Raw genomic sequence first — 57,250 nt, forward strand, 5'->3', positions numbered from 1 at the left:
TGGAAGACTAAGTAGAATGAAGCGATTGCGGCGTTCACAGAGCGGGAGTTTACTAGCCCATGGGCGTAATTAAGTTTGCATGGGGATTGAGGGGGTATGGGGTATTTTGAGAATTTCCTTAATATGTCCGTACAATTAGGGTTTATGGTTTTTCCTATATATATATATATATATATTAAGGAAATTGTGTGTGTTATGATGTAACTCTAAATCATTAAAAGTAAAATACAGTCATCTCTCTGTAGACGTAGGCACATTGCCGAATCACGTTAAATCTGTGTTTCAACTCTCCTAATCTCTCTTTTTTCGATTTTATATTGTTCATCAATTATTGTGCTTGATAACAACAGATCCAATAAAAAAATAAAAATTAATTTTTACTGTTATTCCATTCCAATTATATAACAATATTCATAAAAAATATATATATAAACCGATGCTGGTGCAAACATTCTTGTCATAGTTCACTATGAAAACAAATTAACAAAAGCAAATTACAGTAATAAAATATATTGGTTGATAATAGAAGTGACAATTTCTTGTTCGCGTGTCGGATTCGGTTCATATCAAGGCATGTGTATAAGATTATATAGGTCAACCTTAACCCGACCCATAAATGAGTCAAACTCCTCAACCCTACCCTTATAATTTTGTATTGGGCTTGTATTGCGTTCACGGTTTATGTCAAAAATAGTCGAGTATTATATCGCGTGTTGTGTTTGAGATATGAGATAATGCTATATAGGTTAGACCCATTTAATTAAACGAATCAGACTTGTCAACTTTAACCCTTTAATTTAATGTTGGGTTCGTAATGAAATTGTAAATCGAATAAAAAATTATGGACCCCCTAATTGATAAGGATTAATTTATGAATGAGATAAGAAATGTGAGCAAAAAAAATAAAAAAGGAAAAAGAGAGATTAAAATGGGAGGAATATAGAATGTGAAAGGAACTGAAAAACCAACTACAACAAGCCAACAGCACTCACTCGCACACAAAGCACAACACATCCATCCACCCTTTTTACCGTAACGCGCATAAGATCCTCTCTCGCTCTCTCTCTCTCTCTCTCTCTGCTTATTCCTTCAACAACCCCCCTTACCTTCGGTCCCTGTCTTCCCCATCTTTGAAACGCTTTTCTGAAGTTCATATCTCCTCCACATCTCCAATCCTTGCAATTACCAAATATATATATATATATATTGGGATTTTTTGTTCCTTCTCTTTCTCTTTCTCTCTGTGGGGGTGTTTTATCATCTCCCAGATCTATTTCAGACGCCCATCACAGCCACAAACGGACCTTCTCGGTCTCTCTGGCTCTTGTTCTGATCGGATAGATCGAAACCCAGAAAGGATATAGTGAAAAGAATGTCGCAGGCTCTCTCAGATGACAACTTTATTGACCATTTTGACCGGATACCGGACTCCCTCCTCCTCCTCGTCTTCAACAAGATCGGAGACGTGAAGGCTCTCGGCCGGTGCTGCGTGGTGTCGCGGCGCTTCCACTCGCTGGTTCCGCAGGTGGAGAACGTGGTGGTCCGCGTGGACTGCGTTATCTCTGACGATGACTCGTCTTCTTCCTCTTCCCCTTCTTCGGCTGAGAAATCGCGGAATCCCTTTTCCAATATTTTCCGCTTCGTCTTCTTGGGCACCATCGTCAAGCCCTTTCAGTTCCTGACCCAGTTCCTTGGCGGACCCAAGAGGGTCTCGTCGTCTTCCGGGTCGCCGGGCTCTTCCTCGTCGCTGTTCCTCGCCGAAGATGGAGACTCCGACCAGGGCGCCGTGACCCACCACTCACCGACCCAGGTCCTCAAAAACTTCAACGAGGTTCGGTTCCTCCGGATCGAGCTTCCCAGTGGCGAGCTGGGCATCGAGGACGGTGTTTTGCTCAAGTGGAGGGCCGATTTCGGGTCCACGCTCGACAACTGCGTGATTCTCGGCGCGTCGTCGGTGGTCCACACGGCGAAGATTCCGAACGACAATGTCACGGATGGGTTTTGCGCGAATAGCAATGGGGGCGAAGATAACGGAAGCATACCCGAGTCGTTTTACACGAATGGGGGTCTGAAACTGCGCGTAGTTTGGACGATCAGCTCATTGATCGCGGCCTCGGCGAGGCACTACTTGCTCCAGCCGATCATTTCGGAGCACAAGACGCTGGACAATCTGGTGCTGACAGACGCGGATGGGCAGGGCGTGTTGTGCATGAACAGGGACCAGCTCGAGGAGCTGAGGGTGAAGCCCCTCTCGGCCTCTTCGGCGTCGAAGAGGACCCAAGTGCCTGCGCTCAACATGCGGCTCTGGTACGCGCCGCACTTGGAGCTGCCTGGTGGGATGGTTCTGAAGGGCGCGACGCTGGTGGCAATTCGGCCGAGTGAGCAATCGGTGGTGAGGAAGGAGGTGTCCGATGTGTCGTGGGTGTCGACGGCCTTCGAGGAGCCGTACGGAACTGCGGCGAAGATGCTGGTGAAGAGGCGGACTTACTGTCTTGAGATGAACTCCTTCTGAATGACAAAGATTGGATCTGAGGTAAATTTCGCTTCTATTGTTAGTGGCAATGAATAGAATTGAGTTTCTTTTTGGCGCCAATTGTGTGGTGTTGATTGGGTTTTGTGTAACGTTAATTGGGTTTGAATGATTATAGAGTGGATACCCATTTGAAGGCGTATGCCAGGAAACAATCAGAATTTGTATGATAGATGGTAGACATGTATGATTAGATAGTGTTTGTGGCTTTTTATATGGTCTTCTTGTTTATATGATGGATCTTTTAATATTTGAGAATCCTAAGTTTTGGCAATCTTAAGTTTTACTAAGCTTCTATTTTGGGTATAGGGAGGGCTCATTGTTTTGAGTAAGGTAGGCACTTGATTGTTTATGGGAGGTGGAGAATCAGAAAAATAGATATTGTATTGGTTATGATATAAATGAAAAAGTAGGGCAATATTTGTGGTTTAAATATCTGGAACAAAGTTGCACATAATATAAATGTGTGTGTGTGTGTTGTTCATCACTTGATTCTGCATATGCTGCAGTTTCCTGCATTGTTTTTTGGGTTTTAAATTTATGCTTTTCGACTCGTTCTTATTTTTTATTGAATAAATAAATCTAAATTTACTCATGAAGTATTCTGTATTCTCTGCTCTTACTATGAAATGGGGTTTTCCAGGGAAAGCACAATCGTTCAAGAGAAGGTGAAATTTACTTGTTTTTGGCATAGAGAGAATTAGAAGACACAATTTTGCTTTATGAGTATCTCAAGTTGGGTGCCAAGCCATCTTGCTTTGAACTGCCACTGAAACACCAATCCTTGCTTAGTATGCACGCGCTGCTAATCTCTTGCCCGTTGTGCTCGAGGCGATGGTGGAACTGCATCAGTTGGTTGTTTTGATTTAAAGCATATGCTTGTAAGAGTGCATACATGCAACTAAATGATGTTGTAAGATCTTTCAGTTTGTAGTCATTTACTTTCTTTAAAATCGTCTCTCTGTATGTGAATATTGTAGGTACAAATATGTTATGCTTCTGTTATACTTATAGAGCAATGTACTCTGCTTTATCCTTCAAATCATTTACTGTTAAATCACTCACATCGGTGGTAAAATGGCATATGTATTTCTCTGTTTTCATCCCTCATAAGTGCTTATAGATGACTTCATTGGAATACATTGACTTCGGGTGGGGTTGGGAGAGTAAGGCAGGTCTAGTGCAGTAGCATGTGTTGTGATATGGCTCTAATAATAGTGTAACAGGATTATTGAAGCCATAGTTATGTCTTGAAGCTTTTCTTTCTTTGGGATGCATAGAGATAGCATGTCACTGCTGCACAGGTTCCTGACTATGGTGTGTTTGGAACCCCAATAAAGCTTTACCAAATCATGAGTCCCATCTGCTTCTAGGTAAAAAATGAGTTGTGAGATGATTGGTCATTGTGGTGTTGGTTTTCTGCTGTTCTTTAAAAAAATTATTGCTTTGGATTATTGAAGCCATAGTGAAGCCTTGAAGCTTTTCTTTCTTTAGGATGCATAAGACAGATAGCATGCACTGCTTCATAGAAAATAGAAAATTTTAGTTCAATATTGGAGGTGTTCCTAACTATGGTGTTTTTGGAGAATTTGGATCCAATACAATTCCCTGCCTCCTTGTAGGGGCCGGAGCTGGGGCCAAGGTAATAGTAGGATCCCCAATTATAGGGATCCCGGTTCCAGTTCCAGTCCCAGTCCCAGTCCGTATTTGGAACGCATTGAAGCTTTACCAAATCATGGCTACATCTGCTCACAGGTAAAAAAGTTTTGAGTATGTGAGATGCTGCTGATTGCTGGTGATAGGAACTCAGCAGTGCAGGTAAAAAATTATGTGTTCTTATTTACTTACACAGCTGTATATGTGAAGGTGGAGGCTGCCCTGCCTTTGTCTCATCTTTTGTTCCGATGCTTTTAAGCTGCCCACGTTACACTTGACATCTCATCCATGTCCAACCACATTGACAGTGAGGTGGGGTTTTCACTCTCACCTAACTTGTTTCCCAAGATGTTTAATTTTCAGTACAAATGTGAACTGGTTTCTCGTTTTTCTGCTGAAGCATAACGAATCCAGCATTCAATTAATGCTCCCCATAAGCAGATATTTTTTAAAAGCAATTATACAAACAGGCAAATCTGCCATAATTCATTGGGGGTGCACAGAACATATTCTGCCTATGCTCGTCAGGTACACTTGATAAACAACCCTAACATCCACATGCACCTTCCCTGCTCAGGCCTAAGTCAATGCTGCTTTTAAAATGGGGGGTTGCAGTGTGGGTGGTTGTCAGCTAGCCAACCAGGTTGTAGTTGTATTGTATAATAATTTTCTAAGAGAAATTGCCATATGGGCCATCAATGGTTAAGGCCAGCTGGTACTTTGAGCATTTACCAATTCAGGGAAAATGCCATTTTAACAAATTTCACTTCTCACCGAAAAATGCTATATTTTACGCTCTCATCTCATTAGGCTGATGACGCATTAGTCTTAAATTTTTATATTTTTTAAAAAATCGCTAATTAAAGGGTTGATAACTTGATAGGCAATCAACGTAGTCGAATAAGGGTGAAATGAGATAATAGTATATAGCATCTCACATCCTTGGTTTTGAAAAATTAGGAAAAGCCAAGACGAGATTATTTAAGATCTTTGTAAAATATGTGAAATTATACTATTTCTGCCATCTAAATGGGAGTCCGTGCTCCTTAGGAATTATTTTAATGAGCTTTGCGAGATCCCCTACAATTTTTCAACGATTCAGATTTAATTTCAACTTTATCTTTCTCATGGCAAACTTGCAATTAAATATAGACCATTGAGAAAATTACGGTTTTACAGCACTTAAACCAAATCTTTTAATCACTACTAGACAACATGACATGTAGATACTTGATTTAACCTGTTATAAAAACATATATTAGTTTAAAAGACTTAGACAAAATTTCTTCCACCCAATTTAAGTTCTAGAACCAACATTTTTTTTTTTTTTTCAATGGTCAAATTATTAGTATATGCATTTATCAAGTTCTTGGGCTATTCCAAACCTTGTAGTACATAATATAGAATTCAGTATATACCTCGTTCATTGGTTGGTAACCTTTTGGAGGAGCTTGGACTATATATATTTTGCTTTGACAATAAATGCCATCTTTTCGTCTCTGATACAATTACAAATGATTATTCTCTCAAACTCTACCATTTTCATCTTCTTTCAACTTTTTTTAAGCACTCAAGAGACCAAGTGTAAGAACCCAGAATTTGAAATCAATCAACTAAGTCGCCTAATCATGCATCAAAGACGTGCCAAGTGTTTTCTGTATAAAGTAATTATTTCAAAAGCCGATATGTTTATCACTCTAAACACATTTGTTAGGGATAAAATCTATTATGGGTCCCACTCAACAGCTACATAGAGATAAGCTGCAGCCACACTAGAATTCTACAATAACTCAGTTATTTCAGGAAATTATCTGTCAACCATGATCTGAACGTAGACAAATCTATGATCTACTACTTCCCACTATCCATCAACCACCTGGAGGTGGAACATGGAGAGAGCAGTTACATAAAACCCTTTGACGCTCTTGTTTTTTTGCAGGAGTGCGAAGATTGAAATCAAAGGCAACTCGAAGAACGCAAAAAAAGTGAAGATCTCACCAATCGGAGACTGTTAGACCAAAAAAATGTCCTAACAACATTAATGGCACAAAATATTTCAAAAATAAAATCAAAAATCCAACAAAATAGTAAGACACTGATATACATACTTGCGAGATACTCCGAGTATCACTTTACTAGATTCATTAAATAAATAAATAATATTCAACTTAATTGACCCCTCTAAACTTGACTACACTCTAAAATCAAATAACAAATAATTTACTGTTAAATCACTCATAGCAGTGGTAAAATGCATATGTATTTCTCTGTTCTTCATCTCTCATAAGTGCTTATAGATGACTTAATTAGAAGACATGGACTTTGGGTGGGGGTGGGAGAGTAAAGCAGGTGATCATGGCTCTAATATTAGTGTAGCAGAAAGGTTGTGTGACGGAGCGAACCGAGGCAGATGATGTTCACAGATGTCTGTCTTAATTGTTTTCTGCTGTTCTTTGAATAAAATTGCTTTTGCTTTTGGATTATTGAAGCCATTGAATAAAATTTCTAACTATGTTGTGTTTGGAAGAGTAATTTTACTATTCACATTCATTTATGACATTCATCTCACACCGACTTAAGTGGTATGTTTTAGGTGACTTTTCTTCCGTTTTTTTTAGTAGCTTATGTGCGAAGCTCCTTAAAAATGTCGGTAGAAATGAAACTTATATGGAAGCAGCATGGGCTTAGGGTTTTCTCAAGTGGGTCCTCAGATTTGCTTAATTGGATCATCTTCTTCCCCCTGGGATTGCTTCATCCTGCCCACCACCACAGCCCATGGCTTCTTCTGCTTTCTTCATGCACAAATCCAACAACCAAAACTATCTTCAACAAGGGTTAATGCAATTTTCTAATATTCAAAATATTTGCTATGGCTAGACTCCTAATTGGCCAGGTGCTGCAAGCTCAATTTTAATCTCTCTGATTTTTACCTTTTTTTTTAAAAAAAAAAAAACAAACAAACAAAAGGTGAAAGCCTGCTTATGAATTGCCTCTGGAAACCAAACTAATCTCCACCAAGGGACTAGTTGTTGTTTGATTCATGTAATCATTCCTTGGAGAGCAAGTAGAAATTAATAAGGAGTGAATCTCCATATATATTTCTGTATCTTTTATTTCCTAGTCTAATAGGTGATAGATATTCCACATCAGGGTATGGGCTGCCCGTAAGCATCTTTCCTTACTAGTGTATCATGGCTATTGACGGCTAGACCTAATTTGTTCATGTAACACGTAGCCTCTATTTAAGAGAAGACAATGAATTAGAAATCATGCTTGAATATTATCAAACTCAATACAACTTCTTGTATTTTGGAGGTCACGGCTCTTAGAGATGCTCCAAGTAGGATGATCCATATCTCCAATACACACCAAGGACAATTTGCTTTGAATCTTAACAAGATTTTCAGACCTTGCCACCTGCCAATCCCAATTTTTATCACGGATGAGCCTAGCATTTAGATGACTCCCTACATAAGTTTCCAGTAAAATTCCATCAGGATGCCAATGATCCATCCATTACTAGCAACGTCTCTTAACTTTAGAAGCTTTCTCCAACACCATGAGCACGTTGTGGGATTTTAACTAGTCAAAAGCATACCATGAGCACCCTTGTGGGATTTTAACTAGTCAAAAGCATCTGCCTTTTAACGAGTATTCTTTTACCCATGCCACCTATAAGATCCAGCTCTAGCAAATAAGTACCATATAAGTCTCAACATGGAGACCTTATTCCAGTCCTCCAACCTTTTAATCCCCAAACCCCCTACCCTCTTAGGAACACAAATCAAATTCCAGCTCACCTTTAGCTCTAGCTTTGGCAGCATCAGTGCCTGACAATAGAAACATATTGAATTTTTGTTCTAATAGTCTAATGATCTTCTTAGGAATGTGTTCCAATAGCCTAATGATCTTCTTAGGAATGATAAAGAGGATAACCGGTACACTAGAACACTATACAGAATAAAGGAAATCAACTACAAGGGATCAGCAAAAGATAGCTTCTTAGAAAGCCAAGAGTTAATACTCCTCTATACTTTTTCAAGTAAACCAGTTTAATTTCCTAGAGATGAGAGGAACTCCAAGATACCATACAGGAAAAAATGCTTCCTGCATTTGCAAAAAATCCAGCACAAGCAATTTTCCAGCAATGGGTAAACCAAAACAGAAAACAGAACTTTTGCTTGGATTAGATAACTACTTGAAAGCTCATAAGCTTCCAAGATACAAAATGCATGTAATCTTTATAGTGAATTAGCCGAAAATAATTTTCTTTTACAATAATCAGAACCCAAAGTCCCATCTATAATTCAAAGCACACTTCTTAAGCAGATTTAATTATTCACAAGCTTTACTGGTCAAAGAACTCTTTGGTTATGGGAGGCCATGAGCAATGCAAGTCTACTTAGCTGATATATAAAGTAAATCAACTTCTTTGAGATTCCATCATTACTCCCCGCTGTGACGACCCCTTAATAAAAATTAAGGACCAAGTCGCCACAATAACTTGTACATACCTATAACCTCCCATAATATGAGTACATCACATCAAAGATTATAACAATGCAGCGGAAATAACTAAACATCAACAGTATATAACACACAAAGCATACATAAACATCTAAGTTTTAAAATCTTACATAACACTAATTACATACACCTAAGCAAACTATACAAAAGGCGTCTCGTAGGACAATACTATATACATAAAAAAAAAAATTGCAATCTCTACAAAATGGGTTAGCAAAAGACTAACTCCAAAGCATCTGACACCCTATAACCTCAATCATAGTGGCCTAGGTATCAATCTTATCACCAGTGTTTACTAAACAGCCATGTATGTTTTCACAAATGATTTTTAATAAACGTCTAGTTAAATGGTAAATCAAGTGATAGACAATTTGATATATAGTAATTAAATTGTAATAATATTTCCTTGCATTTTCTTATTACATAATTAACTTTACATTTTATAATATGAAGTGGTAAAACATGCAGTTCATAACATAATAAGTAAAATATTAGTTAAAATCAACATAATTTAAGTATATAGCATTGCATAACATTTCATAACATAATATCTTATAACATACATCTCATAACATACATAACATCATAAGTGAATTTATACTCCCACTTATTCCCAAGAGTTTGCTAAGTGTTACCCCACTTAACCGCAAGGTTGCTAATAATTTATCCCTCATAGCTTTGAGGTGTTGAGCTTGTAACCCCACTCAACCGCTAGGCTGTTAGGCAACTTTGTTTCCCCCTTCCTAACATCGGGGTGTTAATCCCTCCCTAACCGTTGGGCTTTACATGCATTCATACATAACATCATATTTTTCATATTATCATTCTTTTCGCAAATCTCGTTTTCCTTCCAAACTCGACTTATTTTTATAAATCATTTTCTTTGGAAACACATTTTCATTTAATACATATGTAAAACATTTCAAAATATATTCATACATGTAATTAAAATAATTGTGCTCAACAAAATATACATAGTATGCTTTTGTAAAATAATGCAGGGCCAGTCAGTTTGAACTTACTAAGTCGTAGACTCACATTTCTATCTGTAGAACCATAATGATTTTACAGATGTCACTGCAAATACTATCGCGAGGATCCGTACGCCTGATTAGAATTTTACCCTGAAGGTTTCCTGCTTTTACTTTTGAAGAGCTATCTTTCCATTAGTATGATTAGTTTAATTCTATTTATGATGCATGACACATTGTATTATGGATAAAGTTTGTAATGTGATAATAATGTATAATAGAAGCTCTGGTATATATTTATTAGTGAGTTTGGTTATAAAAAGAAAAGAAAATTTTATTACTGGTTTTCTACTGTGTTATTTAATTAGGAAAAAGTAGTAGTGTCACATGAGAATTTAGATAATTCCACTTACGGCTTGACTAGTAAAGCTGGAGTGCTACAGTATGGTACCAGAGCATCTAATGGAAGTACAATAAGAAGTAGATACCCGAAGAAAGTAAATGTACAAAAAACCCTTAGGAAATAACTCCCACAATGTCATTTTAGATACTCATCATCCCACCTCAATTGTTTTAATTACTAACTTAAGACCATAATTTGCTATCCATCACAAAGCATTAACTGGAGAAATAAAAATGGTTATTTATCATAACCCTTTTCATGTGTCCCCACGTATCAACTTTCTTCTCTAAAGAAATAAAAAATTTAAATAAATCAATATTTAAAAAAGATAGACTTAACAGTAAAATTTTTTTTAAAAAAAAAAAAAAAAAAAAAAGAGTAAGTATACCTTATCTTTTGTAATAGTAATTTGAATTAATTAAACAAGAAATCTGAATTAATTAATACTCATCAATTATAAACAAAAACTTATTACCACTATAATCTTAATAAGAGCTCACCATTAAGATCTCAAAATATCTAATCAATAAGAGCAAATGCTCATTATATCAAGATTTTAGCAAAAATAAAATATCCAAATGATCATATCCATATGGTGCACCAACAATATTCACAAGGTTACACTGCATCACCATCACAAAGCAGTAATTGAAGTTCCACAAAATGTAATTAACAGACTTCAAAATATAATTAACAAACACTTGAAACCAAATATAACTTCACTTCTAAAACATATACAAGTGCATGTTAAGATCTAATAAATAAGCTAAAGGGCAATTGCATACCCGAAATCATCCATCAAATGCTTGTCTTTTTCTGCCCCTTTTGGTAAACTTGAAGGTCTTGCAATCTTAGCATAGCCGCTGCCGTCCCCACAGTTTCCTTTCGAAGTGCTCTTTATATTCCAATAATTCTTTCCATCATTGGTTTTGCCGAAGCCAGTCACAATAATGGAATGATATTCAGCTTCTACTTTCCCTTTGTCTTTTGCTTTTGCTTTTCTTGTTTGCATGCCTTCACGTTGAATCATGTCAAAAAACAAAAATAAGAACATAACAAATTGTTATGTAAACAAATTTATAACAAATGCATTTATCCCTAGAAACTCTTCAAAGTCGTGGTTAATCTGCATAGTACCATAAAGAGGTTGTATCTGTACCATTTCCATAACTTCTCTATCAATGTTCCCCATAACCATTTTCACGTCTCCCCAACGTATCAACTTTCTTCTTTAAAGAAATAAAAAAATTTAAATAAATCAATATTTAAAAAAGATAGACTTAATAGTAAAAAAATAAAAAATAAAAATAAATAAGTATGCACTCTCTTCTGTCGTAGTAATTTGAATTATCTAAACAAGAAATTTGAATTGATTAATACTCATCAATTATAAACAAAAACTACAAAAACTTATTACTGCTAAGATCTTTATAAGAGCTATAACCAGTGAGATCTTAATCTGATATCAAGATTTTAACAATAAGAGCAACTGCTCATTATATCAAGATTTTAACAAGAATAAAATATTCAAATGATCATATCCATATGGTGCACCAACAATATCCACGAGATCACGCTGCATCACCATCACAAAGCATTAACTAGAGTTCCACAAAATTTAATTAACAGATTTCAAAATGTAATTAACAAACACTTGAAACCAAATATAACTTCACTTCTAAAGCATATGCAAGTGCATGCAAAAATCTAATAAACAAGCTAAAGGGCAATTGCATACCCGAAATCGTCCATCAAATGCTTGTCTTTTTCTGCCCTTCCTGGTAAACTTGAAGTTCTTGCAATCTTAGAATAGCCGCTGTCATCCCCTAGTTTTCTCTACAAGTGTTCTTTATATTCCAATAATTTTTTCCATCATTGGTTTTGCCGAAGCCAGTCACAATAATTGAATGATATTCAGCTTCTGCTTTCCCTTTCTCTTTTGCTTTTGCTTTTCTTGTTTGCATGCCTTCATAAATTGAATATTATCAAAAAAAACAAAAATAAGATCATAACAAATTGTTATCGTAAACAAATTTATAACAAATACACTTACCCTTGCAAAGTCTTCAAAGTCGTTGTTAATGTGCATAGTACCATAAAGAGGTTGTAGATGCACCATTTCCATTACTTCTCTCTGTGTTCCCCATAACCATTTTCATGTGTCCCCACGTATCAACTTTCTTTTCTAAATAAATAAAAATTTTAAATAAATCAGTATTTAAAAAATATTGACTTAACAGTAAAATAAAAATAAAAAAGAGTTGGTATACATTCTCTTATTTCATAGTCATCTGAATTAATTAAACAAAAAATCTGAAATAATTAATACTCATCAATTATAAACAAAAACTTATTACTACTAAGATAATAAGAGCTCGTCACCGAGATCATATCATGTAGTGATGATATCTAATCAATAAGAGCAACTGCTGATTATATCTATATTTAATGTTTTAATTTTCTAGGACACGTGTCTAGTTTTGAAGGGTATTCACATGGACTTACGTCAATACCCTTAAGTAATAATTAAGAGTGACTTTACGTGGAAAGTTTAAACTCTCTTAAAATTATTCTTTAACTAATAGATTTAAGAACTATGAAGAGATTTTAGATTTTTTGTGTTTTATAGTTGGAGAAAATATTTATATCTTTCAAACTTAGCACACTACACGCCACATTCATCTCTATCATTGCTCGGTTTTTACTGTACACTACTTTTTCCTAACAACAAAATTTATCCATCTGTATCATTGCTCGGTTTTGATGTACACTACTTTTTCCTAACAACAAAATTTATCCATCTCTATCATTGCTCGGTTTTGCTGTACACTTCGTTTTCCTAACAACAAAATTTTCATAATCTGTAAATGGAATGATAAAGACCAAATAGGAATGAAAATTTTCAAATTATTCCAGTAACATCCAAGAAAGAATTTCTTTTGAGGAATAAGAAATTATCATCAAATAAAAGTAAATGAGATGAGTATATATATTGATATAACTAAATTAACTATTAATCATCTACCAAGAAATAGCTACGTGATAGTAATAATCTTATGACTGAAACTTTTTTTTTTCTTTTTTTTTTTTTTAAAAAAAAAAACGTTTTATTCTTCTTGTTGGAACTAGTGGCTCATATTCTCTCAGGCATAGAGAGTAATATTAGAACACCAGTAGTTGGCCGAGTAGACGGAGCGGAGTGAACGGAGCTAAACGACGTTCACAAAGTGGGAGATAGAAGATTTTAATTGCAATCTCTAGATTTCAAAGAATGACACCAAATGTAACTGATACAAGATTTTAATTGCAATCTCTATAATAAATGGTAAGAAAAAGATAAGAGATATTAGTCGAATGAAAGAACAAAATTCAATGAGCGGAGACAAGTATTAGAAGCAAAGCTTCACCTTCATAACACTATCACGGTGACAAATATAAAAGCATGTTCCTTGAGTACATAAACATAAACTAAGTGGATAAAAAAAAAATGGCGATCTCAAATTAACACAAGTTTTGCCTATTTGTTCCCTAATAAAGGATGAATTGAGTAAGAAATTCTTACCATGAGAGCTAGTTTGTATCTCGGTTTGAAAATTTTGACTTTTAGACCCCAAGTTGTAATAATTCAGAAAAATCTCAATTTTATCACATAATTCATATCAACAAAGTCATCAACTTAAAGTCCAACACCACATATATAAATACCAAAATCAAAGCAAGCATGAAAGAAATTCACATAGAGAATTTGATAATAAAGTAAAAACCTTTTGAAGAACTCCTCAAAAGTAAAATCACTCTAAGGACCAGCCAACCAACCCCAAAGGTATTCACTATAGTAGACTTTTACGTTGATCTTACTTACAAAACCTTTGTAACTCACAAACTCAATTTCTTCAAAATATCTATGTTTTGTTTCAATGCTACATCCAGCCTTTTCATTGCATTGTGGTCTGGTATTTCATTGATTGGGATGATTTTAGGATGGATGTTCCCCTTTTGGAAGGTTAAAATAGAAGCAGTGGGCAAGGTTTGATGTTGCAGGTTCTGAAATGTATCTAACTGAATCAGGGTCTTGGTTGATATATTCTTACACACAAGATGGGTTTTTCTACCTTAGTTTGGTCGAGGAAGAGCAGTGAAGATTGGTGGCTTGGTAGAAGGTAATAATCCGAATTGAAATACAGTAACTTTTTCATTTGAGAAACCAGGAGGCAGTAATTTGATGCGAAGCAAAAAACCTCATCCGGACTTGACATGTCACGAATCCTTTTGAAAGAGAGGAGTGCCTTCGAGAACGCAGACTCATAAAGAATACATTATGGTATATCTTGACAACCATGAAACTCAAAAGTCCTTACACAAATACATCACACCACAACAAATACAATTGGTTACAATGTATCACTTCAAAGCAGCCCACTAATTTCAGGTGAAATATAATAAGAGGTCACTCAAGACTGGTGAATTGGTAACAACAATATTTCACTTCAAATACAATTTGGTACATTGGCATGGTTTAAGCATCTCAGATGCAACTTGACAATTCACACATTACTTAACCCACACTATGGAATAGTCAAACCGGAGGCGGGTTGTGGGGAAAAAATTGTAAGGATAATGGAATAATTCTATTCCAAATAAAATAAGCACATAACATAAAGGACAAACTAAACTAGCAAATGCTTCTCGCATTCAAAAGAATTGAAATTAAATATCATAATAGTAGTATAAACTTTAATTGGCAAAAGCTCAATGCATCTTAATTACAACAGAAAAGGTGCTATATATATAGCAATTATCCACACAGAGATATAAAGGACTTGCTAATACGATTCACTAAATAAGCATCAGTAGTAGGTCAACATTCCAATGAGTACAACTATTCTTCTGTCTAGGCTTAGGTAAATACATATTTCCTTTTTTTTCTCATGAGTAGCTCAAGGGTATTACATATTTCCAAAAATCTCCTTAAAACTCTCCATATGCATATGTCGCTGCTGGAAAATCTTCTCATACGACCCGCTTGCCTGCATAAAAAAAGCCATCCACCAATAGGTCAATATGATTAAAATGCCAAAAGAATCTCGTGAAGGATAGATGCTTGACAAGATGTTTGGCCTCATAACCTATTCACTTGTTTCATCATACACTTTTGGGACTTCGGAGAATAATGTAACTTTTTAAAGAAACCAAAAAGAAAAAAAAGAAAAAAGAAAAAGAAAAAGAAAAAAGACACAAGTGTTTGTGTGTGTATCTCCACATCCATCCATGAAGAGTAAAATATAAATATATTTATGTGTGCACGCGCGCACATTTCGCACAATTATGAGCAAAGAAAGAGGTAAGCTACCAATTTGAAATCCAAATTATACACTTCAAGGCCAGCCACAGTTTGCCACAATAAAATTACAAATGGGTTTTGTGTTTTTGCAGGAAACATGGAATGTTAATATAGGACCTAAGGCCCTATGGCTTGTGACAGAAACCAACTCCATCATCCCTGGGACACCAAAAGAAGGCTCTATCTAGGTATCCACTTTTTGAATAGAGCACAACCCTATTAGGCTACATTGTCTGTGTTTTTGTTTTCTAATTTCAACACAAACACCTATTAGGCTACGTTGCCTGTGTTTTTGTTTTTTAAGACTGATGGTTACTTATCAAAAATAAATAAATAACTCAAAACACAAAAACAAATATCCGCAAACACATTAGTACTGCTATATATAATTGAAGTAAGGCAGTAGCAAGAAGCACTAGAATTCATATTCTGATCAAGATATTTAGCTCACATACGTCGTCTACGCAAGTGCTGTGCAATCTTCCTTCTAAGTCCAATTGAGGATGCCGCAGCAAACTTGTCCACCTCCTTGCCACGTTTGAAAAAGATAAAGAGCAGAAACCTCCTAACCTCCTAAAATCTCCTTAAACTCTCCATATGCATATGTCACTGCTGAAAAATCTTCTCATACAACCCGCTTGCCTGCATAAAAACAGCAATCCACCAATAGGTCAATGATTAAAATGCCAAAAGAATCTCGTGAAGGACAGATGCTTGACAAGATGTTTTGCCTCATAACCTATTCACTTGTTTCATCAAACAATTTTGGGACTTGGGAGAATAATGTAACTTTTTAAAGAAACCAAAAAAATAAAAAAAAATAAAAAAGAAAGAAAAAGAAACAGAAAAAAGACACGAGTGTTTGTGTGTGTATCTCCACATCCATCCATGAAGAGTAAAATATAAATATATCTATGTGTGCGCGCACGCATTTCGCACAATTGTGAGCAAAGAAAGAGGTAAGCTACCAATTTGAAATCCAAATTATACACTCCAAGGCCAGCCACGGTTTGCCACAATAAAATTACAAGTGGGTTTTGTGTTTTTACGGGAAACATGGAATGTTAATGTAGGACCTAAAGCCCCATGGCTTGTGACAGAACCCAACTCCATCATCCCTGGGACACCAAAAGAAGGCTCTATCTAGGTATCCACTTTTTGAATAGAGCACAACCCTATTAGGCTACGTTGTCTGTGTTTTTGTTTTCTAATTTCAACACAAACACCTATTAGGCTACGTTGCCTGTGTTCTTGTTTTTTAAGACTGATGGTTACTTAAAAATAAATAAATAACTCTAAACACAAAAACAAATATCCCCAAACACATTAGTACTGCTATATATAATTGAAGTAAGGCAGTAGCAAGAAACACTAGAATTCATATTCTGATCAAGATATTTAGTTCACGTACGTTGTCTACGCAAGTGCTGCGCAATCTCCCTTCTAAGTCCAATTGAGGATGCCGCCGCAAACTTATCCACCTCCCTGCCATGTTTGAAAAAGATAAAGTGCAAAAACCTCCTAACCTCCTAAAATCTCCTTAAACTCTCCATATGCATATGTCACTGCTGAAAAATCTTCTCATACAACCCGCTTGCCTGCATAAAAACAGCCATCCACCAATAGGTCAATGATTAAAATGCCAAAAGAATCTCTTGAAGGACAGATGCTTGACAAGATGTTTTGCCTCATAACCTATTCACTTGTTTCATCAAACAATTTTGGGACTTGGGAGAATAATGTAACTTTTTTAAAGAAACCAATAAATAAATAAATAAATAAATAAAATAAAAAAGAAAGAAAGAAAAAAAGAAAGAAAAAAGACATGAGTGTTTGTGTGTGTATCTCCACATCCATCTGTGAAGAGTAAAATATAAATATATCTATGTGTGCGCGAGCGCATTACGTGCAATTGTGGGCAAAGAAAGAGGATTAAGCTACCAATTTGAAATCCAAATTATACACTCCATATCCAGCCACGGTTTGCCACAATATAATTACAAGTGGGTTTTGTGTTTTTGCAGGAAACATGGAATGTTAATATAGAACCTCAAGCCCTATGCTTGTGACAAAACCCAACTCCATCATCCCTGGGACACCAAAAGAAGGCTCTATCTAGGTATCCACTTTTTGAATAGAGCACAACCCTGTTAGGCTACATTGTCTGTATTTTTGTTTTCTAATTTCAACACAAACACCTATTACGCTACGTTGTCTATGTTTTTGTTTTTTAAGACTGATGGTTACTTATCAAAAATAAATAAATAACTCAAAACACAAAAACAAATATCCCCAAACACATTAGTACTGCTATATATAATTGAAGTAAGGCAGTAGCAAGAAACACTAGAATTCATATTTTGATCAAGATATTTAGCTCACGTACGTCGTCTATGCAAGTGCTGTGCAATCATACTTCTAAGTCCATCTGAGGATATTGCACCAAACTTGTCCACCTCCTTGCCACGTTTGAAAAAGATAAAGTGCGGACACCTCCTAACACCCCAGTCAGCAGCCAGGCCCCCGGCCTGAGGGCCACCCTCAACTATGTCTACTTGCAAGAAAACAACTTTCGGGTACTTTGCAGTTAAGCTTGTGTAAAGAAGAGAATACAAACGGCAGCGATGATCAGAGAAGTACAGGATTGCCAGGCGAGATGTCCTTGAAGCAGCATTCAACTGTGTTTCCAGTTCACTAGCAGTGGAAATATGAATAACTTGATCCCCTGTTGTAAACCAAAATTGATCAAAATTTGTCTAAGAAACACCATTACCTGTTATTATGTTCTCATAAATCAATGATGGGAAAAAAACAAAATTGTCCAAACCAATTATCATACAACTTCGTGCCTCTGATGTGAGCAAAAGAAAACTCTTTCCTCTAGCCTTAATTGAACGAAACTTTCCAAAGATCTACCCAAACTTCTTTCTTTCTTTTTTTAATTTTCTTTTTTTGGATGGGGGCATTGGTTTGGGAAATCAATAGGGTAACTTTTCAAAAAAAAAAAAGACATGGGTGTTTGTGTGTGTATAACTACCCAATTAGTTGGGTTCACGAGAGATAGACTTAAGAGTGAATCGATTAAGGCATCAAAACCAAACAAAGTTGTGAATAATTAAGTAAATTAATCTCCTTAAAATGTAATTAATTCCTTTACCTTTATCTGCTTTCTCCTTATACTCCCTGACATACAACAGATCAAAATTATGATCATCTAAGGGGGGCCTCCAACGCGCAATGGTACGAAAGGTCTTAGTCTTGCCTCCATCAGCATGATCCTTGGCCTCAAAGGTTACAAAATACCTTTGTATATCACAAGACTGAGACATTGCTTTCACTACCTTCACAAACTCCAGCTGAGGAGGCATTTGAGGCTACACACAAAAGCCACCACGAATACATAATTATTATCTCACTATTTCAGCATATATATATATATATATATATATATATATATATATATATATATATATATATATATATATAACAAAAAAGAAAAAAAAAAGAAAAAACCAACCTTGAAGAAAGTTCTTAGTTGTCTACGCCTTTGGTATTCATCGATTGCGCGCATCGAAACCGTTTTGCATATGGCGCGCGAATATTTGCATTTGGGACTGAGTGGTGAAATTATACCATGAGGCATGGTGCCAGACTGGCCCTTCAGGCTCGCCAGACTGACCATATCAAAGCCCTATAACGGAAGGAAGGAGAAGGAGTGTTAAAGCTTGCAGACAAATTAAGGCATAAATAGGCGTAGAAGACGAAGAGAATTCGTTTTACTTACATCACTCTTATACAATGATGAAGTGTAGCGGAAAAGTAATTCGCCCCTCAACAGTGAAAATCTCCTCCTGCGGCTCGGTATCCGGCCCTCGGATAGCTGCGGAAGAGAAGGATCCAAGGAAGGGACAGAAACATCGCGATCCATCTCTCTCTTTCTCTGTGCAAGAAACCCTAGCCACCACACTCGCGGCAGCAATAATGAATTTTTTTTGTTATTTATATAAGAGACGGCACCAATTTACAATAAATAAGAGACGGTTAGAGCGGCTAGGAATTCTAGGAAGAAATTCATCCAAAGAAATCGATCTGGCTTTAGGTGCGGTAGTTCAAAACTACCGCACCATGCGGTAGTCCAAAACTGCACCGTTTGGTGCAGTTTTGGGCAATAAACAAATAATTTTTTTAAAGAAAAAGAAAAATATTTAAAAACTAAAAATATTAAAAAAATAAAATAGTAGAGAAAGAAACAAAAAATGAAAGGGGTGGCTCCTTGGCCAAATTGCACCCTATTTTGGCCAAGGGGGTGGATTTCCATTATCCTCCTCCAACTTTCTCACCTGTTAACTAGCATTTTCATTATCCTCCTCTAACTTTCTCGAGAAAGTGACAGAATATTGGAAGCCAAAAGAAAAAATTCAAAGAAACACAAAACTTCAAAAACCATGAGGTCTTTGTATTTCATTCCACCAGCAACACCCATTTCAATCCGGACCACCCCAAAGGCCATGAGGGTGGATCTTCGTTGATTTTGGCAGCAGTGAAGGCTATCATGTGCTTTCTCTGATTCCCTCTTATTCCTGATTTCCCTTGAAGGCATGAATTCTATAAATCTGATGGAGACTTTTTGGTACATGGATCTGGTTGAAACAACGATTTCTTTGATCCATCATGTATCTTTCAGCAAAATCATGAAAACCCGCTAGAGGATAGTTATCAACACCAAGAGCAAGAACATGCACTGAATCTGCAAGAACATCATGATCAACTGCTGTTTTTATTTTTAATTATTTCTAGTTTTTAGTTTTTTTAACTTTTTTAATTGTTTTAATATTTTTAATTATTAGTTTTTTATATTTTTTAATTCTTAAATAATTGTTTGTTATATTTATAAAAAAAAAAAAAAGAAGAAAAAAAAACCTATTTTTTCCCACCCCGTTTGGTGCAGTCCAACCACCTGAGCCGAATCCGAAGAAATACATATTTAATTAATTAATTAATTTTTCGTTTTCTTTTTAAGCTTTTTATATCCAAATGCATATTTTCTATTTGACATTTATAATTAAAAATATTTACGAATTAAAAAAAAAAAAAAAAAAACAATTTATAACATAAAACTTATATTATTATTAGAATAAAATAAAATTTAAAAATAGAATAATAAAACATGTTGGTACGTGGGCCAGCCCACCAAAAGCCCATTCTTGTCTTGAGTCGACTTGATGAACAGGTCCTTATTTAAACAAAATAAGGCCCATGTCGCATCTTGGCGTCGAAGCCCGCTCAGTCTTCTCCTGAATGTTGAAGCAACCCATATCTCATGCAAAACAATTCAGTTGACGGTTAATTTGTTGCTGTCATGGGAAATCTTGGCTTCTCAGCTCGTCACAAGCCCAAAAATATCTCTATCCACACAACCTAAGAATAGATTGAGTAATTGAATAGTATTATTCTTTCCATTTTTCCAGAAGAATGGAACTTCAAAGTTGGAGAATATGTTTTATTTAAGAATGTCTTTAATATTACTTGGATTAGCTTTTTTGATGTTATCAATTTTTAATACTTAGGGTTCATTTGAAATTGTGGTTTCAATAAGTGCGATTTTAAAAATTGTGTTTTTGAAATCGCTACTTTTTGAAATACCGCAAAGGCGTTTAGTAAAACATGTTAAAAGATACTTTTTTATCAAATATTTGTTATGCAAAATCGTGATTTTGGTTTAAATTCGTTTATTTTCAAATAAACGCCCCATAGCCTGCTTATAAAAATCGATTTTTTTTTTCTTTCTATTTTAGGTTGTGTGTTTTTTAAATCGTAATGCCAAACGTCTTATGTTTTGCAATATCTTTTAAAAATGTAGATTATTCTTGCGAAATGGCAATCCCAAACGAGACATCCCGTATTGTTTAATTACTTATTTATATGGCGTTAATTAAAGAATATTGATTATAGCATTTTTTATATCTAAAAAAAATCTTTATTAATATTCATTAATTATGAAACTTCTGGGCTAAAAGAACGATGCTTAGATGAGAGATGGACGACTGAAATTTATGAATTTGAGAATCTCAAATTTAAAGAGAATTCTAGGGAATCTCAATCCTTTATTTTGTGCGACAGCTGGCACGTTGTAAATTGTTAAATGTAAGGCATGACTAGGATTTAATAATAAAATAATCTCAAATTTAAAAGAAATTTGTTGGGATTCCTAATCCCTTATTTTGAGAAGTTGGAAAAAAATATTTGTTTGATGTAAATATTGTCTTTTGGCTGATTATAGTGCATGGTTTTTGTAAGTATTGAATAGTTGGAATGATGTATGGGTGATGGAACCCTGCAACAAATAACATAAATATAATAAATAATAAACTCCTCTTTTTTTTCATGTTTTTATTTTCCATCACATGGTACTTTTTTCTATGCTTTCTCATTGTTTCATGAAATACATTACTTCAAAACTGGGTCTAAGGAGCTCGAAGGTGGTAAAAAAGAAGATGCATAACCATAGGTGATTTCGTCATACAAATATAATGAGATATGGGAGGAACCCAATTATTATAACTTTTCTTTTCTTTTTTTGGTTCAAAATATTTGGACCATTTCTTGATTTATGCATGTCAACCTTGAGGAGGGACATTCTAATCTTCTCTGTATTTAGTTGCATTAGAATATTCATATTCAAGTTGTAAATAGATGGAGTCCCCGATGCAACTTTCACAACAAATGAGTATTATGAAAACAAGTTCATTTCCATTAATATACAACTTAAAGCGTATTCAAATCTTAAGCTTTTAGAATAGTCAACCATTTAATATTATATCATGACAGAAGTTCTGAGTTTGAACTAAACTGTTCATTCGCCATTTCAGTCAAATATTTAGCAGACCATCAAATATAGCCGAAGCACAACGGTTATGTCATTACTTCAAAAGCTGCAGTACAATAGCACCAATACAACAGCCCTTTTAGGCACAATCGCTAAGAAGATGCTCAAGAACCTTGATGGATGCCTACAATGAAAGGGCATTGAAAGCAACTACCAAGTAAAAAAATCACATCATCCAAAGCCAAATATACCAGTTTTCTAGCAAACAATTGGCAAGAAATGCACCACTGAAAAGTGGACCTACCAAAAGTATAGGACAATTGGATTTGATACCAAAGAAAGTATCATGGAATGACTTTTACAGAACCTGGAGATTCATCACAAGACTGCCTTGCTGATCAACTAATAGTACAGACATATCCAGAGTAAATTGAAGAAGAAGAAGAAGAAGAAGAGAAAGAATTACTTCAATTGAATTGTAAGTAATATTTCTTCAAAACACACAAATGCTGCGCAGGAGTAGATAAATGTATCCAAATATGTGAATGCAAGCCTAATGACTTGAAATTTGCTTAAACAGACAGACTAACATCAGAAGCACAACAATAACGTCTCAACTTGAGATGCAGGGAAGCCATGCATTTTGCTCACATCTTGCCGCTGCTTCTTCATTTTCCTGCATTAGAAGTTGCCACAACCAATACAATCAATCAGAAAAGATGAAATGGATTAGATATTTGTTATTGAAGTAATAACAAGATTTTTGTTATTGAAATTAGCCCACAACAACTAATGTGAGCAGAGAACATGTGGATTTAAACAAACTAAGCAATCAAGCCTATTCACACAAACAGACCCCAAGCATGCCAACATTTTACCACTCACCAAAATATGTCATGGCCTTATATTATGCATAGCTGAATGATAAGCTTCAAGAAATATACATCAACCTAGTACGCATACAATTCCAAGATAACAAGATAATCCACACCATTGGAAATATCATTGAAAAGCGAAGGCGAAACCCAAGTACACATAAATTATACAAGAGAAGACATCTAATTAGAAGGAGAGAAAAGATCAAGAAAATCATGAAAACATTAATATTTCTTAATAAATGAAGAGAATATGCAGTGCATACACAAGAATATGCAGTGCATACACAAGAATATGTGTTTTTGTTTTCTAATTTCAACACAAACACCTATTAGGCTACGTTGCCTGTGTTTTTGTTTTTTAAGACTGACGGTTACTTATCAAAAATAAATAAATAACTCAAAGCACAAAAACAAATATCCCCAAACACATTAGTACTGCTATATATAATTGAAGTAAGGCAGTAGCAAGAAACACTAGAATTCATATTCTGATCAAGATATTTAGCTCACGTACGTCGTCTACGCAAGTGCTGCGCATTCTTCCTTCTAAGTTCAATTGAGGATGCCGCAGCAAACTTGTCCACCTCCTTGCCACGTTTGAAAAAGATAAAGTGCAGAAACCTCCTAACCTCCTAAAATCTCCTTAAACTCTCCATATGCATATGTCACTGCTGAAAAATCTTCTCATACAACCCGCTTGCCTGCATAAAAACAGACATCCACCAATAGGTCAATGATTAAAATGCCAAAAGAATCTCGTGAAGGACAGATGCTTGACAAGATGTTTTGCCTCATAACCTATTCACTTGTTTCATCAAACAATTTTGGGACTTGGGAGAATAATGTAACTTTTTAAAGAAACCAAAAAATAAAAAATAAAAAAAGAAAGAAAAAGAAAAAGAAAAAAGACATGAGTGTTTCTGTGTGTATCTCCACATCCATCTGTGAAGAGTAAAATATAAATATATCTATGTGTGCGCGAGCGCATTTCGTGCAATTGTGAGCAAAGAAAGAGGATTAAGCTACCAATTTGAAATCCAAATTATACACTCCATAGCCAGCCACGGTTTGCCACAATATAATTACAAGTGGGTTTTGTGTTTTTGCAGGAAACATGAAATGTTAATATAGGACCTCAAGCCCTATGCTTGTGACAGAACCCAACTCCATCATCCCTGGGACACCAAAAGAAGGCTCTATCTAGGTATCCACTTTTTGAATAGAGCACAACCCTATTAGGCTACGTTGTCTGTATTTTTGTTTTCTAATTTCAACACAAACACCTATTAGGCTACGTTGTCTATGTTTTTGTTTTTTAAGACTGATGGTTACTTATCAAAAATAAATAAATAACTCAAAACACAAAAACAAATATCCCCAAACACATTAGTACTGCTATATATAATTGAAGTAAGGCAGTAGCAAGAAACACTAGAATTCATATTCTGATCAAGATATTTAGCTCACGTACGTCGTCTATGCAAGTGCTGTGCAATCATACTTCTAAGTCCATCTGAGGATATTGCACCAAACTTGTCCACCTCCTTGCCACGTTTGAAAAAGATAAAGTGCGGACACCTCCTAACACCCCAGTCAGCAGCCAGGCCCCCGGCCTGAGGGCCACCCTCAACTATGTCTACTTGCAAGAAAACAACTTTCGGGTACTTTGCAGGTAAGCTTGTGTAAAGAAGAGAATACAAACGGCAGCGATGATCAGAGAAGTACAGGATTGCCAGGCGAGATGTCCTTGAAGCAGCATTCAACTGTGTTTCCAGTTCACTAGCAGTGGAAATATGAATAACTTGATCCCCTGTTGTAAACCAAAATTGATCAAAATTTGTCTAAGAAACACCATTACCTGTTATTATGTTCTCATAAATCAATGATGGGAAAAAAACAAAATTGTCCAAACCAATTATCATACAACTTCGTGCCTCTGATGTGAGCAAAAGAAAACTCTTTCCTCTAGCCTTAATTGAACGAAACTTTCCAAAGATCTACCCAAACTTCTTTCTTTTTTTTTTAATTTTCTTTTTTTGGATGGGGGCATTGGTTTGGGAAATCAATAGTGTAACTTTTCAAAAAAAAAAAGACATGGGTGTTTGTGTGTGTATAACTCCCCAATTAGTTGGGTTCACGAGAGATAGACTTAAGATAATCTGCAGTGAATCGATTAACGCATCAAAACCAAACAAAGTTGTGAATAATTAAGTAAATTAATCTCCTTAAAATGTAATTCCTTTACCTTTATCTTCTTTCTCCTTATACTCCCTGACATACAACAGATCAAAATTATGATCATCTAAGGGGGGCCTCCAACGCGCAATGGTTCGAAAGGTCTTAGTCTTGCCTCCATCAGCATGATCCTTGGCCTCAAAGGTTACAAAATACCTGCGTATATCACAAGACTGAGACATTGCTTTCACTACCTTCACAAACTCCAGCTGAGGAGGCATTTGAGGCTACACACAAAAGCCACCATGAATACATAATTATTATCTCACTATTTCAGCATATATATATATATATATATATATATATAACAAAAAAGAAAAAAGAAAAAACCAACCTTGAAGAAAGTTCTTAGTTGTCTACGCCTTTCGTATTCATCGATTGCGCGCATCGAAACCGTTTTGCATATGTCGCGCGAATATTTGCACTTGGGACTGAGTGGTGAAATTATACCATGAGGCATGGTGCCAGACTGGCCCTTCAGGCTCGCCAGACTGACCATATCAAAGCCCTATAACGGAAGGAAGGAGAAGGAGTGTTAAAGCTTGCAGACAAATTAAGGCATAAATAGGCGTAGAAGACGAAGAGAATTCGTTTTACTTACATCACTTTTATACAATGATGAATTGTAGCGGAAAAGTAATTCGCCCCTCAACAGTGGAAATCTACGCCTGCGGCTCGGTATCCGGCCCTCGGATAGCCGCGGAAGAGCAGGATCCGAGGCAGGGACAGAAACATCGCGATCCATCTCTCTCTTTCTCTGTGCAAGAAACCCTAGCCACCACAGTCGCTGCAGCAATAATGAAATTTTTTGTTATTTATATAAGAGACGGCATCAATTTACAATAAATAAATAAATAAGAGACGGTTAGCGCGGCTAGGAATTCTAAGGAAGAAATTCATCCAAAGGGACCCGGCTTCCATGCTGAACTTTTAAGTACCGCACATCTGCAGTTATAAAATTGAGAGTCCAGATTGTTCAAGTCAAACGACGTCGTGGAAGAGAAGAGGCAACCGTTAAAACAAACGGTAAAAACAAACGTTTAACTGTTAAAAGGAACTTGAAATAAAACAATACTCTCTGAGATGGTTTACGCTTTGACAACGTACCAACTCTGTTTTCCAAGTATCTCCACGCCCAATTCTCTCTCCCTAAACACTTTTTGGGTCGCAAGCAAAATGACTCAGAACAAAGCTTGGGACCTCCTGACATCAAACCTTTTTTTTTTTTTCTTTCCTTTTTCTAGTTTATACTCGGAACCTAAAAACAAAGCTCTAGGCCTTTTCTTAAATATGGGTTTCAGCTTCTTCTTTTTTTTAAAAAAATAATAATAAAAAAATAAAAAGCAAAAATTATCTAGGCTGAACCGAAAAATCCCACTACACCTCTCATCCTCCCTCTTGAAGGGTCTGATTCCACGTAGATATTTTTCTCTATGGTTCTCTAGGGTGCTGAGAGCCTAAGACTATTCTACGGGGGGAAAAAAAAAAAAGACAAAGCAAAACGAAGCAAGACCCAAGAGAACAAAGCTTGAGCTAATCGTGAAAACAAAGCAAGACCCAGGAGACAAAAATCAATTTTGCACCCGACAATATAGTTATCAAAGAAAAAGATAGAAAGAGAGAATTAAAATACGTAGCCCTCTGCTTCTTCCTCGTCTTCTTCTTCTTCCTTTCTCTGCTTTTGTTGAAGTTCTGCAGATCCAGGAGAAATAAACGTTTGTTTCCACCGTTTGCTTTAAACGTTTGCCTCTTCGATCTTTCCCACGACGTCGTTTGCCTTGAAAAATCTGAACCCTCAATTTTTATAACCGCAGATGTGCGGTACTTTTATTTACTGCATGGAAGCCGGGTCCCATCCAAAGAAATCGATCTGGCTTTAGGTGCGGACCGTGCGGTAGTTTCGGTAGTCCAAAACTGCACCGTTTGGTGCAGTTTTGGGCAATAAACAAATAGTTTTTTTAAAGAAAAAGAAAAAGAAAAATATTTAAAAACTAAAAGTATTAAAAAAAAAAAAATAGAAGAGAAAGAAAACAAAAAAATGAAAGGGATGGCTCCTTGCCAAAATGGGGTGGTCCGGCCAAGGGGGTGGATTTCCATTATCCTCCGCCAACTTTCTCACCTGTTAACTAGCATTTCCATTATTCTCCTTCAACTTTCTCGAGAAAGTGGCAGAAAATTGGAAGCCAAAAGGAAAAATTCAAAGAAACCCAAAACTCAAAAAACCATGAGATCCTTGTATTTCATTCCACCAGCAACACCCATTTCAATCCAGACCACCTCAAAGGCCATGAGGGTAGATCTTCGTCGATTTCGGCACCGGTGAAGGCTATCATGTGCTTTCTCTAATTCCCTCTTATTCCTGATTTCCCTTGAAGGTGTGGATTCTATGGATCTGATGGAGACTTTTTGGTACATGGATCTGGTTGAAACAACGATTTCTTTGAGCCATAATGTATCTTATAGCAAAATCATGAAAACCCGCTAGAGGATAGTTATCAACACCAAGAGCAAGAACATGCACTGAATCTGCAAGAACATCATGATCAGCTGCTGTTTTTATTTTTAATTCTTTCTAGTTTTTAGTTTTTTTAACTTTTTTAATTGTTTTAATATTTTTAATTATTAGTTTTTTATATTTTTTAATTCTTAAATAATTATTTGTTATATTAAAAAAAAAAAAAACCTATTTTTTTCCACCCCGTTTGTGCAGTTTTAGACTATCCCACCTAAGCTGAATCCGAAGAAATAAATATTTAATTAATTAATTAATTAATTTTTCTTTTTCTTTTTAAGCTTTTTATATCCAAATATATATTTTCTATTTGACATTTATAATTAAAAATATTTATGAAAGAAAAAAAAAAAAACATAATAGATACTTAATTAATTAAATTTTCTTTTTCTTTTTCTTTTTTCTTTTTTCTTTATATTCAAATGCATATTTTCTAATAGACATTTATAATTAAAAATATTTACGAATTAAAAAAAAAAAAAAAAAAAAAAAAAAAAAACAAACAAACAATTTATAATATAAAACTTATATTATTATTAGAATAAAATAAAATTTAAAAATAGAATAATAAAACATGTTGGTACGTGGGCCAGCCCACCAAAAGCCCATTCTTGCCTTGAGTCGACTTGATGAACATGTCCTTATATATACAAAATAAGGCCCATCTCGCATCTTGGCGTCGAAGCCCGCTCAGTCTTCTCCTGAATGTTGAAGCAACCCATATCTCATGCAAACAATTCAGTCGACGGTTAATTTGTTGTTGTCATGGGAAATCTTGGCTTCTCAGCTCGTCACAAGCCCAAAAATATCTCTATCCACAACCTAAGAATAGATTGAGTAATTGAATAGTATTATTCTTTCCATTTTTCCAGAAGAATGGAACTTCAAAGTTGGAGAATATGTTTTATTTAAGAATGTCTTTAATATTACTTGGATTAGCTTTTTTGATGCTATGAATTTTTAATACTTAGGGTTCATTTGGAATTGCGGTTTCAATAAGTGCGATTTTAAAAATTGCGTTCTTGAAATCGCTACTTTTTGAAATATCGCAAAGGCATTTGGTAAAACAAGTTAAAAGGTACTTTTTTTATCAAATATTTGTTATGTGAAATCGTGATTTTGGTTTAAATTTGCGCATTTTCAAATAAACACCCTATAGCCTGCTTATAAAAATTGATTTTTTTTTTTTCTATTTTAGATTATGTGTTTTTTAAATCGCAATGCCAAACGCCTTACGTTTTGCAATATCTTTTAAAATTGTAGATTATTCTTGCGAAATGGCAATCCCAAACGAGACATCCCGTAGTGTTTAATTACTTATTTATATGGCCTTAATTAAAGAATATTGATTATAGCATTTTATATATCTAAAAAAAAAAAATCTTTATTAATATTCATTAATTAGGAAACTTCTGGGCTAAAAGAACGACGCTTAGATGAAAGATGGACAGCTGAGATTTATGAATTTGAGAATCTCAAATTTAAAGAGAATTTTAGGGGATCTCAATCCTTGATTTTGTGTGACAACTAGCACGTTATGAATTGTTAGATGTAAATCATAGCTAGGATTTAATAATAAAATAATCTCAAATTTGAAAGAAATTTGTGGGGATTCCTAATCCCTTATTTTGAGAAGTCGGGAAAAATATTTATTTGATGTAAATATTGTCTTTTGAATTAATGTCCAAGTTTGTTTAAAAAAACTATTAATTAATACGAAATCAAATTGTTAAAGCTCCAAATCAAAGATTAATAAAGAAAGTAAAATAATGGGGGAAAAAAAATAAGAAGGGAATTCTTTCATCAAATCTTTCTATGATCACAATTGTTCTCATAAAAATCATATCTATGTCATGCCACCTAAGCATTTATTTCCAAAAAATTTAAATTTAAATTTTCCACAAAACATACATGATAAGAGTTTACCTTCTTTTGGAAAGCCTTGATTTTAATTTATCTCAAATTATTAAACATTGGATGCATAGATTGAATTATTAAACTCAGAAGTTCTTGAATTAAAGGTTTTCCCACAGAATTAGACATTGAAAACAAAATTTTTTTAAGGAAATCATTTTTCAAGAAAATATTTTTTGCTGAAAACATTTCTTCGACGAAAAACATTTTACTTCAAAACAAACATAGTCTTATTTTTGTTTTATTTTGTAGAATCAATGCGACAGAGTTTAATCAGTCCCTCTAAAACATGTCCAGGAAATACTTTGCCCCCCTCCCCCCCTTGTTTTTTTCCCCTTTTGTAGGATAATTATATAGATGCTACATGATTTTGAGTATATAATTGGCTGATTATATAGTGCATGGTTTTTGTAAGTATTGAATAGTTGGAATGATGGATGGGTGATGGAACCCTGCAACAAATAACATAAATATAATAAATAATAAACTCATTTCTGGTAAAAGAGACCACAAGACTCAAATTAGAGATGGAAACAAACCACAAATAAGTTTAACAATTCTCAATTATTCGCTACTTATTTTACAAATGCAAGATGTTAACGTAAGAGCAAAGTAATGCAGTTAGACTTAGACTTAGAACATAACACATAAAAAAATTAGACATGTTACACATTATTCTCTCAACCATCTTCATTTACAAATTAAATGGTGACTTAAATGGAGTCACCGTTAAATTTGTGGACTTGTGTGGGTCTCATTGTAATTGAATATGCGACCATTATTTTTTTTCCGATTGTGTTTGGAAAAATAATTGAAAATCAAGTCTTATTGTAATTGAATATGCCACCATTATTCAATATTATGGAGCAGATAAATCCAAGTGGAGGGAATTTCCCGGCAATGCTTGTGATGGTGAGGACATACTAAGGGTTAATTTATTTTCTTCTTCTTCTTTTTTTTCATGTTTTTATTTTCCATCACATGGAATTTTTTTTTCTATGCTTTCTCATTGTTTCATGAAATATATAAATTCAAAACTGGGTCTAAGGAACTCGAAGGTGGTAAAAAAGAAGATGCATAACCATAGGTGATTTCGTCATACAAATATAATGAGATATGGAAGGAACCCAATTATTATAACTTTTTTTTTTTCTTTTTTTTTTTCAAAAAATTTGAACCATTTCTTGAATCATGCCTGTCGACCTTGAGAAGGGACATTCTAATCTTCTCTGTATTTAGTTGCATTAGAATATTCATATTCAAGTTGTAAATAGATGGAGCCCCCAATGCAAACTTTCACAACAAATGCGTATTATGAAAACAAGTTCATTTCCATTAATATACAACTTAAAGCGTATTCAAATCTTAAGCTTTTAGAATAGTCAACCATTTAATATTATATCATGACAGAAGTTCTGAGTTTGAACTAAACTGTTCATTCGCCATTTCAGTCAAATATTTAGCAGACCATCAAATATAGCCGAAGCACAACGGTTATGTCATTACTTCAAAAGCTGCAGTACAATAGCACCAATACAACAGCCCTTTTAGGCACAATCGCTAAGAAGATGCTCAAGAACCTTGATGGATGCCTACAATGAAAGGGCATTGAAAGCAACTACCAAGTAAAAAAATCACATCATCCAAAGCCAAATATACCAGTTTTCTAGCAAACAATTGGCAAGAAATGCACCACTGAAAAGTGGACCTACCAAAAGTATACGACAATTGGATTTGATACCAAAGAAAGTATCATGGAATGACTTTTACAGAACCTGGAGATTCATCACAAGACTGCCTTGCTGATCAACTAATAGTACAGACATATCCAGAGTAAATTGAAGAAGAAGAAGAAGAAGAAGAAGAAGAGAAAGAATTACTTCAATTGAATTGTAAGTAATATTTCTTCAAAACACACAAATGCTGCGCAGGAGTAGATAAATGTATCCAAATATGTGAATGCAAGCCTAATGGCTTGAAATTTGCTTAAACAGACAGACTAACATCAGAAGCACAACAACAAGGTCTCAACCGATGCAGGGAAGGCACGCATTTTGCTCACATCTTGCCGCTGCTTCTTCATTTTCCTGCATTAGAAGTTGCCACAACCAATACAAGCAATCAGAAAAGATGAAATGGATTAGATATTTGTTATTGAAGTAATAACAAGATTTTTGTTATTGAAAATTAGCCCACAACAACTTCTGTGAGCTGAGAACATGTGGATTTAAACAAACTAAGCAATCAAGCCTATTCACACAAACAGACCCCAAGCATGCAAACATTTTACCACTCACCAAAATATGTCATGGCCTTCTATTATGCATAGCTGAATGATAAGCTTCAAGAAATATACATGCACCTAGTAAGCATACAATTCCAAGATAACAAGATAATCCACACCATTGGAAATATCATTGAAAAGCGAAGGCGAAACCCAAGTACACATAAATTATACAAGAGCAGACATCTAATTAGAAGGAAAGAAAAGATCAAGAAAATCATGAAAACATTAATATTTCTTAATAAATGAAGAGAATATGCAGTGCATACACAAGAATATGCAGTGCATGTCACTCAGTTAATTTCATTTACTGAGTATTAGCCTATTAGGTTAGGCCAAGTAGGTAGAGAGAAGGTCCTTTATATATGAAGGGGAAGAAGGCAAGGGAGAAGGGGCAGGAACAGGCAAGACTCACCAGTTAAGAAGATTGAGAGTTTTTGTTACTTTTGATATTCATTCAAAGGAAGATAGAGGCTTTCTTTCTGGCCAATTACTAGGGAGATACACTGGTTCTTTATGAACCTTTCATGCCATAAATGCAATCCTCTAGTAACACGACACCTACACGACAAAAACTGTTAAAACTGAACGACAGTGAACTTCAAGTGGAAGTCTGATTATATATTCATTAAAATCTACCAAAAAGTTTGACAACCAGTTCGAACAACTCACCAAGATGAAGAAAACACTGTTAACTCACCTCCTATTCAAAAGTTTAAGCTAAAAAATTATGAAGTTTATCATTTAATTAATATTTTAATACTCTCATTTACGTGTGAGTTCAAACGTATTCAATAAATGAAGTCAAAGAAATAATTAATTTACTATGTTATCATGTTAAATAATCATTTATCCTAAAAATTAAGCTATAAAAATGATTAATTCAATCATTTAATCAACATTTTTACAAATATTGATCATCTTGAAAACATATGTTTACTCCCATAAAAAAAATAGTGGAACCCTAAGGGTAAGGAACTTAAACCTTCGAGTAATACTACTCTTTCATACTAGATTTCAAAGAATGGCACCAAATGTAACTAATAGAAGATTTTAATTGCAATCTGTATAGTAAATGGTAAGAAACAGATAAGAGATATTAGTCGAATGAAAGAACAAAATTCAATGAGCGGAGACAAGTATTAGGAGCAAAGCTTCACCTTCATAACACCATCACGGTGAGAAATATAAGAGCCTGTTCCATGAGTACACAAACTAAGTGGGTATTAATGATGATGGATCTTAAAAGTTATAAATTTGTGGAAAAAATCTAAGGAAATTCAAGAAGTGTACAATGGGGCATCCATGCTGGATGGAACCAAATTCTCTAGCTAACAAATAATGCAATGACAGACTATCCACATTCTCCATCACTTTGGCACATTCGAACACCAGTTCACTAACATATTTTCAGCTCTTCGTCAAATCATGAATGGTTAACAATGGAGCATGTGGAACTTACCAAAAAAAAACCAATGGAGCATGTGGACCAAACAAGAAAGGCGATATCAAATGGAACACAAGTTTGCCAGTTTGTTCCCCTTACAAAGGATGAATTGACTAAAAAATTCTTACCAAGCGAGCTAGTCGATCTGTATCTGGGTTTGACAAATTTGATTTAGACCCCAAGTTATAATAAATCAGAAAAGTCATCAACTTAAAGTCAAACACCACATTTATAAATACCAAAATCAAAGCAAGCATAAAAGAAATTCACATAGAGATTTTGATTATGAAGAACTCCTCAAAAGTAAAATCACTCCAACGACCAGCCAACCCCAAAAGTATTCACTATAGGAGACTTATGTTACAAATTGATCTTATTTACAAAACCTTTGTAACTCACTAGACTCAATTTGTAACCCCAGCAAACGACTTGTTCACCTCCCACTATATTAGCTCCAGAACTTCTGGCCATCTTCTACAAGAATCACCTTTACGAACAAACCTTGTGTTAAATCAACACTCATCCCAAAAGCTTATGCTTATAGAAAGAGATAAGTTTTAATCACTTAATCATTACTTTAACACCTTATTTGCTACAACCCAGAACTCCGGTGGTTGAAGATTTCTTTTGTGCTTTTGTTGATAAAAACAAGGAGATGAATCTGTTTAGGCTCAAAAGGAGTTTAGGAACCTCTCCAAGGAACAATGAAAAATATCATCTAGGTCTTATGAAAGTCGTAGGACATTAGGCTTATACAGATAGGGAGAAAACAAAGTCCTCTCCAATGTGACGTTGCTTTTAAGTTCACCAATGAATTTGAGATGATCATTATTTAATTTTTATCTATTAATGATTTTAAAAGTCATATCACATTTGGAAGGATACAAGGAGTCCTCCTCCTTCTAGCATTACTCTTCTCTTATGTACATCTTGTCTACTTGGGTAGCGCGCCTTTTGCTCTTAATAAATTTTGTTTACTTATTTAAAAAAAAAGAAGTATCCCTCTTTATGGAACAAATAGCTGTTAAGTAACATCATTATGACCAAACTAGTTTATTTTGTTCATACCTTCGATTGCGTCAAATATTGACTGTAAAATATATTATCTGCGTAACTCGGGAATTTGTAAACTTACCAACTAAGTACAAAATTATCTAGTTCCATTTCCAAGACTATATTGTTAGTCTAATTCAAGACTTCATAAAGTTCCAAACTGGGAATGAAAGCAGCTAGCCTAGTTCCTAGGTACCAAAACGAAAATTTAAGTATCAAGAATTGTTCCCAAATGGTTGTCATGCTATACTGAGACTGTGACAAGATGATCAGATGTTTAACTTTAACAAATGTATGTATTAAGAGTTTAGTAAGCCCTTATCTCACTACAAACAAAAATGTTAGAACTCATAATGCAGTTAAGTTGTCGGAGATGATGGTGGAGAAGGGGAAGCCCGATGGAGCTTGTTGGGGGGTATCTATCATGCTAGACGTGGTGCATTTGGAATGTGAGATATGTCAGGACATTTCACGGAGTGGAGATTCCCTATTTCTCTTTTTTCTCAGCTTTCTGTTCATCCAAAATTTGAATTTTTTATTTCTTTGTGGTTCTTGGATTTCTTATTAGATTTCCTTATCTTCAGGTTTCAATTTGTAACTGTATATGTATTATCCATCGTCTTTATGGGTGTTTCCCTCTCTAGTATGTTTTGATACAACCTTAACTTCAAGATCAGTAGAGATTTGCTAAACATGAAAACGTTTGAATTTTTCTGTCAATCAGTCATTTGATATCCATTATGGTTACAAGCTGCCACGGCCTCAAATTCCAATAGAAAAACAAGTCTCCTACATACATGGCATATGTATTTGCATGACCATAGCTATTGGTCACTGCCAAGCTGCAATACCTTAGTAAGAATGTGGAAATACTATGGGTGCGTTTGGTAAACGCTTTTGGCAAAGGCAAGGTAAAGGCAATTCATCCCACTTTTTTATTTTTCCAACATTCTTTTACTTTTTAGTTTTTTCATTACATCAATCACTTTTTATTACTATTTAAATAAAAAATTCACTATAAAACAAATTTTTTTTCATTTTTTCATACCAAACATTCTTACTTTTTCACTTCAAAAAAAAAAAAAAAAAAAATCTTACTTTTTTTCACATCAAATATCGAACTGAAACCGATACGAAATCGTTTACCAATCGAACCCTATAAGTGTAACAACTGAGAAAGTTACTACAGCATTGGCTTCTTACTAGGTAATATTAAGCTTTATAAGTAATTTTATGGAACTTCAATTGCAATTTGACTAGTCATTTTGAAGTGATAGTATACATGTTGCTAGCGTTTTTCCTGTGGTATTACAAATAGTATCAAAGCAATATGGTAATACCATGTAGTGTTGAAGCACTGCATGACATGGACCCCGACAATCTCAAAAATTTGAGTGAAGGAAATTGTGACTCCCTAGAAAATTAGTCCCACATTGGTAAAATAAATTACCCACATAGCATGGATGGATTATAAAAGAGCTTATAAAAGTGATTCTAGAGAGCTCCAATTATAACTTGAATAGTCCTAAGGTGATAGTACGGATGTGGCTAACACTTTCCTAGATCATTACAATAAGCACCACAATTCATTAACAAAAAGAGTCTCAATCCATTCTTTCCAAGCCTACAAAACATTATGAATTCCTCTTTTAAGAAATGGAGATATCACATATTAACATGCAAACTCTTATTTTGTTATCAACGCAGGGTTTCTAGCTTGTTCTCAATTTTCTCACTAGTTTTCTTTCTTTCTTCCTCTTCTTTATCTATGTTTTTCTTTGATTTATCGCAATTTCTCTCTTGGCTCATTGTCGAAAACTTAAATATGTTCTTTCATACTTCTTCAAAGATTGAAGAAAATAGATCTTCTTCTTCATCAATTGAAGACGAATAAGTCTATCAAACAAAGATGAATCATCATTGTCTATTGAAGACAAAGATCTTCTATTTTTCGTCGTCTTCATTAAAGAAGATCTCAAACGAAGAACTTCTCTTCGTCTTCAAAACATCTCACGACACGAGCTGACACCAACCATGCAAACAAGTCAAATATGAGATCTTTGAAGTCATATCTATTCTGAGTTTTTTTTTTTTTTTTTTTTTTTTTGAGCTTGTCTCAACTCCGACCGACCTTGACTCCATATCGGAGTCAGAGTTGAGTCAGTTTTCGAAGGTTTTTTAAAGAAGAGGCGTTTCCAACTCCATTGGAATCAATAAACTACATGAAAGATGGACATAAATACAAACTTTATTTGTGTGACCTATTTTCTTGTGGAAGGGCAGATAATTACTCATTATAGGGAGCACATTCTTTGGTGAAGAGTTAACTACACTTAGTACCTATCATCATGCACATAGAGGACACAGTTTTCCTCCAAACTAAGTCAGAAATACTTCCAATGCAGTCTATAAGATTGTCATTTTCCATTGAACATTAAAAGAAGCACATAATTTTTTAATAGTATTAAAAGAGTTCTATTAAAAACACATGTGCTTTTCACATGCTCAAGTGATGCATGATAATTTTATAGATTAGGTTTGAGGAATTTTCTCCAACCTATTTTAGAAGAAAACTCTATCTACATGCAGGCACAACCCTATATTTATAGCTTAACCACTAGCTTACCAAATTGAATGTCCCATTTATCTTTACTCATGAAGGAAGAGAAAATGTGATATGACGACTAAAGAAAAAAAAAAAAAAAAAAGAGCGTGTGCAAAAGTTATCCATGTGAGGTACAACTTTTGATCATGAAGGTTAAAGAATATGATTTTGTAAGAGCAATTAATTTGAACATTGAACGAAGGCAATATCGTTATTTGAATACAATTTTATTAACGTTAAGAGAAAAGCTACATAATATTGTGTACAGAAGTGCTGCCAAGGTCTGTAGTAGAGATTTTCTGGAGGGCTGGCATGGAAGATTTGAATTTAAGATAGATGTCTGGTGTGGAAACAGTTTTTTGTGCATAATGTAGTGTTTGGAACAAAGGGATAGACACGCATTTGATGACAGTGATGGACCAATATGATTTGAGTTTTTTGATTGGGCCGATGGCACTTTCTGTAATATTTTCTTTTCTTTTTGTAATCTTTCAGATGTTTATCTTATACATTTTCTATGTACATACATAGTTCTTGCCCTTTCTAGCCTTTTGTTTTTCAGTGATTGTTTTATATAATATTTACCAAAAGATTGCTGCAAAAAACTATTCTGCCTTTATCATTAATCAAGCTCTTGAATCCACCATAGTTTTTTTTTTCTTTTTTGATAAACTAATCGACAAATTTTATTAAAAGCGTGAGGCCCTTAAGTACACACGAGAGAGTATATAAAGTGAAATACCTAACTAAAACAAGAAAAAAAACACCCCATTATACCCCCAAAACTAATCGACAAATTTTATTAAAAGCATGAGGCGCCTCTAAGTACACAGGAGAGTATCTAAAATGAAACACATAACTAGAATAAGAAAAAAAAAAAAAAAACACCCCATTATACCCCCAAAACCCTAAGGCAAGATCCACCCATTAACCCTACCGGCCACCCCAACCCAAAGAAACCTTCTAACCCAATCAGAATTACAGTCAAAGGAAAACCCACCCACTCAGCGGAATCCACCATAATAATGATGGTTGTGTAAGCACTCCAAAGAAAAAAAAAATACTATAAATTAAAAAATAAAGGAAAAAAGGGATGGTAATTAAAGAAAGATTAACCTACTATAAAGGAGAAAAATACTTCTTGGGAGCTTTTATTGTTCTCATAGTAGATTGCAGCTGTTTTGCTTTAGAAAATTGATATTTTGGAAATTTTCCGTGCATACTAGGGACATATATGACTGATTTGCTCGATATATAAGTAATCCTTTCAAATCTAACCCTTTGTCTTTTTGTTTAGAAACTAACCTTTCTTAAATTTTTTTAACAAAAAATTATATACTAGTCACCTTTAAGGCACTAACGCCATTTATAAACAAATTAATAGATCTTTAGCTGACCTAAAAATACTAATTAGAAATTGATCAAAAAAGTGTAAGGACCATTGATTTACATTTAGTAACTATTGTACTGACATTGGTGACATAAATTATTTAAGGGAGCCTGTTGTCAACCAATTGGAGTACTATTATAATTTATTTCTTAACAAATTTATTGTTCCTTATTTTTATTTTTATTTTTATTTTGATAAGTAATAAGAAGTTTTATTGTTCCTCATTTAATTTGAAGTTTTGGTTTTTTTTTATTATTATTATTTTGTTAAAGTGAAATTCATGTTTTTCAAAGCATTTTGCTTCTTGTGAGGGAACATAAATTTCAAAGTTATGATAGAAAGCTGAAAAACTAGAAATTAACAGTCCATAACAATCTTTTTGGATTTTTTTAAAAAAAAAAAGAAAAAAAAAGAAAGGCTTTTTAAAGATAAAAATGTAGTTTCACGTATTGTTTATTTTAATAAAGGTTAATATATAATTAAAAACATCGAAAATCCAATCCAATTAAGCTATATCCCACAAGAGGTGATTAAAAATTTTCCCTCATTCTCAACAAACCGGAATCATTCACCTCATAAAGAGAAATGCTAAAGATCCTAAGACTTTTTTCTAAATTATTATTCCCAAATGATTTGGTCGGTTCAAGAAATAAGTTGGAAACAAGAGTTCGAGAAAAAAAATTTGGGGTCTTTAGCATTTCTCCCCATAAAACCTTCCTAATATAATTCAAAGAAAGTGGTTAGATTAATACCTCGTATTTTTTTCCTCTTCACAGTTCTCTGACACAACAGGTTCATACATTTCCATCATTTTTATCTGAAATGGAGCTACTTTACTGTATCATCAGAAGTACAGATTCTTTCAAGTTTGAAAAGAGGAACTGCCTACGTGCATGGCCATACCAAAGGGAATAAATTGTATTACCCCTCGTGGGATTCAACAGACCAATCTAACAACTCAAGTCCTAAGCAACGCTTTCCAGAACCCGACAGAGCGCCACGCCACTGCCATGTGGGACTGCTAGGGACGCAGGAAAAAAAAAAAAAAATGTACGGATTCTAAAGCTGCTACTAGTGCCTCATTTTTGTAAAAGTGGGAGCTTTTGCTCCATTCCACTCATGAATCTAAACGCATGGCAAAGCCAACACCTGGCGTGGACTTGCAGATGCTAGATATAAGGAAACCAAGAAGAGAACAGACGAGGAGACCAGCAGCCGATTCTTATTCACGGCAATTCATGCAGGAATCAAATAAAGACAATTTAATAGGTGAAACCCATAAAAATATGCCCAATGGTTGAGTTCTTTATGACTACCAAGAAAGCAAAACAGTTCGTGGTAATGCACACAACACGCAAACAGGGAAAAAAATAATAATAATAAATATAAGCAATAGGAGAGGGAAAAGTCAAGAATCCATTTTTCTATCAATAATGAGGCAAAGAACCAAACAAGCACAGGAACAGAGAAGAAATAATGTATCCAAAAATAAATAAATAAATGAAAATGAGAATGAGAATCACTGTAACTCACCAGGAAGAAGATGGGCCAAGAGGGAAGGTTGGTCTTACAGGAACTCAGTTCTTTCCTTTTCCCTTCTGGTCTGAGTGCCGGCTACTGTCGCCGTAGCAGAGCTGCAAGCGGCCGTCGAATTCAGGTGAGAACTGTTGTTGGTGGTGGTGGTGGTGTTGTTGGTGATTCTCCATGGGCGGAGGCCCTGAAGCCGCCGCAGAAGCCATGAAGAAAGGCACGTGTGGTGTTCCGTCTATAGCAGAGAACCTCTGGAGGTGAGGCAAAAGAGACGGTGAATTGGACTGAAGGGTCCCCCTGTTGTAGCCAGCAAGGCCGGAAGAAGAGATGGTGAAGTTAAGATTGTAGTCAACGGCGGGCTGTGATGACGCCGCTGCCACCGGGATGAGATGGTCGGGAATTAACGAGAAATGTTGCAGCTCCAAATGGTTGTTATCCCCGGAGACATTGAACGCCGCAGGATTAACAGACATTGTCATTGTCTGTGAAAGGGAATTTCCCAAATGGATTTGTCCGGAGAATCCCGACGAGTGATGTGCTGCTCGGGACGACGGCTCCAGAAGCCCCGAGTCGAAGTAGTCCATCGGCGCCGTCCACTGTCTCGTCGCCTTGTGGAACAAATTAGGCTGCTCACCGCTTTGGTTTTGAGCGGGACTAGTTGCAGCGTTGTTGTTAACGCTGCTGATTCCGCCGGTGAGAAGCTCCGTAAAAGAAGCGTTTTGCTGAATGTGGTTTACATTTTGATCGTTTTCCTTCTCCTTCTCCTTGGCTCTCTCCCTTGCCCGCTCGCGCGCCTTGACGCGGATTTCCGACCGGGAGAGAGACAAGCCGGAGCCTTTGCTCGTCTCCGAGGTGCTGCTACAAGCAGACTTGGAAAGAGAAAGGTGCTGGCTTTGATTTTGCTGAAAATTGGGGTCACCGCCATCAAGCTCCACCTCAGCTGAATCGAACCCACCTTCGCTCGCTCGCTTCTCATCGCTCAGTTGCTTCGGGGTGTCGGGGAAAGAGCTGTTCAAAGAGGGAAGCTCGTTGATAGCATCGGCGGCGGCCTTGATCAGCCACTCCACGGCTTTGCTAGGCTGATCGTAACCGAGCCGATCCTGAAGATCGTAGAACTGAATCGCCGTGGTGACAGACAGCCTAACCCTCCGGTCTCTCAACCCCTTTGACGTCATGACTTTGCTGTGTCGATCTTTCCCGCCGGAGGCCCGCGAAACCCTGATGATCCGCGAGGAGTGGTGCCAGCCACGAAGCCTGTTGACATTGGTAACACTTTTCAGCTCAACATCCTCTTCGTCATCTGGGTGGTAGCGGTCGCTTATACCCCCTCCTCCTCCTCCTCCTCCTCTTGAGCCTATCTTGTTAGACTCAACATTTCTCCCATTTCCAACCCTTGGGAACTTGCAAGCTTGTCCCTGCTGAATCTCTTCCACCTCCATACCGCTTTCATGCCTTTCTCAAACAGAAACTCTACAAATTACACACACCCTTTTGGCTTGTGAGGTTTTGTACGGCTTCTAGAGAGAGAAAGAGAGAGAGAGATTATTGGGTTTTTCTTTTTTTTTCTTTTCTTTTTAGATCGAGAAAGAGGTGTGATGAGAGTACTCGTGCAGGTGGGGTAGCAGTGTCCTGTTCATATTGATGACGATAATTCAGAGACTACTTTGGCTGTCTAGTGATTAAAAGGCCTTTTTTTACGCTGCGCCGATATATCACGGTCCAAGTCAGTGAAGGCTAGCAGCAGCAGCAGCTCTCTCGTTTAAGCTTTTTGCAGTCGAAGACACCCACCCAGAACCGCCTTTCAAAAGCAAACCCTCTGAAAATTGCTCTCAGACCCTCAGCCCTGCAAACCCCAAAAGCAAAAATTTTCCCACCCACCAAACCAAAAAAAAGAACAGAAAAAAAGCATCAGATGCTTGATGAATGAGAGAGAGAGAGATCTGACTTTGTTTTCTTTCGTACAGAGAGCTACAAGGGCATAGCCCACCGACGAGGCTTAAAGCCTAAAATACGATAAGCTTTAACAAAAGTAGAAAGAAAAGGCAAAAACCTCGATCTGAGCCTTTTTCTGCCTCAGATTCAAGCTAAAGCAGGCGCAGTAAATTGAGTATCATTCGCCGATCTGAGCACAGCCATTTTTCTGCTTCCTCCCAGCATTTAAAGCTTTCGCTGAGCCTAGAAATGCCAGACATTATTACATTACTACCAAGCTTAAGACAATATCATTAATATAATTAAATTAAATAAAAACCCATTAATAAAAACACTGTCCCGAAATCACCAACCAGAAAAAAACAGAGAGAGAAACATAAATCAATTTAACTTACTTTGAACATTGGTTAGAGTCCTGACAGGTGTTAAGCTCTCAGCTCTGCTTTGTTTTGTTATAATTATTAGTATTTTTGTTTTTGTTTGTCTTAATCAGACAATTTGGATAAACACCCAAAGCTCACAGATCTGTGTTCTTAAATCACAACCTGCAAATTCAGCTCATTTGAGAAACACCCACTTCTCAGATCATCAGCTTCTGAAGAACCCAACACCCAGAAAAATCAAACCCATGAAAAAAAAAAATTTGATACCAAAACTTACTCTTTCCACTTGGGAAAACTGAGAGAGAAAAAAAAACCGAAAAAACAAATCAAAGAGATCGAAGCGCGAGACCTTCTGAGGTGCTCGGTGTCGCCGGAATTCCCGTCAAGAGCGCGGATTTCCTGCACTTCGAGTTTCCCAACTCTTCTTTCTTTCTTTCCTTCCCTCACTTTCTCTCCGTCACGCTTCGCTATCCTCAGCCAAACGAAAACCAACAAAATTCAGTTAAACCAGGAAACTAAAAACTTCTAAGAGTGACAAGAAAAAAAAAAAAAAAAAAAAAAAAAAGCACTCACATCACATGTGTAGCATACAAGTAGTGGGAGTGGAGTAGGGTTGGTTGTTGGTTGGGTGGCCTGTTTGGTCGGTGAGAAAGTGGGAAGGAAAATCCGGTGTGTACGGGAATTGTGAGGGAATTGGAGGTTCAAAAGTGCCCTAACGAGAGAAGAGAGAAGGGTTGTTCCCCATTGGAGCAAATCAACAGGGCTTATCGTGAAGGGACAGACACACTGCGCCGTTCCACACTTTAAATCTCCTTCCTCTCCAATTTACCCCTACTTCTTTCCCTTTCTACTCATTTTGTCCTTCTCTAATTATTACTATAAATAAATATATGTTTTTGGATTTGTCTTGCTATTTGCTATCTGAAAAAAAAAAGAAAAAATCCAAAAAAAAATTGCTATTTTTTATGGTCAAAGATATTCGAAGCTCTACTATTTTCATAAAAATATTGAACAAAACAACTAAGTAGTAATAGGTTATATTTATTAATGTATTTTGTAGTGTGTTTTTTGTTTTTGTCTAAACCTTTAAGTGTTTCGATAGGATATAAAACATAATTTTAAGTATTTGGCATTTTGAGTTATTTTTTAATGTTTTTGTTTTAATAAAAGAACGTCAAACGATAAAAGAACAAGTATTATCAATCACATAAAATTTTAAAAATGGATTTTTTTTTTTTCAATTTTTTTTTTAGGGTTAAGAATTGAGTTTCCTTAAAAAAAAAAAAAATTTAAAATAAAAAAAAAAAAAAAACATTGAAAGAGAAAGTAAACTCTAGCAAATAATGTGGAAGACTATTCAAAAAAATGCTTTGCCCCCTTTCAACAATTTCTCTTGCATGAGTATGTAATAAATGGAACCGCCTCAATTCTCAAATAGCAATTTGAAAGTTCAATTAGATTTGAAAACCATGCATGCATTTTTCAAACACACACACACACACACACATATATATATATATATATATATATATATTATGAATAAGTAATTTATTGAAATAAGTAATAAAAGAACTGAAATGTTAAGGATACTAAATATTTTGTCGAGAGACGGATACCAAAATGATATAGAACTTATTTATAGGAGAGAATCATAATTGAAAATAACTTCAATCAGATCGTAGTGTAAATTGTGTGTTTGTGCATCGAATAGGAAGAAAACACTTAAAAATTGAAACAACAAAAAATAATATAACCCTTGGCACCAAATAATTTTTCTTCTTTTAACAAAATACCTTATAGACAAAATATTGATTGACAAAACCACCAGAGCCACCATCTTGGTTGGCTTTGGAGACTCCAATATTTGGGGCTCGAAGGTGGGTGTGGGGGTTCGGTGGTTGGTGGTAGATGTTGGGTTAGAATGAATGGAAAAACCCATGAGATTAATTTGAATTAAAGATACAATGTTTTCATCTCTACTATATTTGGTGTTTTTACATAATGTGTCACATTTTTATTGAATACTATAAAATGAAGTTTTACACCACATCTTCATAAAAGGAACTCTCAAACTATTAATCAAGATATATGTTAGAATACCAATGAATAAGCTCTACATTATTTTGATACACATCTATTAATAAAAAATTGGAAAAAATTCACCTTACTTCCTTGAAGTTTCAAGAGTTTTTCAATTTGAACTTCAAAGTTTAAAAATTGGCAATGTACCACCCAAATGTTTCAAAAAATTTCAATTTAAACCTTCCGTTGCTAATTTTCGTCAAATTGGACGGAAATCTATGAAATTACGTAATTACCCTCATGCTTTTTTAAAAAAGAATTTCTGTCCAATTAGACGAAAATTAGTAATGGAATGTTTGAATTGAAAATTTTTGAAACATTAGGAGGATACATTACCAATTTTTAAACTTTGAGCTTCAAATTGAAAAACTACTGAAACTTCAAGGGTGTAAAGTGGATTTTCCCCTAAAAAATTTGGTACCCATAAAATTTATTATAAAGCAAAATGCAAAGGAGCCGGCCACAAGGCACTCGAAAAACACTAATTTGAACTCCTAGCATAATTGGGGACTCTTCTCAGCATACAAAATGCTCCAATTCCCACTTAAAAAACAAATGATCTCCCTAATAATATTTTTAATTTTCATTTTCACAATTGTTAAGACACCTTTGTGGAACAAATAGCTGTTAAGTAACATCATTATGACCAAACTAAACTAGCTTATTTTGTTCATACCTTCAATTGCATCAACCTAAGCAACTTTTATTCAATGCAATATTGCTTTTGCCTCCTTGCCTGTAAATCCTCCAAATGATCATGGCATTCATGCGTCAACAATTCCAATAGATGCACCCATTTGGTTGACATTATTTACTTCACCACGAATTCAGTGTATTAGAGCATTCACAATGGTTTATTTATTTTGAATTTTTATGTAAAATAGTTAACCAAAGTACTAAAAAAAATCTCAATCCGGTTCTTTTAAACCAAATACATTTTGCATTTAATCTGCAAACACCCAAATGTAAGGAAACATGGTAGATGAATGCATGAATATTTATTTACTTTTTTTTTTTTTTTCTAATTCTCGAGAAAAAAATAAAAGAATATTTACGACATAAAGAAAGACTAATTAATAATCAGACATATAGTACATTTGAAAAGTCATTAGCTAAAATAGAAAAAAAAATAAAAAAATAAAAAAAGAAGCCATCTTTACTATTTTAGATAGAAATCTCTAAAAATGCATTGTAAATGCTCTTAGTACTTTACTAAAATTGAATGCATGTACCCCCGTATTTGGATTCTCTTTGTTCATGTGAAATGATAGTTTTACTTTATAAATAGAATTAAATTGAATTCCTTTTGTTCAAATGAATTGAAAAGTATCCTTATCCTGCACTCACGTATTAACACATGATCACAAAGTACGTACCTTAATTAATTGTACCTACTAATAAATCAACATTGTACCTAAAAACCCTACTTGTACAAATACACATTTTCAAGTTAATGTCATTAATGTGCTTAATGACTTTTACGATTTTTCTACATATCAGGAATTTTTTTTTTTTTAATTTTTTTTTTTTTGTTCTCTTAATTATATATAGAACATTAATTGCAAATGTAGCAACATCAATCAGTAGAATTTACCAAATTTGTTTCAGCGGCCTATATTCCAAAAATACTTATATTTTTTAAAAAAATAATAATTAAGAAAACTGAAATAAAAAATAAAAAATTCATGCAAATTCTTTCTATACTAATCAAACCTTACTCTATGTATTTTGGTATTTAATCAAAATTTAAAAACCTTTTATAATGATAGAAAGTTGCTTAATTGCAATAAAATTATAGTTTGATGAATCTAACTTTCTAAGTGTCGCACTTGTTAGTTCACGATCGTGAGACTTTTCCAAATATGACCGAGAACTTAAGTATATTTAACCCAATTAAGAACTGCTTTTCAGATGAATATTTTGAAGCCATGAAAATTCAAATTTTGATATAATTTAATTTTTAAGTATTTATTTTCATCAAATTTCATGATTTATATTAATTAGAGGCATGCACTTGGCTCAAGAAAGCAGAATCAGGGCCTTATGTTTATCTAAGGTAGCCAGACTACTTTATTCATTGATAAACGGAAGGCAAAACAAAGACTTTTTGGGTGTTCTATACAAGCATGACACATTGGACGACAAACCTTGAGAAGAAGGTTTTATATATATATATATATATATATATATATAATGATTTTATTATTTTTCAATTTCATTTGTGGCCATAAAGTTATGTGATAAAAGTAAATACTAATTATGAATCTTACAAAGAAGTTTTTAAAAAATAATGAAACAAGCTAGAAGTTATAAAACTTTTACAAAGAAGTGCTATAGCCTATAGAAGACATGCATAAACATGTTTTTTTAGGGTTGTTTGGGAGATTTTTTTTTTTTTTTGTTTGTTTTTGGTTTGAAAAAGTATTATCATGGTGTCGTAAAGGTGAAAACGGTTTTTGTATTTTTTAAATTGAGTAATGTTATTTAGTAAATTGTTATATTTATGCCACACACTAAGATAATTAGTAATAGTGAAATCACGAGTTGGAGATAAGCGGACTCAAACCGCTGACATCCGCCATAGGGTAAACCGTCACCTCTCAGGCCCTCAACTGATTCTACCATAGAGGCCAACGATAGACAACTCTCCCAAACACAGCTTACAACTTTCATCGTTTTGTGCTCTCCAAAGAGCAACTTTGTAAATAAGTAAAAAAAAAAAAAATTATCTCGAATATATTAACTATTTCTTTATCAACTTTTGGATCAGTAAGAGCTTTTAAAAAGAAAAATCAAGAGCTAGTTTTTACAGTTACAATTGTATAATAATCTATTAAATATAGTTTTTCTTTGAAGAGTATTTTGTGTTTAGGGATGTTTCGTTAATGTCTTTAACAAACATGCTTTTAATGTTGTTTGTGAGTTATTTTTTTCGTTTTGGTTTGAAAAAGTATTCACATATTGGCATAAAGATAAAAAAAAAAAAAAAAAACAATTTTTGTATTTTAAAGTAAAGTAATGTTATTTAGTAGACTGTCATATAAATGCCACACAACTGAAATAACGCGACAATGAAAATTAGCATTTAAATTGGTAAGTGAATGTAAAAAAAAAAATCAATAGCTAATTTTCACTGCCACAATTCATATTATCTCAATCGTATAAACAGTTTATGAAATATCATTTCTCTTTGAAGAGTGTTTTATGTTTTGAGATGTTCGTTAACCTCTTCGACATGAGAATAAAAAACAAGCCCCGTTTGTTAACAAACAACTCCCTCAACCGAGAACACCTTTTCAAACCAAATAACAAAAAAAACACCTCAAAAAACACATTAACAAACAGAGATTATAGTTGACCAATTAACCAGCATGACCTAAAATATAACTTGGAAGGGTAGCCCCAGCTAGTGAAGGCAGCAGCTAGCACTGTGGCATATATGCATGGAAATTATTGTTGTAGAGTGGTCAGGCTAGGCTATTGGTTGGTGTTGTAAACTCTCCAGGCAATTAATTAGAATGAAGGCATTTATTTATGCGTTGCATAAGAAGAAGGGCTTCTTTTGAAGGGTCGAAATCGGTGCATATACACCTATTTACAACTCTTGATTTAAATGGTTCTTACCTGACAAATAACTCTTGATTACGGGTACTTTGTTAGGTGCCCCCCCCGCCCCTATATATATATATATAATTTTAGTATGTGATTTTTTCTCTATAGCAGTTTCAAATTTGGCTAGCTTTAGGTCATTTTGTTTTGGTTAATTACTGGTGATCTTTCATCACTTTCACAATTATACCCTTAAACTTTAAAAAGTATCATTTTAGTGTATTCATCTTTCAAAAAAAAAAAATTTCAATTTCAAAAATCCGTTATAATTTTTCGTTAAATCATGTCAAAATTTTTAAAATACTCATTTTTATAATATATATATATATATATTAAAAGATTCAGGTGTGGGTATTTTTGCAAATTCTGTTAAATCTTGACCAACGCCTAAAATAAATGTGGGTATTTTGGAAATTTTAACACCCATTCGTTTGGATTTAATGAAAAATTCTAACAGAGTTGTGAAATTAAAAAAAATAAAATAAAATAAAAGATTGATACACTAAATTGTCACTTTTTTAAGTTTAAGGGTATGATAGCAAAAGTTATAAAATATCAGGGGTAATAAGTGTAGTTTTCCCTTTTGTTTTCTTTTAATTGATTCCGGCTTCATTTTACTTCTTTTTTTTTTTCCCCCTTCAATCTATTGTGAAATATTAAATCACTATTTATCCTAAAAGTTTAAGTCGATAGAAAAAATTTAGTTTAATTATTATTTAACTAATAGTCTAACACTCTCTCCACACATAAAATATTTAATTGAAATGAGACGTAATTAAGTGTAAAGTCAAAGTTCGAACTCATGATCGATCATTGTTCTGATACCATGTTAAGCAGTTATTTAATACAAAGTGCTTGACATATGGGGTTTCATTCTTCATCAACTCACCTCCTTTCTCTTAAGAATATCATACCTAACTTATTGTTGTATATACAATAGAATATGTCTAAGATTCTAAACTTTACTCATCTTTAATTAGCTTTAATCAATCTAAATGCCTTATTAGTTTAGGATCGTTATGATTCATACAAGTGGAATAATAACTACTAGTTGTAAATTCTTGTTGCATGTGCCCATAAACTTTAACAATTTGGGATACTGTTTAAGAGTTGAGTGTACAAATCTATTAATTCCAACCCTTTAGCCACTAAATGCCCATAAGCTTGAAAATTTAAACATGAATTTAAAAAAACAAAAAAAAAAGATAATTTTACTTCAAACATCACATATTATCAAATTTACGAAAAAAAAAATACATTGATAATTTTGAATTATTAAAATCAACTCGGATTTTCACATTCTCTAAAAGGGTTTTCAAACTTAAGTATAAAAGTCCATAAAATATATTTGTAACGACTTGTTAGCCTTAACAATCTGAATACCTAGCTCCCTCACTATAGAGCCTAAACATTCAAACATCACTATAAAAAGGACACTCTCTTCGAAAGATTAGGCATGTAATTTCCCTCTCTCTCGCCCTATTATGTTTATCTCCCCCTCAAACAGTAATACTAATTTAACTATCAAAGTGTTCTCAGTCTCCTAAAGAACCGGTAGACTCTATAATAATTCTTCCTCTATTTTGCAAGAACTCCATTTATTCCAACATGACTCATTCATGGTCGTTTTTGGACAAACTCCTATGAAACAAAAAGTTAAACCCTTAAACCAAATGTAACTTGGCAGGATTTGTAATTGCAAGAAATATGAAGGTTAGTTTCAAAGGGCAATGAAAAGGAAAGGCCCGCCACCCAAATGTCGAGTTGGGAACTCTCAGTCTCACTCAACTAATCTCACATAATAGCTTTTAGCAAAGGTGCTTTTGGGTTGTTATATATTTTTTAATTTTGATTGATTTGTTTAAAGCAAAAGGATTTGCAGATTTGATGGCATTTAGGGTTTAAATAATGTGGATATGACTTATTGGTCCGTACGAGCAATGATGTGTCTCTTTGCTTCCCATCCTTCTTATTATTATTATTATTATTATTATTATTATTTAAGTTAATGTGGAAAGTAGGATGCATTTAAGGGGCCAGGGAAGCAGCATAAACCCACTGTGATCCCCTCTTGCTGGCAAACAGATATTAATTGAGCACTCCCTTTGTTTTCCTACATGGAGCACCACTCTCAATTATTTTTATATCCACTTCTTTAATGAGAAAGTAATGTTATATGATATGAAAAGTAATTTTAAATACTTATATTTTATATTTTATTTAACTCTTATATCATTGAATTGGCGTGCTAATGTTCATCATCTCTTAAATTAACATTTATTAAAATCAAATTTAAGGGCGGATGAGAATTGTCACATCAACTAAGTGGTATGGAAATGAGATAAGAGATGAGTACGTAGTATTACTCGTACTATTGTATTATGTTGACGTGACATTGTTAAACTATTATTGATTTTTTTTTATATATATATTAAAAAAGAGTTGATTTAAGAGTGGATTGATCGTATTATATCAGCATAGTGAGATAGTAGTGTGGTATATAAGTATATAACATTACTCTATGAACGAAAACTCACTTAATTAGTCCCTTGAAATTACATCTTTCTAAAGAGTAATGCTATATATTACATCCTAATTACAACTATAACTTACTTGTTGATGTAATAGTACTCATAAGCTCTTGTTAAAAAAAAAAAAAGAAAAACAATCAGCCCATTAAAATATGAGTGCAGTATATACTATTACGAGTCATTTTTAAAACTTATACAATCAAACTTTAAAAAGTAACACTTAACCCCTTCCAACTGCCACTCAATTATAAATTTTTTCATATATATGTTAGCAATTAATATTAAAATAAACAGAAAATGACTCATATGTGTTACAAGTGAATTTTCACTTAAACTTTTTTAAAATGTCCTTAAAAATTATTTTTTTTAAAAAAAAAGAATAAATAAAATTTAACAAATAAGCCTATAATGTCATTTCTTGTAATTTTAGAATTTCATTCAAATAGATAAAATCTCTCTCTCTCTCTCTCTCTCTCTCTCTCTCTCTATATATATATATATATATATATATGATGTTTTGAAATTTGTTAGTGTTGATGAAATTTTTTCTTCACTTTAGTCAATATTTTCTTCTGTAATTTTATATTATATAACAAGCCGAGTAGCCTAACTATCCATAAGATGGTCCAAATCTAATTCATCAAAAGAGCATTAGAAAACACAAGTTTGACTTTGACTTCTGGGTCTCATCCAAAGATTGTTTTGAGGCTATTTGTTGACTTCTAAAGTCGAAAGTGTCAATTCATCTAAATTAGTAACTAACTTTTAGTATACAACTATTGACTAAATTTAGTAAGATTGTAGGATGTATAAGAAAGACACTACCTAATCCAAAGAAAATTATCCACCAAAAAAAAAAAAAAAATCCTAAGAAAAAGAAGATAAGAAAGACACTAAAGTAAAAAGATCATACTACAGTGGCTCCTATGATGGGTTTTAAAGATAAAGATCTATGGTAATTATCGATCTACTTGTTTGGATAGATGGCTGAATAACTCAAAATTGATTTGGATAGTTGGGTCCAATATGAAGTCACACACATTACTTGTCCGAATTTGAGCACGTAATTGATATGGATTTCCATTTTAATTTTAAATGAGTGTTCCAAAAGAAAGAAGAAAAAAATAAAAGCATCCCCAAAACATGAAAAGAAACCAAGTATATCGGAAAAAATACTTGAGGTATTATAGTTTTTATTATAACTCCCCTATACAATTATGTGGCCGTCTACATGCATGAATATCATGTGACATCACATTGGTAAACAAAATTTAATTGTTTAGTGGCTGACGTAGTAAGTGTCACATGAACTGTTACATCAACTTGTAAGAGACTTATAGTGAAAGTTATAGTACCTATAAGCTTTAGCAACACTCATTAATATATTCTATTAAGGAAGAGAATCTGAGCAAAAAAGGAAAGCAAGAGCGTCATTTGCTTACCTATCGCAAATCAACTAAGAACGGAAACTCCAGCCAAGAATTCTGCCAATCACCCATCGAGCTTGCGGAGAAATATAACCTTTTTCTTTAAAGGTGATGACTTCCACGCTTATAATAACCATAGTTAATATACATGATGTAACTATGAGATTATGTCTCTCAATTTTCTTGTATAAAATACCCCATCTTGTAGTCTATCAATCATCAAGAAAATATACAATTTATATAAAGATTTTTCTTTCTTTGTTTGCCTTCTTCTTTCTCTATCTCTATTTCTAACATGTTTAATTTGATTATTTAGGGTTGAACCCTAAATAGTAGTGTAATTACTCTTCTACTTGCATGGTACATGCATAAAAGGTAGAACATCTAGATAGGCTAAAATTGGTTTCCTTATTATGCGTCTTCATGATTTTTAGCATCTAGGCTTTACCAAAAGGCTAATGGGCTCCTCGAGAGGCTCAGAAATCAAACAACTAAAGTTTCAATTAATGTGGTCACTATATTATCTTACAAAAATAAGCAATGGCTAGAGGATGTCGCCCAAATTTCTTCTAAAAATTGACACTTGTAAAGTTTGAACCAACTTTATTTGATTTGCTATGTAAACAATTGGAGTGGTCATTCTATGGTTAGTAAATGTTAACCCATGTCATCAAACTTGAAAAGCTTTCAAGACAATTCAGAACAATAATGCTATTTAGTAGATTGTAATATGACTCTTATACAACTAAATGATATGATAGTAAAAATCAACCATGTTATGACTGTTAACCCATGTCATCATAGTCGTATAACAATCTACTAAATAGAACATTACTCTTAAAAAAAATATTATGATGTAACATAAGTACTGTAAAAACTGTTTTTGCAATATTAAAATGATTAATGTTAGAAACCATATTTGTATCTTACAATTACACCATAATGCTGACGTGGAAGTCTCAGTCAACCTTTGTGATTTCTAGTATTATTCTAATAAGAATGTTTTGTGTTAGAAGTTGTTTGATAATATATTAATTTGTCTTAAAAACCGAAAAAAAAGAAAGAAAAAAAAAAAAAAAGCATAAAAACATAGGTAATTTGATGAGGTTGAAATCTCAAAGAGCCAAATCATAGGATAATGGTCCCCAATATCACCCAAATCCCAAATAGAGCCAGGCAGAGAAGGTGTTTAATTATATTATATTAAATAAAAAGAAAAAGAAAAGAAAGAATATGGTGGTTGTACTATGATTCTCATCCAAATCATAGTAATGTCTCCCACCACCCCATTTACCAACATATTGTTATGCCAAGAGGCGTGTGCTCGCAATCCCATGCCTAATCACTTGCCGGTTAAAAAGAAGCCATCATTAAATTAATTCCCCCCATAAAAACCACTTTCTTTCCATCCATTCATCCATCCAACCATTAAAATAAATAAATAAATACCCATAACCCCTATTTCTATTTTATAAACATACCTACAAATTCTATACATACCTCTATTTTCATCATCCCTTATATGAGTTTTAAAATTACTATTAAGAACATATTAGGAATTATAATTTTTTTTTTTTTTTAAAAAAAAAAAGCTTTTTATGCAAAGTATACTAGGGGTCAGTTTGTGTTTACGATTTCAAAAAGTGTAATTTGAAAATGTGATTTTTTAAAGCACAATTAAACGTTTAGTCTTTCAAATTACAGTTTAACATTTAAAACTGTAGTTCGGCTTTTAAAATTGTGCGCTTTTTTTTTTAAAAAAAAAAAAAATTCTTTATTCTTACATGCTATTTGAAAACGCATAATATTGCAATTTTTTTTAAAATGCAATCCCAAATAATCAATTTTTTGCGATTTAGTTTTTGTTTATGAAATTGCAATGCTAAATATACCATAAAAAAGTCAAATAAATACTTTTATAGTTTTTTACCAAACAAACAAACCAGCTTTTTGTTTGATACAACCTTTTAAACTTTATAATGTAATATCAAACATACTGTTAAAGTAATAATTAAGTGATTAAATTTACTTGCTTAAATTTTTGAGATGAATGGTAGTTTAACATGGTATCAGAGTCAAAGGTTATGCGATCAAACTTTGACTCTGTCAAATCACCTCATTTAAATTAAATATTTCACGTGTTGGGCTTAAATTTTTGAGATGAATGTTAGTTTAACACATACTTTGAATTTAAAATAGATCACTATTATCTTAAAGGGGTAGCTAATTAAATCAATTGGAGATCACACATCATGCAGCATATGTCACTAAATAAAATTCTCACTTTCACCTTATATAAAAAAAAAAAAGTCACTATTAAATTTTAAATACACCATAAAAAAAAAAAAAAGGTGTGAAAGTAAAAATGCACGAGGGGGTGCTCATTGTATAATGTAACCATGATGTGTGTGGTGGCAATGGCATATGAGAAAGAGAAAAAAAGAGAGAGAAAAGGGCGAAAGAAGTAGAAGTGGGGGGGTTGAGTTGTTCGATGGAGAAGGCTTTTTGTGACACGCTCGAGAGAGAGAGATTGGGGAGGCAAAGGCACGTGTCGTGGTCTGTGAAGGCAGTGAGGGGGGGAAGGGGTAGAGGGCGTGTAATGTATCAATGCGGTTGGGGTGAGATATCGAGATGAGTTTGTATGATGGTTGATGACCAGAACAAGACCAGACCACGTGTTGCGGTCTTCGTGATTCATCACCCCCCATCACGCCGCTGCTCTGCTCTTCTGCTGCTGCTGCTGCTATTTCAGCTGCTGCTCTTTTGTTTCTTTTGTTTCTTGTTTCCTCTGCATTCTCTTTCTGTACTTTCCTTTACCTTTTTTTTTTTTTTTTTTGTAAGATACTTTCCTTTACCTTTACTTCCTATGTACCCTTTCTTTCACCTTTGAAAATTCAACTCTCATTTTATGGGGTTTATAAATTAAAATAAAAAAATAAAAAGGAAAGAAAAATAAAAATAAAAATCTTCCATGACAACAGGCAACAGTGAGTGAGATTAATTTGTAATTATTAATAAGTTTATTTATTATTTTTTTTTTTTTCAAGACAAAACGAGTTGGCGGGTCAGATTTAGATCGACTTACTTGACTCATTAACCCAATAAAGATAAATTCAAACATGGTCCATTTAGTTATTTGGGCCAGACTCTTACACTAAAATAACTTGTAAGTAACTCGAATCGACTCGCAAATGACTTGATATTACCTGCTTGATCCGTTTAATAAACGGATCAACTGATTTGATTCATTTAGATCAAAACATGACATGTTTAATCTGTTTGACCTGATTCAACATGACCCGCTTAGATCCGAACATGACTTGTTTTACTCGTTTCAACATTTACTTATTTTATAAAAAATACATATATAATTTTATAAACGAATTAAGCGGGTCTACCCGTTTATGTCAAATCCTAATCTTATAATCTCTAATCAAATTTGTAAGTTGTGTAAAAAATTAACCAACTTAATTCTAATACTAATATTTGGCAAAAAAAAAAAAAATTGTTTTTCTTTCTCTTTCTTTTGTTTTTAAATTGAATCGAAAACCATGCAACTCATATTTTTCAGAATGACTCATATGAGTACGGATATTTTCAGTCAAATCATAGATGGACCTAAGGCTATACGTGTCACTACCTACTATATCGTGTCACAATACTAATTCTAGGGTTGATTTTCAAGAAATCATAGGTTATGTTTGGCAAAAAGCCGACTAGAAAGAGGACCATGACCTAATACACAAATTTTTTTTTACACTTTTTTCTCTCAAAATTAATTTTAACATTTTTACTTTTTATATCAAATCAATTATTTTTTATTTCTATTTAAATAAAAAAATCAGTATAAAATAATTTTTTTTTTTCACTTTTTTATATAAAATATTCTTATTTTTTTCTCAAATCTTAATCAAATCTCTGCAACAATACCAATTTACTTCTTAAGTCCATTCCATTGCCAAACATAGCTTAAATTCCCAAATTTTCTCTGCCTAGATTTCATCCAATTTAACGTTGAAAAATCTTAAAAGCAAAAAACCACTTTTGTCAGAGGTTTTTATTATTATTATTATTATTTTAAGATCTTTTGTCAGAGGTTTAGAATAAGCTAAAATGGGTATTTGAGAAATTTTTAACAAATATTTTTGGTTTTGGAAAAAAGTAAAAATTGAGAATGATTTTTGTGGGATGTTGAATTTTTTCTATTTTTTTTTTTTTTTCGGAGAAAATTGGTGTTATAGAGTTTTGAAAATTGTTTTTGGAAAACAAAAAAACAATTGACGTGTGTTTCTAAAAACTTCAAATTAAAAAATTTTAAAAAAAAATTAAAAAAAAGGCTCTTAGAAGCTTAGAGCTAGTCTTCCCACGGATGGTGGCTACCCGACGATAGCCACCACGGTGGTGACCAGTACTATTGAAAGACTGCAAGACAGTTCTAGCTAGCGTTCACCACCGCAAGGTTGCCGAACAAATCGGTGTTTTTCTGTTAAATTTTCAACTAGAGTTCTGAATCCATGTGTAAACTTTACAACTAATTTTCTTGTTTTTTTGTCCTAAAGAAATAAGAAAGTAAATCTGACACATGAGTTCTTTTGCTTTAGGTTGTCTTCAAATTATTTGGCGTCGAGCCACAATAATTCAAATATTCTGACTTCCTAAAAGCCATGCCCCATGCTGAATGAGATCCTCATCACCCAATCCAAACCCTCTACAAGGGCTTTTCATGGGCATGAGGTACCTTCTCTTCTCTCTTTTCTTTTCGTTTTTTTTTTTTTTTTTTTTTTTTTTTTTTAAAAAGCAAATTGGAAAAAGACTTATAAAGAATCAAAATATCGAGCTTAACAACAAATTCAAAATGAAAATAACAATGAAAAAAAGGGTTTTTGTCCACTTCTTCTGCGTCTATTTTGCTTTAGTAACTGCTTTAGACAATCCTTTAGATGGACCATTTGTTTGCCCCCCTTTTTAATTTATCTTCTCAAGGACCTTGCATAGTTGCATACAATGATGCTTCATTTTATTATAAATTACACATAGTATCTTATGGAAGCTAAATTAGGCTCTCTCTCTCTCTTCTTCTTCTTCATTTTTATTTTTTATTTATTTTTATTTGTTTAGCATTAATGTTGAAGACATAACAAATGATTACTGTTATTACAAAATATACTTGCCTTGGACAACGAG

General features: G+C 33.9%; 5 protein-coding genes and 2 non-coding genes across 15 annotated transcripts in view; 2 read left to right on the top strand and 5 right to left on the bottom strand.

Moving 5' to 3' along the window:
* Window positions 1–1,364, top strand: part of LOC132169461 (F-box protein At5g46170-like) — a 2,257-nt gene extending 893 nt beyond the window's left edge. The window contains exon 2 of the mRNA XM_059580494.1: window positions 1,269–1,364. Within this exon, the coding sequence (XP_059436477.1) occupies window positions 1,269–1,364 (96 nt within the window). The remainder of the gene's footprint in view (window positions 1–1,268) is intronic.
* LOC132170896 (F-box protein At5g46170-like) lies at window positions 1,004–3,590 on the top strand. The gene is made up of 2 exons (XM_059582045.1): window positions 1,004–2,533; window positions 3,174–3,590. The coding sequence occupies exon 1, from the start codon at window positions 1,373–1,375 to the stop codon at window positions 2,510–2,512; it is 1,140 nt and encodes a 379-aa protein (XP_059438028.1). The 5' UTR covers window positions 1,004–1,372; the 3' UTR covers window positions 2,513–2,533; window positions 3,174–3,590.
* Window positions 3,591–14,788: 11,198 nt separating this feature from the next.
* LOC132171242 (uncharacterized) lies at window positions 14,789–19,525 on the bottom strand. Its single transcript, XM_059582510.1, has 7 exons — window positions 19,213–19,525; window positions 18,946–19,119; window positions 18,586–18,802; window positions 17,815–18,153; window positions 16,840–17,026; window positions 15,884–16,070; window positions 14,789–15,114 (listed from the first exon to the last, which is right to left on the bottom strand). The coding sequence occupies exons 1-5, from the start codon at window positions 19,354–19,356 to the stop codon at window positions 17,010–17,012; spliced, it is 891 nt and encodes a 296-aa protein (XP_059438493.1). The 5' UTR covers window positions 19,357–19,525; the 3' UTR covers window positions 14,789–15,114; window positions 15,884–16,070; window positions 16,840–17,009.
* Window positions 19,526–22,013: 2,488 nt separating this feature from the next.
* LOC132173150 (U6 spliceosomal RNA) lies at window positions 22,014–22,119 on the bottom strand. Its single transcript, XR_009439246.1, has one exon. It is a non-coding gene; the product is annotated as a U6 spliceosomal RNA (small nuclear RNA).
* A 584-nt stretch (window positions 22,120–22,703) lies between these two features.
* Window positions 22,704–26,186, bottom strand: LOC132170621 (uncharacterized). Of its 3 annotated transcripts, none has more exons than XM_059581663.1 (6): window positions 25,969–26,186; window positions 25,702–25,875; window positions 25,378–25,594; window positions 24,604–24,942; window positions 23,647–23,833; window positions 22,704–22,914 (listed from the first exon to the last, which is right to left on the bottom strand). In XM_059581663.1, the coding sequence occupies exons 1-5, from the start codon at window positions 26,110–26,112 to the stop codon at window positions 23,817–23,819; spliced, it is 891 nt and encodes a 296-aa protein (XP_059437646.1). In that variant the 5' UTR covers window positions 26,113–26,186; the 3' UTR covers window positions 22,704–22,914; window positions 23,647–23,816. The 3 variants fall into 3 exon arrangements, with proteins under 3 accessions (XP_059437646.1, XP_059437645.1, XP_059437644.1); XM_059581662.1 differs by having other exon boundaries at window positions 22,704–22,920; XM_059581661.1 differs by having other exon boundaries at window positions 22,704–22,930.
* A 4,773-nt stretch (window positions 26,187–30,959) lies between these two features.
* Window positions 30,960–31,065, bottom strand: LOC132173151 (U6 spliceosomal RNA). Its single transcript, XR_009439247.1, has one exon. It is a non-coding gene; the product is annotated as a U6 spliceosomal RNA (small nuclear RNA).
* Window positions 31,066–31,656: 591 nt separating this feature from the next.
* LOC132170619 (transcription factor TCP2) lies at window positions 31,657–43,203 on the bottom strand. Of its 7 annotated transcripts, XR_009438980.1 has the most exons (8): window positions 42,991–43,203; window positions 42,767–42,884; window positions 42,430–42,629; window positions 42,153–42,277; window positions 40,106–41,945; window positions 33,238–33,292; window positions 32,493–32,638; window positions 31,657–31,880 (listed from the first exon to the last, which is right to left on the bottom strand). XR_009438980.1 is itself a non-coding variant. In XM_059581659.1 (6 exons), the coding sequence occupies exon 5, from the start codon at window positions 41,539–41,541 to the stop codon at window positions 40,150–40,152; it is 1,392 nt and encodes a 463-aa protein (XP_059437642.1). In that variant the 5' UTR covers window positions 41,542–41,945; window positions 42,153–42,277; window positions 42,430–42,579; window positions 42,767–42,884; window positions 42,991–43,202; the 3' UTR covers window positions 31,657–31,880; window positions 40,106–40,149. The 7 variants fall into 7 exon arrangements, 4 of the variants coding, with proteins under 4 accessions (XP_059437642.1, XP_059437640.1, XP_059437641.1 ...); XR_009438979.1 differs by lacking the exon at window positions 33,238–33,292; XR_009438981.1 differs by lacking the exon at window positions 32,493–32,638.
* Window positions 43,204–57,250: the final 14,047 nt, after the last annotated feature.

This window comes from Corylus avellana, chromosome ca2, assembly GCF_901000735.1.
Source record: "Corylus avellana chromosome ca2, CavTom2PMs-1.0".
NCBI lineage: Eukaryota > Viridiplantae > Streptophyta > Magnoliopsida > Fagales > Betulaceae > Corylus > Corylus avellana.

Excerpts from the sequence above, each read along its gene's own strand:
- LOC132170896 (XM_059582045.1), top strand. The coding sequence starts at position 1,373 with ATGTCGCAGGCTCTCTCAGATGACAACTTTATTGACCATTTTGACCGG.
- LOC132170619 (XM_059581658.1), bottom strand. The coding sequence starts at position 41,541 with ATGGAGGTGGAAGAGATTCAGCAGGGACAAGCTTGCAAGTTCCCAAGG.
- LOC132171242 (XM_059582510.1), bottom strand. The coding sequence starts at position 19,356 with ATGGATCGCGATGTTTCTGTCCCTTCCTTGGATCCTTCTCTTCCGCAG. Across the intron at positions 18,803-18,945 it reads AACTAAGAACTTTCTTCAAG|CCTCAAATGCCTCCTCAGCT; the intron begins GTTGGTTTTTTC and ends TTTTGTGTGTAG. Across the intron at positions 18,154-18,585 it reads TAAGGAGAAAGCAGATAAAG|GGGATCAAGTTATTCATATT; the intron begins GTAAAGGAATTA and ends GGTTTACAACAG.
- LOC132170621 (XM_059581663.1), bottom strand. The coding sequence starts at position 26,112 with ATGGATCGCGATGTTTCTGTCCCTGCCTCGGATCCTGCTCTTCCGCGG. Across the intron at positions 25,876-25,968 it reads CATCATTGTATAAAAGTGAT|GGCTTTGATATGGTCAGTCT; the intron begins GTAAGTAAAACG and ends CTTCCGTTATAG. Across the intron at positions 24,943-25,377 it reads TAAGGAGAAAGAAGATAAAG|GGGATCAAGTTATTCATATT; the intron begins GTAAAGGAATTA and ends GGTTTACAACAG.